At 36.2% G+C, this 66417-nt stretch overlaps 4 protein-coding genes across 4 annotated transcripts; 2 read left to right on the top strand and 2 right to left on the bottom strand.

Annotated features, from left to right (window-relative positions):
• Positions 1-24673: 24673 nt before the first annotated feature.
• LOC130963270 (serine/threonine-protein phosphatase 7 long form homolog) lies at positions 24674-27546 on the top strand. The gene is made up of 3 exons (XM_057889400.1): positions 24674-24811; positions 26653-27377; positions 27543-27546. The coding sequence occupies exons 1-3, from the start codon at positions 24674-24676 to the stop codon at positions 27544-27546; spliced, it is 867 nt and encodes a 288-aa protein (XP_057745383.1).
• A 134-nt stretch (positions 27547-27680) lies between these two features.
• LOC130963269 (uncharacterized) lies at positions 27681-28508 on the bottom strand. Its single transcript, XM_057889399.1, has 2 exons — positions 28371-28508; positions 27681-28292 (listed from the first exon to the last, which is right to left on the bottom strand). The coding sequence occupies exons 1-2, from the start codon at positions 28506-28508 to the stop codon at positions 27681-27683; spliced, it is 750 nt and encodes a 249-aa protein (XP_057745382.1).
• A 75-nt stretch (positions 28509-28583) lies between these two features.
• LOC130963268 (uncharacterized) lies at positions 28584-29467 on the bottom strand. The gene is made up of 2 exons (XM_057889398.1): positions 28852-29467; positions 28584-28801 (listed from the first exon to the last, which is right to left on the bottom strand). The coding sequence occupies exons 1-2, from the start codon at positions 29465-29467 to the stop codon at positions 28584-28586; spliced, it is 834 nt and encodes a 277-aa protein (XP_057745381.1).
• Positions 29468-49579: 20112 nt separating this feature from the next.
• On the top strand, positions 49580-53500 carry LOC130963267 (protein FAR1-RELATED SEQUENCE 5-like). Its single transcript, XM_057889397.1, has 7 exons — positions 49580-49699; positions 50717-50767; positions 50867-51603; positions 51701-52101; positions 52323-52540; positions 52640-53284; positions 53381-53500. Exons 1-7 carry the CDS (start codon positions 49580-49582, stop codon positions 53498-53500), a joined length of 2292 nt encoding a protein of 763 aa, XP_057745380.1.
• The last annotated feature ends 12917 nt before the right edge of the window (positions 53501-66417 follow it).

Below are 66417 nucleotides of genomic sequence, written 5' to 3'. Positions count from 1 at the left end.
CGAACAAAATCAAAGAGCGGATATCTTATCTAAGCTCGGCAGTACACAATCCGATCTATCCACACTACAACAGTTCACAATAACATCACCCACTGTTACTCTAACAACCGTGTTAAGTGTTTCACAGGAAACAGATTGGAGGAACGACTTTATATACTATTTACAAACAGGTAATATACCAGAAGGGGTCGAGAGCGATAAAAAGTTCCGACGGCAAGCATCTTCCTTCACAATACTCAATGGAACGTTGTATCGACGAGGATATACTCGCCCTCTACTCAAATGCCTCAACAAGTCAGAGGCAGACATAACATTAGCAGAAGCACATGAAGGAATCTGTGGCACGCATACAAGGGCTCGAAGCCTAGCATAAAAAATCCTCCGAGCCGGATTTTTCTGGCCAACTTTGAAACAAGACAGCCAACAGAAAATAAGATCTTGCAACAAATGCCAAAGACACGCACCACTGATACACATCCCTGCCGAGCAAATGCATCATTCAGATATCAGCTGGCCATTTAACCAGTGGGGTTTGGATATACTCGGACCGTTCCCTACGGCACCGGGCCAGGTAAAGTTTCTTATTATCGGAATTGACTATTTCTCCAAATGGGTTGAAGCCCAACCCTTAGCCAAAATAACATCACAACAAATAATTTCATTCATATGGAAAAACATTATTTGCCGTTTCGGCATACCTCAACATATCACAACTGACAACGGCCGCCAGTTCGCCGATCAGAAATTTCATTCTTTTTTGCAGAATCTCAAAATAAAACAACACTTTGCCTCTGTTGAGCATCCTCAAGCAAACGGACTAGCTGAGGCCGCAAACAAGGTCATTCTGCATGCACTAAAGAAAAAGCTAGATGACGCCAAAGGACTGTGGGCCGAATTAATTCCCGAGGTACTCTGGGGATACAACACTACCCCACAAACATCAACAAAGGAAACGCCATTCAGACTGGTATATGGATCGGAAGCCATGATCCCTCTGGAAATCTCCCAGCAATCCATCCGAACATATATCGATAATCAAGACGAAGCTCGGAGATCCGAGCTCGACATCATCGAAGAAGTTAGAGACATCGCCGCCTTGAGGCAACGCGCAGCGCAACAAGCCATAGCTCGACAATACAAGAAGTCAGTCAGAAACAGATCATTCGCTAGTCCTCCGCAAAACAGAAACTGCTCGGAAGCCACCAACACATGGAAAGCTAGCCTCTAATTGGGACGGCCCATACCGAGTATCCGAGGCACTCGGACAAGGAGCATACAAGCTAGAATCACTAGATGGTAAACTCTTGCCTAATACATGGAACGTGTCTTCCTTAAAGAACTTTTATAGTTAAAAGACAGGGACAGGCTGGTACTCTTTATCCTAATACCAAGATTTTATCCCAAAGGGTTTTGCTTGGAGAGGTTTTAACGAGGCCAGCCTACCTGCACCTTTGTATGTAAAAGGTTCAAAACAACTCCGAATATAAATGAGACGAACAATGTCTTATCTTTGCTACTATATCAAATCGATCTTATCAATCTATCAATACAGCTCGGACAAATGCCACTACTCGTCTAAGCTACAAATCAAATAACATACAAAACCAATAAACTCGGAAAAACATCCGAACAATCACAAAACAGCTTTTATAAAAAGCAACAAAACAAACATTCAAACAAGTCACTTCAACACAAGTTCAAAAAACAAGAGCCATACTGTTATCAACATACAATAAATATTCAAACTAAACATATGTAAAACAAGTTCAAAAGAACTTTTTTCCTAACACCCTAAACATTATCAGCCTCGTCTTCTGCATCCCCATCATCTTCAATAAGCTGACCATCTCGAACAATCTTCCCAGGATCCATGCCAGAGAGATCGGCATCCGGAACCAAAAACTTAACCTGCAACCTTGCCCTTTCGAAACCTTCAACAAATGAATCCAAAATTTCATCCCCCTTCTTCTTCTCCATATCCTTAAACTGAGCAGTCACCTCAATCAGACGGCTTTGCACGTTCACCAGATCGCTTTCCTTTTTCTTCAAGTCCTCAACATCCTTAGAATAATTTTCCTTAGTCTCTTTCAGCAACTTCTCGGTCTCAGTCAAACGACCTTGAAGCTCAGCAGCAAGTTTCTTATATTTAACCAACTCCTCCTTCAAAACAGACACCTCCCCCTTTTCTGCAGCAACTCCCTTATATTTCAGCTCCTGACTTCACCCAAGACTTGCAAGCCGCAACCCAACAACCTATAGAACAAAATAAACTCATAAGACTACCAAAGGAAAAATAAGGAAAAATCAATAACTTATTACCTGCATATATTGACCAATAGCCATATCCCCGACCTCCTTTGCAAGAGTTACATCAGCCGACGATTGGCAATACTCGTCCACAACAGCCATGAAAGGATACTCCTTTCCCCACACTGAAAAAGCCTCACTCTCTTCAGAAATTTTGTGAAGCCTTTTTTGATTCCCCATAAAGGCATGTATCTCTTCCAGAGGGACAGCTAACTCTTTTTCATCAGAATCATCTGATAGCTCCACAAGGTCAGACTTTTTTCTCTTCTTCACAATCACCTTCCTCCGCCCTTGACGAGGCTGCGAAATTTCGCCCGTCCCAACAACCTTCTCAACATTTGACGAAGATACCTCCTTCTCCAGATTCTTACTCTTGAACCGCGTCCTTAGCGATGTAGCAGAAACGCCTGGATACTTTCCACCTACAAAAAACAATGTGTTAAACTTCTCAGAAAAAAAGATGGACATTAATGTAAACCCTAAAAACTCACCTAAATACTCTACAACAGCGCCTTTATCATCCTCCCACTTCAGCAACTCATACATTGATATCAAATTTTTTCGATCAACATTCTCCACCAAATACTCTATCAGACACTCATTCCTCGGCGATATCACCTCTGGGCCGAGTATATTTTGCGGCTCCGAGCACCAAAAGAGAGGAAACTTCTCAGCAAGATTTTCATTAATATAAAACGGGAATTGCTCCTCCGAACTCCTGACCTTAAAATACATCTCTTTGAAGTCTTTAAAAGAAGACTTGTAAAGTTTGAAAATTCCAAAGCCCGGAGTACTATTGAAATTCACCCACCCCCCCTTCCACACTCCTTTAGCTTGAAATAAAGAAAAGAATAAAGCAACAGACGGCAGTTCCTCTAGAAATTCCATCAAAACTTCAAAGGATCTCAGGAAAGCCCACCCATTGGGATGAAGCTGTGAGGGAGCACAATTGAGCTGCTTAAGAATCTGACACTCAAACTCCGTAAACGGAAGCCTAACCCGTAACTCTTCAAGCACACAACTATGCATGTAAAAGAAGCCAAACCCCAACTCTCGGTGATAAATCCTATCATCCACGCTACATGGTAACAATTCCACCTTCACCCCGGAACCCGCCCTCACTATTCTATTCACATCAACCTCCCTCACCGCCGCTTCATCAGAGAAGAGTGACACCCGTGATTTAACATCTTCACCTACCCAATCATAAGACCAATCCACCTTATCCTTTTTCTCTTTCTCAAAACCCATTAGTTCGAACGACAGTATCAGAACAACAGAAAGAAGAAGAAGAAAGAAAGAAGAAAGCACAGAAATGGATCAGAAACAGAAAAAGAGACTCATACCTCTCTTGCTCATTCTTCAAAGAAGCAAGCATATATCAAACAGCCAACAAAACCCCACGAAAAATCTGAAGGAATCCAAGCAACTAAAGGGACAGAAAATAACCCCTACTCTAAAAGCCACATCAAGCAGTAAACCTAACATTGGGAATCAACAAACTTAAATGCAACCATCATTCTTTCTCTTTCATCAGAGAATAACGGACACGACTCCCCACGTACCCAAAAATTTAAAACACTGAACCATCTTTTAATGAAGTAAGTTGATCTGGGGGCTCATCCACTAACACACACAAACCGAGTTATAACTCATCAAAAAATAAAAAATAAAGCTCAACCTGCTTCATTAAAATCCTCCTCAGGCTAAGCTTGGGGGCTGTGATATGGTCACCATTAATACGAATCATAACTCGTCATTTGCCGTTATTATTCGGCCCTTATGAGCTATAACTCGGCAAAATCAATACTATTATAACCAACGCCTCAAACGGCAGGGATAGGGTCGGTTACGAAACCGATCATCAGAAACGGACGAATAATCATCAAAGACGTAACGGACGAGTAAATATCTATAAAAAAGAAGGTAAAGTATCTTTTTGGATTATTCTGAACTGGATATCATTACTGACTTAAGCATTGGAGTGCCTTTGCAGGTGCACTCCGCCTCCTCTGTATTGCTCGCACTTTCATATTTACAACGAACACAGGAAGATCGGACCTTGAAGGACAGACGTTCAACCCGGTAGCACATAGCTCGGCTAATTTCAAGGAGTTAGAGCCGACCTATTTACCAGGCAAGATCAATGTATTTATAGCATTTGAACACGTAAACCGTGGTAACCTACAGGGGTTTACGTTTGAACCGCCCTCTTCACAAACCGTGGTAGCCTCCCACGGTTTATACATTAATTTTTTCCTTCGTAATCCGTTGCAACCTGCCACGGTTTACGTTCACAAAACCACCTTTCATAATCCGTTGTTAGCTACCACGGTTTATGTTCAAATGTGAAACCGTGGTTATTTCCTACGGATTACATATAAATGACAAAATGCACATACACGTAACAGAATTCTGTTTTGTATATTTAGGTAAAACTTTCACCCATTTTATTTATTTGAGTAAATTGCCCAAAATTTAAATTTTGGGAAGTTATTTTAAAGTACAGGCATATTATTTACCATTCGAATATTATGGGCTTATTAGATTATTGAACTTAACTTTTCTTATTCTCAAATAAATAAATAACACTATTACCACCCCCTTGTTTGCTATTGAGAAATATTAATGTGTTTTAAATAAACATTTAATATGTTCTTTAAGAATATACCAACTTTTAATTTTTCTCCACTATGGCCTTCAACATGGGAATCAGAATCTCTCTATACAAAATTCTACTTAATGAAAAGGGAGAGAGGGGAGTTGATCCTCTCTAATAAAAAAAATTGGATAGTGTATAATATTTAATCTCATTTTTTATTATTTTTTTATTTAATTTTAGTTCCACTTATAAAATTAAAAGTGAGAGATCATACTTTTTTCTCTTAAATATTAAAAAAATAAAAAAATCCATTTCCAGAAAAAGAATATGCGGTGGCTTAACAAAATCACATATTGACACATGTTGCATTTAATAGTTAGGTTAGAACACCAAGACAAAAATAAAAAAGGTAACATTAAGTAATCGATGATTTTTTTTAACAACATAAGTAATCATCAATCAAATAAAAATATATTATACTTTTAAATTATTTATCTAAATCTTAATATTAGAATAACTATTTATACACTTAATAAAATAAATATTCGATATATTTATTGTTCATATTGTTTAATATTTTTATTGTCTATTTATACTTTTCCAATGAAAAAACTTGTATCGTGTTGTTTTTACTTTTTCAAGAACATGTGAAATTTGTTTTTGTTATCTTATATAGTTAGGAATTTCACTATAAATCCAAATATTTTTATTAATTAAATTTAATTTAATTAGTTTAAACTCAATAAAAATTACTCATATAAAATAGACATAATAAATCATACACTTCTTTTTTTTTTGCATTTTTTTTTCTTCATGATTTTCTATTGCTACTATTGTTGCTATTTTTTTATTTTTTGTTATCTTCTTCTTCCTTTTGGTGTTACTAGCAGGAAGACCCGTGCAAACTGCACGGGATTACCATTTTATGAACATACCTAAAAACTGAATTATTCAATAATGATCTCTCCAAATCAAAATCATATTCAAGTTAAAACAGTATTAAAGGCCTCATAATAAAAAGAAAATCTATTATTAGACAAACACAGTCATATTCAAACAAAAAAAGTATTAATTAAATAACTTTTTCTGTTTAATTAGATATCCAATCAATCAAACATAGCCATATTCAAAGATGACAATGTTCTAAAGAGAAATAAAGTAGATGATCAAAGTGAATAAAATTAGTTTAAAAAAGTTATGATCATATCAGAATTAAATGGTTAGAAAAATTCAAAACAATACAAATGTCAACCAATTAGAAAGTTTTTATTAGAAGAAAACTTGAAAGAAACATCAAGTTGTAATATTGTTAAACATAAATTGTATCTAAACATAGTAATCTGTCAGATATAATATCGTTATATCAATGCTAATTAGGATCTAACACATCATGATAATGATATAAAAAGAAAAGCATCTAATTGCAGTAAGTATAAAGTTAAGTGGGAGAATGATATAACCAAATAGCATATTAATTTGACTGTTCACATCTGATATAAAAAACTAAGTAACTTAACCAAGAAGTTCACATCCCATACATATTTTGAATTTTAGATAATGAAAAATCCAGAGTCCAAAATAGAATACATATCCCAAAATTAACAAAAGAAAGTATCAAAGCATCTGAATAATTAGTTTCTAACCACAGAAACCTGAACCAAATGATTTTTGTTCGAAACACTTCTAAATACACATAAATATCCAGGCCTAAGTTTATGTATCTTGACAAAATCTTTCCATTTGGGTCCAATTTTGTACTCTCGATTCTTGCCCTTATTTTTCAAGACATGCATTGCAAAGGTTTTAGTAATCTTTGAGCCCTTAACAGTAAATTTTCATTGTTCCGATCCACCACTCTTAAGCAATAATCTAGCAAACTCACAGCGAATATACTGTTAAAAAAAAAGGGGTTAGAAACAGGTCTTAAAAAAAAAATTCATCAACAAGTATGAAACAATAGTTATAAAAACTTACAAATCGATCAGCCTTCATATCATACTCTGTTAACCTCTTGCTATAATGTTCAGCAACACATCTATATATTTCAATTTTAATTGATAGGAAAAATATGAGCAAACTAAAAATTGTAACAGTGAAAGATGTAAGATAACCTTACACAGAATAGTGTGAGACAGAATTTGATTATTGAAATCAATACGCTTAAAATGTAACAAACTCATCAATTAATTAAATGATATCAAGAGTGAGAAAATCAACAACACATGCAACAACAATCTAATATTAAACAAGAAAAAAATCAACACACCCTCTTTTTTTTGTTATTGACCTCTTCTTGACAGTAGTTCCATTGGAAGTGTTCGTTTGAATCCTTTGCACACCAGAACTTCAAGTGTAATAAAAAACATAAATACAATAGTTAGAATATAAGACGCTTAAAACTAAGAATAATTAAGAACTAAAAAAAAGGAAAAACTATGAACTCTAACCTTTTCATATTTTAATGCATCTCATTATCTTCTATACCATATGAAACATCATCCAGTCCATCAAAGTAGTTCAATCCCAACTCATCTTGAATTAGTTTTAGTAAAGATATATCAACAATATCTTTAACATAGTGAAAAGCATAAAAATTCATATAAATTGGTTTACTTCGCCTGTCCACAGGAGCCACAAAAAATATGACACTTGTGACATGCATTAGACCGATTTTCACCACACTCTTGAACTTATAGAAAGCAAATAACTTGTCTATCTTACCGGAAGGTATCCAGATTTTGTTTCCCCGTTTTTTTAATTTAAGCTTGATACAGTTGTCACAAAGATCAATCAGGACAATTTCATGTTTTAGCTCGACCCCATATCTAGCAATTACTATCTCTGTAAGCAAAACATCATCCTAAAAACAAAAAAAGATTTATCATATACATTTAATTTTTTACCATTAATTTTATTAATTCAGTTATATATGATTTATGTATTGATCACATGGACCAAGATAAAAAAAACCAGAAATGATATATTAATCTAAATATATACCCGTCCTCTGTATGCACGAAACATAATTGTTTCTTCCTTATCATTTCGCCAATGCTCTCTTGTCCCAAAGAAACGCCTAAATTAAACCAACTCAGTATGTTTCCAGCATAAATAATAAGATATCCTTAATAGAAAAGGAAAACAATATAATCTCAACCTTGTGCGATCACTTCTACGTGCAATAAGGCTCATCGTAGCAAATTAATGCCCAAAAAACCTATTTCAGCTATCTGAAAAAAACACACAAAAAAAAAGGAAAAAAAGGAGTATTGCATGAAAATATATAATCCTGCAGATTGGGGAAAAGAAAGAGAACAGAAAAAAAATAAAGATGCAGTAACCAGGGATAAATATTAAGATATTGCACAATTCTTAGTTAAAAATTTTTTGACTAATAAGGTGCCTAATAGTTGCAAATTAGTAACTTACTACTATCTTTAGGATGATTTTTATTATAGCATTAAAAATGTAATATTTGAATTTTTTGTTCAATATTTTTTCTTATTGGATACAACATAGTAATACGAAATTAGTGAATTTGACACGGCCAATACAACGTGAATTAAACAGAATTAGTTAACCAAAAAAGAAAAATAAATAAATAAAAATAGTTTTCTGTTATTATCATTTGAATTTCCACCATGTTGTTATGTTATTTTTTGGCATGTTACCTTAAATCTGGCTTAATAATCAGAATGACCATCAAAATTAGCTCTTATCCACACTTCAAAACCTGGTAACAAAAAGCATAAAAAAAAAGAAAAGAAGAAGTTAATAAGAGTGAGATGTTGCACTCAACCAAGTATGAAACATGCCTTGTTGTGGAAATCAAATATTTCTTTCTTTTCTTTTAAATTGAGAACCAAGGTTTCCTTGAATGAGACATGCATGTCAAAATATATGACAATATCTTATATTGGTTCATATTAATATACATCAACATGTCATACAAACACAAATCTTATGTTTAGGAAGAAAATAATCATAAAGGATACTTGAACTCAGCACATTCACATAAAAGTATTCAGTCGATATTTTTAGAATCCAAAACTGTAGTTGATAAAATTACCGAGACACGAACCACCAAAAAATGAGAAGAAAAGCAAAGGAAAAAAGAATGTACAGAAGAATCTGTTGAGAATGCAACGATTAGGGCAAAAATTTAAAATCTTCTTCTGGTGTCAGAAGATTTACCTTATCATTACGTCTCTTACTCATTGGACAAACTATGTATTCTGGATCTCTCAAGAGCCCAAGCAAGGAAACTATGCGCCGAGAAACTGCCCGAGATATCTCGTTCGTAGGAATCGAAAGCGTCGGGAAACACCACAGAGGAGGAGAGTTCTGGAATTTGTAGGAGCATATGCGGTTTAACCCTGGAGCTCACTTTGCAAGAAAAGAGGATGATCAATCAGAGAACCAAATGGATTACACGAATTTATAGTAGGATCATATATAACTGATTCATCTGTTTTTTTGGTAAAAAAAAGGATCATGAAGTAAGTATAATTAATCTTTGATATTTTAAACACATATTATACACATATCATTTACAATACAAAATAAAAAAGAACTCCCCATAAGACAAAAATAAAATTAACCATAGGATATTAAACAAAAAAAAATAAAAGAAACTAATATTCAACATATATTAAATTAAACATTACTACAATCACCACGACTACCACTGTTATTATTGTTGTTATTATTATTATTATTATTATTATTATTATTATTATTATTATTATTATTATTGGTATGAAACTAAGTCTTATAAAACATACATGAATACACGAAATATAAGACTATGTTATACATAATTAAAATAGAACTCAAACATACAATAATACCACTGAAGCTAATAAATTTTGCGTTAGACCGTTAGCATCTCGATCAACACCTACATCGTCCAATATTTAAAATAAATGAAAAGAACATTCAAATAAACAAAGAAACAACATAATAGTAAGAAAAATTATAAAAAACAAGAAAACTAAAAAAGAAAGCACATACATAAAAAAGATTCATGGTAACAACAACAAATATAATAGGTGAAAAGGAATGAAAATCTACAATATTTAACCATTAGCTAAAAAAAAAAGAACCTATAATATTTGTGGACGTAGTGCTACGTAATGAGCCAACAACATTTTCTACAAAATATCACAAACAACAATGAGCACACCAAAATATATACCATATCTAACATTTAGTTGAGAAATATGTCAAAAAATTTACCCAAACCACGTGAGTGTTGAGATCTTTGACTTCGTTTTCTTTTTAAACATTCTTTTCTATATAATCTTGCAGAAGCACATAACTGAGACATTTAAACTTGACTTCTCCCACAAAAAACAATAGAAAATAAATATACCACTATGGAATAAAGAATCTTCAAGATGGCACTTAAGTCATTTCTTTGTGTGAAAAGATACTAACAACAAATCACTTCAACAAACAAAACTATATATATATATATATATATATATATATATATATATATATATATATATACACACACATATATACATATATACATATCTATAAATTAAAACTACAATAGAAATGAGAGGAACAATCTAAAACCTAAGTGTCTAATAAAAATGTGAGCCTAGTCTAACAAAAATATATAGAAAAAAGTGAGTCACAATCCATAGTATCTCAGTTATATCTAATAACACATTATACCTAGTATCTCAGCTATACCTAATAACACATTATACCTAGTACATAGCTATCTAAAAGAATAACATATAGATTGACAATTCATATAGATTTCTAGCCAAATTAGGTTGATTACTCTCCGTAATTCAAAGAAAAGAATAGGTAATTTAACCAACCAACACATTCTTATTTAATACAATTCTAATAAACAAATTACCGTAGTTTTCACGGGCGGAGAATTCAAGAGGCTCTCAATTTCCAGACTGTACTCCCCATCAACAAGTACACTATCATCAACTCTTTTCCCTGCCTCTTTTACAATATCAATATCAGTACTTATATCATCCAATCCAGTAACTTCAGCACCCTTTTCACTCAGAAAGTCAATCAAAGGCGTGCAGATTGTCTTCATATTTGAACAATTTTCATCAGCAGTGATACCCTCATCAAGCACCTCACACGAGTTTGTAGATGCAACCTTCAATGGAGTACACTCATCATCCGCATCATAGTTAGGCAACTCAAACATGGAAATAATAGCAGCATCATCACAAACTCTTCTCACACGGAAAGTTCCAAAATACTTGTACGCACCAACATTCTTGGTATCTATCTTAAGGAGCAATTTTTTCCCCACCAATTGTTGGAACATCACAGGATAACTATCTCCACAAACAACCTATGAAATAATTTGAAAAATATGATTCTTAGAGGAATTAAGGACACAATACACACTCAAACACACCCAACAAACAGTTAAATATGGCAAAAACAGATCTCAGTCACTATTAAACTCAACAACATGAAAAGAAAAAAAAAGGGAATAAACCATACACTTGCATCCTTTTGAACTTCTCCAAACAGATCAGCACATAATTTTTTCAATAAGTAAGTAGCCTCACGATCGAATAACACAAATACACCATGTCCATTATCATCCTCAACAGCTATTTTGATCTTATATCTGACCATCGAAAAATTACCCAATAAAAAGTTTAATACAAAAACAAAAAAAAAACAACAAAATAACTGTAATCAGGAAAATGCAAGAAGGAGAAATAAACAACAGCAGGAAAAAGAAAAGAATATCACACATAAAGGAATAAACATAAGGTACCTGAGAGTCATATTGGTAACATAGTGCTAACAAAAATCACAATAATATGCACCACCTTGAGGCTGAATTGACTTCCCACAAACACAAGCTGAATACCACCAATGTCCCTCGTCCACAATAGATCTCACAAAACCAAAAACCACAAAAGACCCCTCCTATCATAATATAAAAAAGAAACATTGAGATATGAATGGAAAACATAAACTTCATATAAATTATTCACGAAAGGACATCTAAGTTAAAATTGACTAAAGACATGGAAGAAACCCATTAAACCTCGTTGTTATCATGAAGTTCGTCAATAGTGCATCTTCTAGTAAGCCACATAAAATCATCTTCCAATGAAACACCCTTGCCCTCATTAGCAATAAACAATGGCTATGTTCCATTGATACCTTGGTCAATCATACTAATCATCATAGAAGAATTACAGGAAAAATCAGTAAAAAAAAAAGAAAAAAAAAGAAACAGTATCAACAAAAATTAAAACACGAATAAAGAAAATAAACTGAAATTATATTAACCAAGGTAAAACTATAAAGAAACACATCAATCAACTAAACAATGGCATCTAATAAGATACTATCCAATAACCTGTTTTTAAAATCAACTACTTCAGACAAATCTGGATTAAAGAACAGCCGAGTAGCATGCATAACATTTTGGAGACCAACTTGTACTACAAAACACCAACCTAAATAAATAATAAATAAAGAAACAAATAAATAGTTAAAAATAGGGAACTAAACATAAAGCAAACAAATTTCAGAAGAATTTGAGCAGCCTAAACATTATAATATTCACTACCCCTAAAGAATTTAACTTTGGCAAGTTGGATCACAACAACTGGCTGCTCCATATAGCCAGAACCTAAGAAACGATGCACTTCATCCACATACTCCCCAAACAAAGCACAACGTATTGTCAACCTGAAAAAAAAATATTTTTTGAAAAAATTAAGTCTATTAACAATTCAACATAAAACACCAATAAAAACTAAAAGACTAGTGCTTAATATAAATAATAGTTAATCAATGCAAAACACAATCAATAGCAGGCAGAAAAAAACAAACTCTTTTGAAGATAACTCAAGAACGATCATCTTCCTCACTTTCGCATCTTTCACATACTCTTTCTCTTCACCAACAGAAGTTAGCAAACCAATAACATCTATCCAAAAAAAAAACAAACATCAATAAAATCACAATTCAAAAGTGCACACTTCCATAAAAAATCAGCCAAGAAAAAAGGCAACAAACTGAAACAAAAAAAAATGAAGGGCATAAGGAAGATTTAAAGTCACCTACCAACTAAGTAAACATAATCTTCAGTTATATTCAAGAGCTCATTAAAGGGACAGAAACTGAAACATGTCTTTGGGATATCATCGTCAGGGATAGGAATAACAGTTGTACGGTTAAGAAAAACCAACTTAAACTCATGTTCTGCTGCCTTATAATTACCCTGATTTGGAACAACACTAAAATATGACATTCGGTATGTTTGACCCTCAATAATACTCTCTTTAAACCTATTTATGAGCTGCTTCTTAACAGTTTCTTGTATTTTGTTAGACTGCACAAGAAAAAAAAACAAAAAATTTAAAAAACAAATAAAAATTACAACGAAAACAACAAAAGATGAAAGAAAACCGTAGATAAAATCAACACAAGACCAACATTGAACAGCCACTCACATCTCCATCAACAAGAACAATTTTCATTGAATTTGCAACATCATGATTTCCAAAAGAAGGAACAATCCAAGTTCTTAGTACCCTAACTTTAAGTCTCCATGCCTCTCTTGGAGGGTGGATCTTAGAGATAGAATCAAATGGAGGAGGCATTGGCTCAACCACCAAACACACTAGAGGAAACTAAAAAGATAAACACAAACCAAAAACAAGGGATTTCAGAGAACGAATGAGGTGCATTGAACCATACAACCAAGGAGTCCTTTTTATAGACAAGCTAACAAATCACCAAAATATTTGAATTTGAATTTGAATACCTCAAAGAAAGGGTGGAAAAATATGTATCACATAGCATACATCATCTATTACCTATCACACACATATCCAGCAACCACAATCAAGAATACCTATGCTATCCTCTATGCACAACAATTAAATAAGAAAGGACACATTCCAACAAATCCCATAGAATCATAATAATAATAATTATAAAGTAATAGAATAGAATAGTATACCCTAAAACCCACTAACATCTAATCTACTTGAACATATGTGTATATGCATATGAGGCACACCCAAAAACACCTACAATGTAGTCATTGGGAACAAAATAAATAGGAAAAGACATCTATTAGCATAGCTCACCTGACTAAATCCTAGAATTTCAGATGCATAGAAAGAAAAAACTAAAAAAAAATAATTAAAAAAAACATAAATATACCAATCAACAAATCAATTAGAGTAATCAATCACAAACAGAATGGAAATAAAAAGAGCAGCAATATCAAAATAACATTAAAATATTCTCAAATAAATCAATTAAGCATTCAACTTAAATATATATCAATAGAAAATAGTTAGAATATCATTGTTAACTTATAAATTAAATCAAATCCAATATGATTTCTTGGATAATGTAGTTCTAGTATAGAGAGTAACAGTATATCTATACATATATTATATTGACTTAATATTAATATATCAAGTAAATTATAGTTCATTATAGTTCATTGGCTTAGTGATTAGATAGATGCAATCTATACCTAGAATCTAAAAAAATCCAAAAGAAGAGCAAATGACAATCTGTCCCCAATTTCCTAGAGCAAAAAAGTAAATTTGACATATATAGCACCTAGTAATAACATTAAAAAAGTAAATTTTACTTGGAAATAGCAACTGCCCTCTCAATCACGTCAATCATCACATCAACCATCACAACAAATAACCATGACCTATGAAAAACAGTCAACACATGATCCATGATGTAGGGTGAGAAAAACCTAACGTTAATAACTTACCCCATTTTTTAACTAATATTTTATTTAACAAAAAGTATTTCTTAAAATTAAATAACAAGAGAGAGGTATTTTAAAATTTCAAATAGAATAAACTTAAAAAATTTAACAACTCTATCAAATAAAGCACAAAATTCTCATTTTGATATTATTGTGACATTTTCCACCAATTTTCAAGTCATGAATGAATGAAGAGAAAAGAGTTACATGGACTCTAACTCAATTTTTTCCATTTTTTTTCTCTGCATTAAACCAAACAGTAAGAAATTTTGTTTTCCACCCATTCTGTCTTGTTACACTTTCTTCTACCTCATATTCCTCTAAAACAAACAATGTGCATAAACAATGAATAGAATAAATTAAAAGAAAAACAATATCTATATTAAATTAAATTCATATTGAGAGAGAAAACACATTGAATCACCATTTAGTCCTACCTCAATTGAAAAAAGAGAGGATTCAACAAATCTAATACTAATATAGAGTGATAAATCTAAAAGAACACAAAAGAAGGAAAACTCACAAGCTGCCCCCAACTTCTTACACCAAAAAAGTTGACTTGACATATATAGCACCTAGTAACAACACATAAAAAGCAAATTATGCTTGGAAATAACAACTGCCATCTCAATCACGTCAGTCATCACATCAACCATCACAACAACCAACCAAAACCTATAAAAAGCAATCAACACACATGAATTATGTAGGGTGAGAAAAACATAAAATTAATAAGTTACACCATTTTTTAACTAATATTTTATCTACCAAAAAGTATTTCTTAAAATTAAATAAGGAGAGATGTATTTTAAAATTTTAAATAGAATAAACAAAAGAATTTTAACAGCTCTATCAAATAAAACACAAAGTTCTCAGCTTGATATTGTTGTGACATTTTCAACCTATTTTCAAGTCATGAATGAAGGAAGAGAGAAGAGTTACATGGACTCCAACTCATTTTTTTTCTTTTTTTTTTTATTTTCTCCCCTAAACCAAACAGCAAGAAATTTTGTTTAAACTCATTCTGTCTTTTACACTTTATTCTACATCATATTCCTCCAAAGCAAACAATGTGCAAAAACAATAAGTAGAATAAATTAAATAAACAATAAAAATATTAAATTAAATTCATATTGAGAGAGAAAACACATTGAATCAGCATTTAGTCCTACCTCAATTGAAAAAAAAGACATTTCAACAAATCTAATACTAATATAGAGTGATAAATGACCCTACAGCCCACCCATAGCAAACTGAATTCTTTTACCTCATAATAGACCTCACACACATAGACTATTAACTTTTACCAAAAATATATGACAACAGTACACAAGTCAACATAGGTATATAGAGATATTGCATACCAAACAGCACACTCACCTGAACCTAAGAATTAGATTCTAGAATTATTTAAAATGTAATTTTACATATATAAGACTTAGAAAACAAAAAGAAGAGAGATCTTATTGGGAATACCAAATATCTTTCTTAATCACATCAATCATGATATCTAAGATAAGACACCTATAAAAAATAAACAAAGACATTACTCAGCATGGAAAATAAAATAAAAAAATAAAATAGGCAAAACAAAATAAGTAAATTGCTATACTTTGGAAAAACTATTTTCTTGAAAAAATTGGAACACATTATAAACAAACCAAATCTCATAAAGCAGTAAACCATAATGACATGAGCATATCAAAAAGAAGATAATAAAGAATTATACAAAATATACAGAGAGACAAGAAAAATCCTCTGATGTTGAGGTAACTGAATAAACTTTTCATTCATGTATTAGACCAAAGAGTAATATTAGACCCACTAACCACAACTACACATCAATGAATTCAAAATAAAATTCAAATAATTCCTTGCTAGACCCGTTCTTCCAGCTACCCAAAACTATCTAAGCAGAAAGAACCAAATACCCACTAAAATAAAAGATAAAAACCACAATCCTAAAAAAAGCAAAGGACAAGAGTAACAATTAATGGTCATCTTCATAATAAAAAATATAACCAATATAAATACTAAAAATCATCCAACTCAAAACAAGAACTTGTAAACCTCTAAAAAAATGAATGCAACACAATACCTTCCCAACAACCATAATTAACACACACAAAAAGAAACACACAAACAAATAAAAATCAAGACAAAAATCGCAACTCTCAAACAAAATCAAAATATCAAAAAAGACATAAACCTGATACTCACAGTAACAACAAAAACCACACATAATAAACCCTCTCAAATTAGAATACATACAACAAATGTGCATATGCAAAAAATCACCAAGAAAAAACATAACATCTACAATTAAAAATAAACGGACTTAATATTAACCTAAAAAGAACAAACAGCCAATAAATAAAACACTTGAAAACTCTAAAACCCGGGATTCTTTAAAATCATCTACATCAAAGAGGCATTCGTTTGTAAAAACAAAGTAATACTTCTTTGACTTCACGAAAAGTTCTGCACTTTGGTCTCAACCTCGTAAGAATGGAACAAAAAAAAATAAAGGAAAACACACACATACTATTAGCGATACAAAGTAAATAATAACATGAACTTTCGAAATTGTTTAACACTCAAATCAAAAACCTATATAGAATTAGCACTAAAAGAAAACACACTACTTCACATATTCACTTAAATCAAGATCATATATAAAATTAGCACAATTACACAATAGCAGATTTAAACTAAACTTCAGCCAATATGACACAACCAATTTTTTTACCACGAAAAATAGTCAAGAAAAAAAAAACACAAGAAAAGCAAGACAAAAACCACAATCAAACAGAAATCGAAAATAAAAAAAGCATGAACTTCATACTAAGAATACGTAAATCAATTGAAATTAAAATACAAACAAAATGTGTAAACTCCAACAATCATCAACACACAATGTGTTTGGATAATGACTAAGAATAACACGATATTCTTTTTTCTATCAAAGTTTGAACAATTTTCCTAAAAATAGACATGAAAAAAATGATTTAACTTAACTTGCTGCTAGAAGCTATTTTTCTCAGAACCCAGCAGTTAATCAGTGTCAACCCAATACTTAGCAACCAATAGAGATGTTGAAGACCCATTCGAGATGAAGTTCCTTAGTAATCTACGTAAGCAATACAACCTCTGTAACCAACAACAGTAAATATCAATTTTCTACCCAAAAATATCACTAGTCTACCCAAAATTATCAAAGAACACATGAAAAACAAAAACACCAAAATATATACATTAGCATAACAACCCTATATGTGATAACAGTAGCAAGCCAACAACATTGACCTTCATATGTTTTTTATTATCCAATCCCTGTTCAACCTCCCAATTGACCAACCAAATAAAGGATACAAAACATTTAATTGATATAAAATAATAAATAATAAAAAATAGACTGACAACAATTCAAAGCAGATAAACTAAACACAATCACACAGTACTAAATTTAAAATAAAATTCAAATAATTTCTTGCAAAACAAATTTTTCCAGCTACGGAAAATTATCGACGTGGAAAGAACCAAATAACCAATAAAAAAATAAAGCCACAATTGTAAAAAATCCAAACCACAAGAATAACAATTAATGTTCATCTTCATAATCAACATCATACACGATATAAACATCGAAAATCAGCCAAAGCAAAACAAGAACTTATAAACGTCTAAACAAGTGGATGCAACACTATTTTTCCGTAACGGCACTAACTAACACACACAAAAAGAAACAGATACCCAGATAAAAATCAAGACAAAACCCCTGACTCTAAAAAAATTCAAACACCAAAAAAGACATAAGCTTGATGCTTACAATAACACCAAAAACCAGACACAATAAACCCGTTCAAATTAAGATACATACCAAAAATAGAAAATCAAACAACCATCTTGGAAAAAATATAAAGTCTAAAATTAAATTGAGAAGGATTTAATATTAATCTAAAAGGAACAAACAGCCAATAAACCAACCACATTTACAACCAACACATAAATTATCACACACAAATTTAGTTAAAAAGAAAATCTAGTAAAAAATACCTCAATAACACAACAAAAAATTTTTCCAAGAGTTTTGCACTCTGCACTCTGGTCTCAACCTAATAACAATGAAACAAACTATTAAAAAACTACACAGGAAATTATAAAACTCAAAATTAACCAAAATAAAAAACTCGAACGATCTCCAAACACAAAAAATAAAATAGAATTTATCATAAAACACAGAGAATCAAAATAGTGATTTAAAATAAAAACACTCTTCCAAATAAACTTTTAATTAAATAAACTCAACACTATCACACTGATCATAGCCAATCTCAAATATCAAATCAAACTACACTAAGAAGAAATGATAATCACATCTAAGGTAAACTCCAAAATTATCAAGAGAAAATGTAAAAACACCAACAATCATCAAGACACAATATATTTCAATAGTGAACAAGAATAACACGAGATTGTTTCATTATATCAAACTTTGAACAATTTTCCTAAAAATAGATATGAAAAAAGATTATTTAACTTAACTTGCTGCTAGTAAGAATTTTTCTCGGAAACCAGCAGCTAATCAGTGTCCACCCAGTACCTAGCCACTAATAGAGATGTTGAACACCTATTCGAGATGAATTTGCTCAATAAGCTACGTAAGGAATACACAACCTCTGTAACCAACAATGGTAAATATCAGTTTTCTACTCAGAAATATCACTAATCTATCCAAAATTATCAAAGAACACATGGAAAACAAAGACACCAAAATATATACATTAGCAGAACTAAAAACTTCTAAAATTCCCAAACATCAAAAATAAAATAGAATAGAATTTATCATAAAACACAGATAATCAAAATAGTGAAACCACAGTAAAAAAAAACGAACATAAAAAAACACATGAACTTCATACTAATAGTAACACCAGAAAACACGAATAAGATAATCAATTGAAATTAAAATAGAAACAAAATGTGAAAACTCCAACAATCATCAAGACACAAGGTGTTTCAATAGTGAGCAAGAATAACACGAGATTGTTTCATTATATCAAACTTTGAACAATTTTCCTAAAGATAGATATGAAAAAAGATTATTTAACTTAACTTGCTGCTAGTAAGGATTTTTCTCGGAAACCAGCAGCTAACCAGTGTCCACCCAGTACCTAGCCACCAATAGAGATGTTGAACACCTATTCGAGATGAAGTTGCTCAGTAAAATATTGATTCTGGAGGACCTGCTCAAAACGAAGAGATTTAAATATAGAAGCAGGAGTAATTCAAGTTCATCAGCTGAAGGGACAAAAAGCAAACCATTTCCAATAGTTGTCCTCCTTAACAAATTTGGATGAGGCTTATCTTCATCCTCCGGAGCACTGAACCTGTTAAATAAAAGAATATACTGCATATTTTGAATACACGGGAGGTTATTCCAAATAACACTGGGAACACATAACTAACTACAGTAAAGCTATTTGTTCATAAGTGCAAGAAAAAGTGTTAGCAAACAAGTCTTTCTTCTTTTTTTGTCTTTAATATGTGTCTCGACAAACATAATAGTGGTCAAAAACCAAACACAAGATAGAAAGTTTTTCGGTGGACAGAAAATTATTCAGATTTTATCCCAGAATAAAGACATGATGTATGATTTTGTATCTATTTCCTACTCCCAATTGATTTTTGTGTTTCCCAATGTCTTCATATTTCTATCCTGAGAGACTGTTATTAAATGTGGCATATGTAACGTCACATTGAATTATTCAATAACATCACCAAAGAATGGACATTGAAATGAGCTTAGACAGATAGCGCAAATGATCACAACATTAGGAAACAATGACACAAAAAGGAAGTTAAACTTTAATGCTGTGATCTTTCAAAAATAATCAAGTATAGAACGCAGAGCACAAAATACTTACTGGCTTTCTCGATCTGAAGAAGAAGCTGTTTTCCCATTGTCCATCCCAGATTTGTATTCAAAATAAATATACTTATTACCATTTGATGGTTGTGCTCCTTGATGCTACATTGGAAGTTCAATAGCATAGAGTTACAACTCAGTAAAGCATGTTCTGCTCGAAGTGTCAACTTACATACACAACAGGAAAGACACAACCAACTTTGACAAATTTACAGATTTAAGATTACAATGTATCACTTCAGAAATGCATCAAGAAATGCTTCCTATGTTACAAGTCCACATACATCAGGAAGACATGAAGACTAACCAGAAATTTATATTTTAGAAATACAAATAATTTTCCAAATTTACTACAATGTAATGAAACAGATCCGATAAATGATATACTCGATCTTTTCCTTCCAGATAAGTGCTTCTTGGATGTTAAATGCTGCCATCTGCATCAACAACCAGCCAACACAATATTTACATGGCACATAGGGAGCGAAACTACTAAAATGAAAATAAAGAAGAATATAAGGTGGCATATTGAAATATTCCATTGTAATTATGGAATACATAAATGCTAGTTATATAAATGTGAGTAAAAACCCACTCACCGTAATTTGATGGTACTTTTCTTTCTTGTTGTAAACTGACAAAACATAAACCATCTGCACAAACATATCAATAAATAAATACGGACATACGGGACTATAATAACCCATCATATGATCTAATGGTCAAATGATTATATATATTTACGTCTTCTGAAGTTGTTCACTAAAACAATTTAAAAAAATGCAAACTACTGTCCGATATATGGATAATCTGGTCATTGAATGAAATGGACAAACAAGTAACCACATAAACCTCTTATGACACTAAATGGGGACTCATGAACTGTAAAACTTGGTAGATAGCACATTATATTGATGAAACATGCAGCTCATTCCATCCAAAGAAAGAATATAAAATAATACTAATCCTGAAGGCTTTGATCTTAATAAGAATAATGCTGCTAAAGAGGATTAAGAAATTCATACAAATAATATGTTGCAGCTGTATATGCCTGTCTTTTTGTTCCTTATGAATTTCTCCAATTTCAAACCTAACTGCACAGTTACATTTGGACTGTCCTGAAATAGTGATTGAATTTATCATAAAAACTCCTGAAATTTCCAAACAGCAAAAATAAAATAGACTTGAATTTATCATAAAATACAAAGAATCAAAATAGTGATTGAAAATAAAAACCCTCTTCCAAATAAACTTATAATTGAATAAACTCAACACTATCACACTGATCATAGTCAATCTCAAATATCAAATCAAACTACACTAAGAAGAAATAATAATCACATCAAGGGCAAAAATAAGACAACAAAACCCCCTCCAGAAACTTAAAAATCAGACGAACTATAATACAAATCAAAATCACAGAAAATCACAAATACTGAAAAAAAGGAAAACGACCTCTTGTGCGACCTGTAGTTCCTGTGCCACCTGAAAAAGGACCAGAACCACCTCGCCGATCGGCTCCCGTTAACAGCCGTTGAATCTGTCGTGCATTCGAGATCGAAATCCACCCCAAAGAACGTCCATTTTAACCGGAGACACGGAGTCGCCAAGGAGCGCGAGCGGCCGAAGGAGGACTCACTCTCTATGAGGTTGTGGATATCTTTCTTCGACTATACCAGATCAACCTCGCCGATCGGCTCCCGTTAACAGCTGTTGAATCTCTCGCGCCGTCAAAATCGGAATCAACGCCAAAGAACGTCCATCTTGAGCGGAGATACGGAATCGCCAAGGAGCGCGAGTGACCGAGCAAAGACTCATGCTCTATGAGGTTGTGGACACCACCGACAGTAGAGACGTCGCCGGTGATGAAGAAACCATCGAAGAACGGAGAGGAGGAAGACTAAGGAAAAAACGAAAGAAAGGGAAGAACAACAAGAGCACCTGAAAGATGGCAAAGCTGGATAGACTGATCCAAAAGAACAGAGAAAGAAGATGCAAAGAAGCTGAATCTGGGAAAAGTGGAGGAGATGAATAGGGTTTCAATGAGAGAGAAAAAGAAGATATGGAAGAGACAAGGTTCAGGATAATAATAGAAGAAAGAGATGACAACCTAATGTGAGCTGTAAGTGGGACCCTAAAGTGATATTATTCAATTTTAAAAAAAATCAAAATAACCAGAAAATGCCATATAGGATATGTTTCTTCCACTATACCATTGTTATATAGATTATAGTATTTTTTTGTTTTGTTTTATTTTTATTCTTTTTAAAAGAGGGTAAAAAATTATGAAAATGTTAAACCAAAAAGAGAACATGAAGAAAAAAAAAAGATGACGACAATGACAAAAAAAAGAAGATAAAAATTTTGAATTTTATAGAATTTATTAAAAAAAATAATACCAAAGTTTTTTAAGCTCAACAAAGAAAATTTTTGAATTTTGATATTGATATTTTTTAATGGTGACACGAAATTTTTTAATTAATTAGAAGTGATAAAAAATAAATATAACACTAAAATTTTTTAACCATGACACTAAAATTTCTTCTAACATATCTTCTCCATTACTTTTTCTTTATATTTTATCTTCTTTTTCGTTTTCCTAATATGTTCTTCATTTTTATATTTTGTTATTGATACAATTTGTTTTTGTATCTTCTTTTATTTTACTTAAAAAATTGAGTATTTGATCTAAATAAATTTATTTTAAAATTAAATTGTATACTCCTAAATCTTCAATAATAAATTATCTTATAATATGACATGGAAATCAATTCAAATTCTATGTTTATTATGGTAAAATTTCAGTATTTTATATAATAAATTTTGGTATTATTTTTATTTTATTTTCATATTTTATATAATTAATTTCAATATCATTTTTCATCATCATCATTATTTTTTATGTTCTATTTTTTTATTCTTCTTCTTTATAAATTTTTTAAAAAAAAATACAAACAAATAAAAAAATCAAAGAACAAGAAGACAATGTATAATAATAAGAAGAAAACAATGCTGATGAAGACGTTATCGTCTCGTGGAAGATGAAATAGGGGAGGAAAAAAATCAAATGAAAAAAGAAGAAAGAATAAAGAAGAAAAAAAGAAAGAAATAAAAAAAAACAAAAAAATGTGTATATATCATGACCGGATTGAATTTAATTACTTAAAAAATTTAGTTGTCTAGAATTAGTATATAGTTAATTATTCTAATTTATTTAAAAAATATATTTTATTTATATTTTATATCTGTTATTAAATTATTAAGTAATTATTCAAATGAAGATGGTTAGAATTGTCTTCAGATAAAGATGTAGATTCAATAATTACTTATTATGTTGTGTGTTAGAGTATAACTAGAATTAATTATAATATTAGATCAATTAATATTTATTTAGCATATGTTAAATAATTTTAATGAATATTAACTAATTTTAATATTTTAATTGATCCTAATTATACTCTAACATTGAAATTCAACCAAAATTACTCTAACATTGAAATTCAACCAAAAAAAAATCAGTTTATCTCTAAGGAACATTTAGTTATAATATAAAGAAAACAAATAAGTTAGACGAGTTCAATTTAAATAAATCATTCCTTAAAATAAATATTAACATTTTTTTATTTTCTATTAGTTTGAATAAATATGAGATTTTTGTTAGTGTTGCAAATGTGAGGAATGTTGAAGTTAGTCTCACATCAAAGAAAGAAAGGAAGAGTGAGGAGTTTATAAGATGAGAAACCCATTTACTTGACACCTTAAGGTTTTGAGTTGGATGTGGTGTCTTCTCATCTTATGTTCTCTCGCTTGATTCCTCCCCGAAATCTCCCCGGTGGTCAAGAGCTTTCCGCGGTTGGCCCAACAAGCGGTATCAGAGCCGATGGTTAATCGGTCTGGTGGTTTTAAGGGGTATTCAAGGTGAAGCATCGAAAGTCTTTCCGGCAAAGGTGGTTCGGACGGCGTGTCCCACGGTATTTTGCGGCGGTGAGATAGACGAATACTCGTGGTGGTGGAGGAACTAGAGGGAAGTTGTTGTTTGATGTGGAGGCTCACACTTGAAGGGGAGATGGTTTTAAGGGAACTAGAGGGAAGTTGTTGTTTGATGTGGAGGCTCACACTTGAGGGGGAGATGGTTTTAAGGGGTATTCAAGGTGAAGCATCGAAAGTCTTCCCGGCAAAGGTGGTCCGGACGGCGTGTCCCACGGTATTTTGCGGCGGTGAGATGGACGAATACTCGTGGTGGTGGAGGAACTAGAGGGAAGTTGTTGTTTGATGTGGAGGCTCACACTTGAGGGGGAGATTGTTAGTGTTGCAAGTGTGAAGAGTGTTGAAGTTAGTCTCACATAAAAGAAAACAAGGAAGAGTGAGGAGTTTATAAGATGAGAGACCCATTTACTTGACATCTTAAAGTTTTGAGTTGGATGTGGTGTCTTCTCATCTTATGTTCTCTTATTAATAAAAATTAGGTCAATAATCTAACGGTACTATAGTACATTTAAATTGATACACTTTATTAAAAAAAAAAACCTCTAACAAAAGAACGGAAATTAATTTCTAAATGGAAAACAGAATGGTGAAGTGCAGATAAATGGATGCATGGGGTGATGTCCATAAATGTGGACCTGTGAAGATCAGAGACTTGCAAAACGCAGGTAACGTTTTGCAGGAACAAGAAACAGAAAATTGCAGGCGCTGCGATTGGCGTGGAAATGGAACAAGAAATTGAACAAGAATGCGTTTGTCAGTGAACCAGAGCAAAATGCTGGTTACGTTTTGCAGGCTCTATACATGCATGCGTGCCACGTGTTTTGGAAAGGGGTTCAGCTGGGTCCTTATAATGAGAAACGCAGATTGAAAAAGCATAGTTACTGAAGCAAACTCATTACCAAAGAAATAGTTGGGGGAGAGTGAAAGAGCTGTGAATCAGCTCGGTGAAGAAGAGCTACATGGTATGGTATAGGGAAAAAAAATGGTGCGTGACTATACCAAACCAGAAGATCATATTATTGAGTATTTGGATCATCCCCATTTTGTAAGTAAATTTTTTTAATATTTAACAATAAATATATAAATTTATTTAAATTTTATTTATTTGTGTTGTAATTAGTAGTATTGAGGTTATTAATATAATATTATTATAATTAATATTTTGCGTTACGTCTTAAATTTTTTAATACCGTTATTATTATTATTATTATTATTATTATTATTATTATTATTATTATTATTATTATTATTATTATTATTATTATTATTATTAGGCAAATTATGTTATCATGGTAGAAAGAGTTTAGGAAAGAAACGAAGAATTATTTAGAAAAGTATTATTTTTATTCATATTTCTCATTTGTAATTACAAAGTTCTTATTGATATATAGACCAAAAGTACGCTAAGAGTACACTCGTTATGGAATAATATCCTAATAAATTAATCTCTTTATTGTTAGTAACGTTGTTATTATTATTATTATTATTATTATTATTATTATTATTATTATTATTATTATTATTATTATTATTATAATGGATCTGTTAATGAAAATAATTTATTAATAATATTTAATAAGAATAATGTGTAATAAATTATTATTTTTTAGTGATTTACTATTATTTTTTATGATAGTAATAATAATAAGAATACTGTCATCAACAGTAAACGGTTTTGTTAATAATGTTTACGTTAGAAAAAAAATTATTATTATAGATATTATAATAAATGATTTTTTTCAGTAATATTTTGTAATAAAAATTAATACTGTATGTTAATAATAACAAGCCTCGTAGGTTATAGTTATTATAATAAATGGTTATTATTATTGTTATTATTGTTATATTTGGATAACTATTATTATAAGTAGAGTGTTATTATGATTATTTTATAATACTAGTTATGATAGTGAGAAAAAATTATTATTAATTTTTAATAATTAATAATACTGTTTAATAAATAATAGATAAATATTCGTGATTTTTTAACAGTTTATTATTATTATTATGTTTTAATCGGTATTATTTAGAATTTAATAATTATCATTTTTTTTGCAGGCTATCAGAAATTTGTTGCCCAGAAAACTGGATCCGCCAGATACGTTGAATGAGGTAGCTGCAGCGACATTGGCATTGACTGATTTTCAACATGTTTCGCGAGTGGGCGAAATGAGAGGTCATTCTGCACTACTGAGTGCTTTGGTGGAACGCTGGAGGCCGGAGACTCACACGTTTCATCTTCCGGTCGGTGAAGTGACGGTAACATTGGAAGATGTGAGCTATATTCTTAGTCTCCCGATTAATGGGGATGCTGTTACGGGTAGATCAAATAGCAGCCACCAGTTTTTGGTGGAGAACTGCATTGCGTGTTTTGGTCGGGAGCCCGGTCCGGACGATCACGTGTTGGGAAAGGTTAATATTGCTTGGGTCCGGCGGTGCAGAGACACCGAGCCGTGTGATACTCAAGAGTCTCTCGAGCGGTACGTCCGAGCGCACATTTTCTGCATGCTCGGTACAGTTGTGTTTTCGGATAAGTCGACCGTCTCACTGAACTCGAAGTTTCTACCGTTACTTAGGGATTTCCATCGGATTTCAGGGTATAGTTGGGGAGCAGCCAGTCTGGCACACCTATACAGATCGTTGTGTCGTGCCTCACGATACACCTACAAGGAAGTGGATGGCCCACTGATACTGCTTTTTGTTTGGGCGTGGGAGCGTATGCCGTTCCTGGCACCTATACCCCGCGATCAACTCGGCAATATTGGTGTTCCACTAGCGCGACGGTATTGGCTTTTAGCGTTGTTGTTATTGTTATTATTATTATTAAGCTTATTCATATTGTTATTATTATTATTATTATTATTATTATTATTATTATTATTATTATTATTATTATTATTATTATTATTTTGTTCTTCTTATTAATAATGTTATTATGTTTTCGTTAGGTAGACTCAATGGCGCCGATATACGAGATATATACGGCGGCCCACTACGCATTTTAGGCGAGGTCTCGACGACATGGGAATTGACGACGTAAGTTGTACCATTAATGTCCAATGTTTTTATTCAGAACAACAGTTTTTCTAATCGACCTCTTGGTAACTATTATGCAGTTTATATGGCGGCCATATATGGGAGTGGGGATTCCGGATGGCCTCGAACCCCATATGTTCATGTGCTCCACTCAGTTTGTGCAAATATGGAGCCTTGAACCTCCTTAAGAAGTTGGACCCGATGTGCCTGATGCAATACATGTGCCACACCCTTGGTGGTGACCATGCACCGTTACTGCGAGCTATTGCAGTGTCGATGGAGGTATGGCGGTCAGAAATAATACCCACACCATCAATGGTAACAACATATCTCCGCAAATTGGTTAGAAAAAACTCCCACGCGTCTGCTGTCTCGCCCTCGACAATCGCAAATGCAATAGGCACAATGTTTTGATTCCCATCTTGTGCAACCGCTACGAGAAGTGCTCCTTTATATTTTCCGTACAGGTGCGTGCCATCAACCTGCACCAGTGGCTTGCAGTGTCTGAATGCTACAATACACGGATAGAAGCTCCAAAAAACACGGTGCAGAACTCTTACACCTTGAACCTCCTCACTCTCGCGGTAAACGGGGAGCATTTTAATTTGAACACGAGACCTTGGCATCTTCACTGTCATTGCTTTCAACCATACTGGCAGAGTCTAGTAAGAAACTTCCCAATCGCAAAAAATTTTTGCGACAGCTTTCTGCTTTGCCAACCAAGCCTTACGGTAACTCACAGTATAGTTGAACTTGCCTTGAACTTCTGCAATAATAGACTTCACCTTTATCGAGGGGTCTGCTTCGACCAATGGCCTAATGGCATCTGCAATTGTGTCTGAGTCCAACTTTGCATGATCTTGTGAAATCGTGCCCATGGTGCACGTGTGCTTGCCATTGTATCTCCTGATCTCCCAACAAGCTTTTTTTCGAATCAAGCTAGCTCGGATAAGCTAGTCACACCCTGCACCATACCCCTTGCATTTCGCATAGAATGTCTGCGGCTCAGACTCATACACAGTGTAATCAACTCCTCTAGAGATGGTGTAGCTTTTGATTGTAGATATCACCGACTCTCTCGAACCAAATTTCATTCCGACACTAAACTCGCCATCTTTCGCCGCAACATTGCCTTCACCTACGACATGCGCACCGCCATCAGTCAGACAAGCTAAATAAAATAAGCACTATAGAAAACTTCAGTTAATAATTATGACATACCTGTATTCGCATACTCAGAAAATTCCGGAGCATGCATGGCTTCGAGATCTAGAGTCCGCATAAAAGACGGAACACCAAACGGGTGCTTGCTTACAATCGCATTTGCTTCATCTTGCACCGCCGGATTGCCTGCCAAGTCTCTGTCATCGTTTTCGTCATCGACTTTATAGTTAGCTTCGAATTCGTCTTCACTGTCATTATTATCTTCTTCCCAATCTATATCCCCGAGCTCATCAACATTGATCTCGTCGTCGACCATACTTGTCCCCGGCTGCTGTTCAAACTCAACGTACAGCTCTATCATTGACACGTGAGATCGGGTTTGTTGATAAATATACAACATCTGCTGCATACTGGCATCGTCAGTGATGGGCATTATTTGAAACTGTATTAAGCTACCAAATACTTGCACAGGACTTCTGTATAAAAGATTGCTCACCCTTTTCAAAATGTGGCTTTGAATGTTATTACAAAGACCATTTTGCAACTCGACAAAACCCATGGTACATGGAATGGCAAATGACAACGGACATTCACAAACAAAAGTGACTCCTTCATGTGTGTTTGTTACAACCTCACCGTTATAATATACTCGCAAGTTTGCAACACCTTCCATAACTTCAGCCTTAACTAACTATATTTTTTTGACACAGTTATCTGCCAAAAAAACACCTCTCTAAAGACTTTATGCAAGAAAAAACAAGAGGAGAAGTGAAGATGAAGATGAACATCACCGGACTTCATATTTATAGGCAAACTTGTGGATTTAAATATTATTTTGTGTACAAAACGCAACCTGCGTTTTAGGGCTTCCAAGAAAAAATTTTTAACCCTAACAAAACGCAACCTGCGTTTTGTGGGCTTCGAAAAATATTTCCTTTTTCTGACATAGTAAAACGCAACTTGCGTTTACTATTAAAAAAAAAAAAAAAGAAAAACCAAAACATAAGCTACGTTTGGTATATTTTAAAATTCAAAAAAAATAAATAAACACAAAACGTAAGTTACGTTTTGTGACTGACCCATAGCAGTGCAATATTTTACTATGCATCCATTTCATGGTATTTCTCCATAAACTTCTCCATTTGCAAAAAAATTAGCCACAAAAGAAAGATACATTATTTATTTAGAATACTTTAACGTTTAAACAATTTATCTCTTATTTTCATTTATTTGAGTGTCAGAATATTTTTACAAATGCTAAACGCATCTGTTCTATCTCGAAATCGATATATACCTAGTCAATTATTGAACCTTGGTATATATAACTCTAGTCTATGAGTTTCTCCCCATAAATTAACCTATACATACAAATGTTAGAATAAAGTAGAAGTGTAGGAGTTAGTAGTAGAAGTGCTTTGATAGACAAGTTGCAAGAAAAGTTGCTTCTTTACCAAAGGGAAAGTGGAGATTTTGTCATTTATCATGGAGAAACTTTTTTATGTACCAAATTTTAATTATTTTTTGTTTCTTTAATTTGGGCCTTTCAACTTTTCGTTTAGTGGGTGTGGGACCAAAACTACTATATGTATATAGGTGCAAGCATTATAAATTTGGGGAGGGGGCTAGTGTTACTATACCCCATTCACAAAGGTTGGAAAAGCAAATAGCAACAGCAGAAGTAGAGAACAAGAGTATTTTGTTTTTTTTTTTTATAGATAAAAATTTATTTGGTGAATTCCACGCTAATATTATTATTATTATTATTAATTCGGACCTACCATCTGATAGCTGTACTCTTAAAAAAGTAGTTCATGTTGTGATAAGGATAATTTATCACCCTTACGTGGATGCCCATTTTCCATGATATATAGTTTCTCAAGGATGACTTCATTTAATATGAAGTTGAAAATTTACCTCATGTACGTATATAAATAGAGGCATAAGCCTTTAACAATTACACACAAAAAAACAACAGCAATACAAGCTAATATATTCCCTCTCTCTCTTTCTTATAAAGTATTTAGTTTCTTTTCTATTACTACACACAACCAAATAATAAGAGATCGATTCTCTTTTATGTTGCAAACAAATACCCTTCTCCTTATATTACTATTACAATTCTTTCTCTTCTTTTATTTTATAAGTATTTTAAATTCTATTTTTTATTACTCTTTACATATAATATTAATAGCAATATTAACCATCTTTATTATATTGAGATAATATCAAATGCAAATATCTCTCTCTTTATTTTAATACTTTTTCTTATCTTTGTATATATACACAATACAACATATAATATTATTATATATATATAAAAATTATTGAGCTAATTATATTAATAATAGAGTCTTCTATTTATACATCTTTATTTTATATATCCTTTATTTTACAACACGTTATCAGCACGAGACTCTGATCAAATCTTTAGGAAGACTCAGGTAATATTTTCATTATGTCGAAACTCTCTCATCTTGAATTCAATGCTCTTGATATATCTGGAAACAATTATTTATCATGGATACTAGATGCTGAAATCCATCTTGATTCAATGGATCTTGGAGATACCATTAAGATTGAAAATAATGCATCCCAGAAGGATAAAGCTAAAGCCATGATTTTTCTCCGTCGTCATCTTGACGAAGGATTGAAAAATGAATATCTCACATTAAAAGATCCTGCAGATCTTTGGAAAGACCTTGAAGAAAGGTACAATCATCAGAAAACGGTGATACTTCCTCAAGCCCGGTATGAATGGACGCATTTGCGTTTACAAGATTTTAAATCTATAAATGAATATAATTCTGCAATGTTTCGAATCACCTCACGAATGAAATTGTGTGGAGAAAAAATAACTGATCATGATATGTTGGAGAAAACTTTTTCAACCTTCCATGCCTCGAATGTGCTCCTGCAGCAGCAGTATCGAGAGAAAGGGTTTAAAAAATATTCTGAGTTAATTTCTTGCCTTCTTGTTGCCGAACGCAACAATGAGTTGTTATTAAAAAATCATGAAGCGCGCCCAGCTGGCGCCGCCCCATTTCCTGAAGTAAATGCGGCAAATCATTACCCCAGAAGAGGTAAATGGCAAGCTTTTAATAACAAGAAAAATTATGGAAGGAAAAAGAATTATGTTCAAAAGAGAGGATCTCACCAGAAGTGGGATAAAGAAAAGAATATCGGGCAGAATAAATCAACAGAGGAGAAGTGTTTCCGTTGTGGTGGAAAGGGCCATTGGTCTCGTACCTGTCGTACCCCAAGGCACCTAGTCGATCTTTATCAGGCATCTTTGAAAAAGAACGACAAAGGAAAGGAAACAAATTTTGTTTCAAATGATGCTGAGAACTCCACCACTCATTATGATGTATCTGATTTCTTTGAGAATCCCAAAGGAAATATTGGTCATTTGATCAATGATGGAATAGTTTAATATGTGAGATTGTGAAGTATTTATGTAAATAAATAATGTAAAGAACTTATTGTTAAGTTTTATTTTCTATGATGTACATAAATAATGAAATATTAATGTTTATGAATTTTGAAATTATTAAATGTGTCAAATTTTAAAATAAAATTTTAGTATATGACATTATTTTATGTACAATGTTTCTTAGAAAAATAATTCTGATCAAGTATTCAATTTAACTGTGCATACTACTCATTTTATTATTATTTGTTTTTGAAGAGAATGGCAAGGATATGTAATGAAGATGTATGCCTTGCGGATAGTGCAAGTTCGCACACTATTCTCAAAAGTGATATATATTTTACCCATCTTGTGCCAAAAGAGGAATATGTTAATACTATTATTGGCTCAGGTAATGTGATAGAAGGCTCCGGAAGAGCTATAATTTTGTTTCCTGGAGGAACAAAATTTATAATAAATAATGCACTATTATCTACCAAGTCTCTGAGGAACTTGTTGAGTTTCAAAGATATTCGCCGAAATGGATATCATGTTGAGACAATGAATGAGGAAAATCATGAGTATTTATGTATCACAACTCATGATTCAAATAAGAAAGTTATATTAGAAAAATTACCCTCACTTTCATCTGGGTTGTATTATACCAAGATTAGTGCAATTGAATCACATGCCACTGTAAACCAGAAGTTTACTAGCCCAAATGAATTCATAACTTGGCACGACCGATTGGGTCATCCGGGAACAACCATGATGAGGAGAATCATTGAAAACTCTCATGGACATTCACTAAAGAACCAGAAGATTCTTAAAACTAGTGAATTTTGTTGTGCTGCATGTTCTCAGGGAAAGTTAATTTTAAAGCCATCACCAGTAAAGATTGGATTTGAGTCCCCTGAATTCCTAGAAAGGATTCAAGGTGATATATGTGGACCTATTCATCCACCATGTGGATCTTTTAGATATTTTATGGTCCTAATAGACGCATCTTCGAGATGGTCACATGTGTGCTTATTATCTTCTCGCAACCTGGTGTTTGCGAGATTATTGGCTCAAATTATTCGATTAAAAGCACAATTTCCAGAAAATCCAATAAAAGCAATTCGTCTTGATAATGCTGGTGAATTTACTTCCCAAGCTTTTGATGCTTATTGTATGGCTAATGGAATAAGTGTTGAACATCCAGTAGCTTATGTTCACACACAAAATGGGTTAGCAGAATCACTTATTAAGCGCCTCCAATTAATTGCTAGACCCTTGCTTATGAGAACAAATCTCCCAACCTCGGTTTGGGGGCATGCTATTTTACATGCCGCGGCACTTATTCGTTTGAGGCCAACGAGTTATCATCAATTCTCTCCTATACAATTAGCTTTTGGCCAGCAGCCAAATGTTTCCCATTTAAGAATATTTGGGTGTGCGATATATGTTCCCATTGCACCACCTAATCGCACCAAAATGGGACCCCAAAGAAAATTGGGGATATATGTTGGATATGATTCTCCCTCTATAGTGAGGTATCTTGAGATACAAACCGGAGATGTGTTTAAAGCCCGGTTTGCGGATTGTCATTTTGATGAATCAAAATTTCCAACATTAGGGGGAGAGAATAAGCTTCCTGAAAAGGAACTTAATTGGAATGCATCATCGTTGATGCATTTAGATCCTCGATCAGGGCAATGTGAACTAGAAGTTCAAAAGATTATACATTTGCAAAGAATAGCAAATGAATTGCCTGATGCATTTTCCGATACAAAGAGGATAACCAAATCTTATATACCAGCGGAAAATGCCTCAATTCGAATTGACGTCCCAGTAGGACAAGTAGCCACTGAAGCAAATTCACGCCAGAAGCGTGGCAGGGCGAAAAATGCCCCAATTCGAATTGATGTCCCAGTAGGACAAATAGCCACGGAAGCAAATACACGCCAGAAGCGTGGCAGGCCTGTCGGTTCCAAAGACAAAAATCCTCGAAAGAGAAAAGAGGTAAATAATGTTCCTGTTGAAAAAGACATAGTAGAGACACCTGCAGTTGTCCAAAATTCTGATATAACGCCAGAAGACGTTCAGGTACCTGAAAATTGTGAAAATGATGAGATCTCAATAAATTATGTCTTTACATGAGAGAAATGGGACCGAAATAAGACAATTGTCAATGAAATATTTGCATATAATGTGGCATTAGATATCATGCATGAAAGTAAGGATCTTGAGCCAAGATCAGTTGAAGAATGTCGACAAAGAAATGATTGGCCAAAATGGGAAGCAGCCATGAAGGCTGAATTAGACTCACTTGCAAAACGTGAAGTCTTTGGACCTGTAGTCCGTACACCTGAAGATGTAAAACCTGTTGGATATAAGTGGGTATTTGTGAGAAAACGAAATGAGAAAAATGAAGTTGTGCGCTATAAAGCCCGACTTGTGGCACAAGGTTTTTCACAAAGGCCTGGTATAGATTATGAAGAAACGTATTCCCCTGTAGTGGATGCAATAACTTTGCGTTATTTGGTCAGCCTATCTGCATATCATAAACTGCATATGCATTTAATGGATGTGGTAACAGCCTATTTATACGGCTCATTAGATCGGGATATCTATATGAAAGTCCCTGAAGGATTAAAGATATCTAAACCATCCAATGAATATTCGCAAGGGTTATACTCAGTCAAATTGCAAAGATCTTTATATGGTCTAAAGCAATCTGGACGAATGTGGTATAATCGTCTTACTGAGTATCTGGCCAAAAACGGATTCAAGAATGATGATATCTGCCCATGTGTTTTCATAAAGAAATCTGCATCTGGATTCGTTATAATTGCTGTGTACGTTGATGATTTAAATATCATTGGGACTCCTGAAGAGATTCCAACAATTATAAAAACTCTAAAAGAAGAGTTTGAGATGAAAGATCTTGGAAAGACTAAATTTTGTCTCGGCCTGCAGATCGAGCATATAAAAGACGGGATCTTTATTCATCAAACAACATACACAGAAAAGATCTTGAAGAGATTTTATATGGATAAGTCACATCCATTAAGTACCCCAATGATCGTAAGATCTTTGGATGTGAAAAAGGATCAATTCCGTCCTAAAGAAGAAAATGAAGATATCATTGGTCCTGAAGTACCATATCTTAGTGCCATTGGAGCACTAATGTATCTTGCTAATAATACGCGACCTGGCATATCATTCGCGGTGAATTTACTAGCAAGGTATAGTTCCTCTCCAACCAAAAGACATTGGAGTGGAATCAAACAAATTTTTCGATATCTTCATGGAACGGTTGATATGGGATTGTTTTACCCCTATGGATCCAAGTCACAACTAGTTGGCTATGCAGATGCTGGCTACTTGTCTGATTCACATAAAGGGAGATCTCAAACAGGATATCTGTTTACATATGGTGGTACAGCTATATCTTGGAGGTCCACGAAACAGACAATTGCTGCAACATCCTCTAATCATGCTGAAATACTGGCGATTCATGAAGCTAGTCGCGAGTGTTTTTGGCTAAGGAGTCTGATTCAATATATTATGTCATCATGTGGGCTGATTGATCATAAGATAGCTCCAACTGTCCTGTTTGAAGATAATACAGCATGCATTGCTCAACTTAAAGGCGGATACATTAAAGGCGATAGAATAAAGCACATTTCTCCCAAATTCTTCTTCACTCATGATCTTCAAAATCAAGGGACAATTGATGTCCAACAGATCCGTTCAAGTGACAATCTGGCAGATTTATTCACAAAGTCACTCCCAAAATCCTCCTTTGAAAGATTGGTACATGAGATTGGGATGCGCCGATTTCGAGACGTTAAATGATGTCGGCAAGAGGGGGAGACTGTACTCTTTTTTCCTTGGTCAGGTTTTTTTCCCATTGGGTTTTTCTTGACAAGGTTTTTAATGAGGCAGTCCCCATCACAAAGGATATTGTACTCTTTTTCCTTCACTAAGGTTTTTCCCACAGGGTTTTCCTTTAGTAAGGTTTTAATGAGGCAATAATCCTAAATGGTCATCCAAGGGGGAGTGTTGTGATAAGGATAATTTATCACCCTTACGTGGATGCCCATTTTCCATGATATATAGTTTCTCAAGGATGACTTCATTTAATATGAAGTTGAAAATTTACCTCATGTACGTATATAAATATAGGCATAAGCCTTTAACAATTACACACAAAAAAACAACAGCAATACAAGCTAATATATTCCCTCTCTCTCTTTCTTATAAAGTATTTAGTTTCTTTTCTATTACTACACACAACCAAATAATAAGAGATCGATTCTCTTTTATGTTGCAAACAAATACCCTTCTCCTTATATTACTATTACAATTCTTTCTCTTCTTTTATTTTATAAGTATTTTAAATTCTATTTTTTATTACTCTTTACATATAATATTAATAGCAATATTAACCATCTTTATTATATTGAGATAATATCAAATGCAAATATCTCTCTCTTTATTTTTAATACTTTTTCTTATCTTTATATATATATACACAATACAACATATAATATTATTATATATATATAAAAATTATTGAGCTAATTATATTAATAATAGAGTCTTCTATTTATACATCTTTATTTTATATATCCTTTATTTTACAACAGTTCAGTATTTATTCATTTTGTATCAACACAAAGCTCGAAAAAAAACGCAATAAAAAGAATAATATAATAATTTAACGACTTGAATCTCTAGTTTTCAGATCACATGAAAACAAAGCAAGTGTTTTAAACATCAGTAAAAATATTTATAAATTACTAAGTAAAGTCACACTCACATCAATAATAAAAATATTAAATAAAGTTGCATTTTGATAAAATATAATTTTTTTTACTAACTTAATTACTAAACATCTCTACGTGCCATTTGTTTAATACTTCCATGTATTTTAAAAAATTAGACTGTGTTCCCACATGTTAATTTACAGGATATAGATTTGTGAATATGTCTATTTCATAATCGAAGATGAAAAAGCGCAATATTATATTTGCAAAACTTGTTTTATTTTAAGAATAGGATATTAACTCTTTTCTATTCACCGAAGTTTCTATTATTTGCCTATCAAATTTGTTACACACGTTGATATCCAGAGAAAAACTGTAAGATTATTCATGATCATTTTCTCTTTTGGGGTTTGTTATCATTTTAGTGCTATCTTTTTCATAACTTTCCTTTTGATTTGAAGTACCAATCAACGATTATATACAAATATATTTCCCTTTACATCAAGAACTTTTTTTATGATTGTTTACTAATTTTTTTTTTATAATTTTTCTTTTATTCATAACCCGCGCTATAGGGTGCAACAGATTATATTTATTATTGGAAAAGTATGAGGAAACAATAGACTAGTTGTACAATGCATACAATGGGGTTTAAATGAAATTTAAATTAAATAATGGGTTATTAATTAATTTTGTATTATTTCTTATTTGAAATTTGAAACCATTTAGTAATTATAGATTCTAATCAATTAATTAGGTTAAAACGCTGCATCATCTCATCAACGATCACACGGCTGCCCCATGCAGGATCGTTCCAACGCAGCTGCCCTCTCATCTACGATCGACAGCGCCGCCCTCTCATCTGCACACAACGCAGCACGGCTGCCCCATGCAGGATCTTTCCAACGCAGCCGCCCTCTCATATACGATCGATAGCGTCGCCCTCTCATCTGCACACAACACAGCCGGTGTTCACTCCTTCAGAATGGCAGAATCGCGGTGCACGAAATTGCAATCACACTTTTGCAACTCCGCACAACTAACCAGCAAGTGCACTGGGTCGTCCAAGTAATACCTTGCGTGAGCAAGGGTCGATCCCACGGAGATTGTCGGCTTGAAGCAAGCTATGGTTATCTTGTAAATCTTAGTCAGGATATCAGAAATTATCAGGATTGATTGTGAAAAGCAACAGAACATGAAATAAGTACTTGTTATGCAGTAATGGAGAATGGGTTGGGGTTTTGGAGATGCTCCATCTTCTGAATCTCTGCTTTCCTACTGTCTTCTTCATCAAACACGCAAGGCTCCTTCCATGGCAAGCTGTATGTAGGGTTTCACCGTTGTCAGTGGCTACCTCCCATCCTCTCAGTGAAAACATTCCTATGCTCTGTCACAGCATAGGCTAATCAGCTGTCGGTTCTCGGTCAGGCCGGAATAGAATCCAGTGATTCTTTTGCGTCTGTCACTAACGCCCCGCCTGCTAGGAGTTTGAAGCACGTCACAGTCATTCAATCATTGAATCCTACTCAGAATACCACAGACAAGGTTTAGACCTTCCGGATTCTCTTGAATGCCGCCATCAGTTCTAGCTTATACCACGAAGATTCTGATTAAGGAATCCAAGAGATATCTACTCAATCTAAGGTAGAACGGAGGTGGTTGTCAGGCACACGTTCATAGTTGAGAATATGATGAGTGTCACGGATCATCACATTCATCCGAGTTAAGAACAAGTGATATCTTAGAACGGAAGCAAGCATGATTGAATAAGAAATAGTAGTAATTGCATTAATCCATCAAGACACAGCAGAGCTCCTCACCCCCAACCATGGGGTTTAGAGACTCATACTGTGGAAAGTACACAAAGAAACGTGTAAAGTGTCATGAGGTACAGATACCATGTCAAAAGATCCTATTAATAGTAAACTAGTAACCTAAGGTTTACAGAAATGAGTAAATGACAGAAAAATCCACTTCCGGGCCCACTTGGTGTGTGCTTGGGCTGAGCAATGAAGCATTTTCGTGTAGAGACCTTTTCTAGAGTTAAACGCCAGCTTTTATGCCAGTTTGGGCGTTTAACTCCAAGTTTTATGCCAGTTCCAGCGTTAAACGCTGGAATTTCTGAGGCTGATTTGCCACGCCGGTTTGGGCCATCAAATCTTGGGCAAAGTATGGACTATCATATATTGCTGGAAAGCCCAGGATGTCTACTTTCCAACGTCGTTGAGAGCGCGCCAATTGGGCTTCTGTAGCTCCAGAAAATCCACTTCGAGTGCAGAGAGGTCAGAATCCAACAGCATCTGCAGTCCTTTTCAGTCTCTGAATCAGATTTTTGCTCAGGATCCTCAATTTCAGCCAGAAAATACCTGAAATCACAGAAAAACACACAAACTCATAGTAAAGCCCAAAAAAGTGAATTTTAGCTAAAAACTAATAAAAATATACTAAAAACTAACTAAAATATACTAAAAATATACTAAAAATAATGCCAAAAAGGGTACAAATTATCCGCTCATCACAACACCAAACTTAAATTGTTGCTTGTCTCCAAGCAACTGAAAATCAAAATAGGATAAAAAGAAGAGAATATACTATAGATTCCAAAATATCAAGGAAACATAGCTCCAATTAGATGAGCGGGACTAGTAGCTTTTTGCCTCCGAACAGTTTTGGCATCTCACTCTATCCCTTGAAGTTCAGAATGATTGGCATCTATAAGAACTCAGAACTCAGATAGTGTTATTGATTCTCCTAGTTAAGTATAATGATTCTTGAACATAGCTAGTGTATGAGTCTTGGCTGTGGCCCAAAGCACTCTGTCTTCCAGTATTACCACCGGATACATACATGCCACAGACACATAATTGGGTGAACCTTTTTAGATTGTGACTCAGCTTTGCTAGAGTCCCCAATTAGAGGTGTCCAGGGTTCTTAAGCACACTCTTTTTGCCTTGGTTCACAACTTTATTTTTTTTTTCTCTTTTTTTTCGAAATTTTTTTTTTGTATTCACTTGCTTTTTCTTGCTTCAAGAATCTCTTTGATGATTTTTCAGATCCTCAATAACAGTTCTCATTTTCCATCATTCTTTCAAGAGCCAACAATTTTAACATTCTTAAAACAACAATTTCAAGAGACATATGCACTGTTCAAGCATTCATTCAGAAAACAAAAAGTATTGTCACCACATCAAACTAATTCAACTAGTTTCAAGGATAAATTTCGAAATCTTGTACTTCTTGTTCTTTTGTGATTAAAGCATTTTTCATTTAAGAGAGGTGATGGATTCATAGGACATTCATAGCTTTAAGGCATAAAATTTTAATTTTATTAATTATGAATTAAGAACAAGACTCAAATATAGATATAAGATGAGACTAAAAATTATAAAAATAGAAAACAAAACAAAACAAAAAAAACGCAAAAAAAATAGGCTCCTAATGATAGAGGTTTTCACAGAGTTAGGACTCAACAACCTTGATTTTGAGAAGTGGATGCTCCCTCAACTCGAGAGGAGAGCTTTTGGCGTTTCATCTCTTGGAGTTCACGCCCCTGCTTCTCTTGTTCCTTCAGCAATTTGCAGAGCATGCAGTTCTGATTCTGCTGTTCTTCCTTCAGTTGCTCCATAGTTTCTTGCAACTTGGTGATAGATGCTTCTAGGCTGGCCCAGTAGCCAATTTCAGGGAATTTAGGGAGGAACTCCTGCGCCCTCCTTTTGATAGAGTTGTCTTGCATTTGTCCTTCCATTGACTTCTTGGTGATTGGATGTTCAATGGGTATGAATTCATCTACTCCCATCTTCACCCCAGCCTCTTTACAGAGCAAGGAGATCAAGCTTGGGTAAGCCAATTTGGCTTCAGTGGAATTCTTATTTGCAATTGTGTAGATCTCACAAGCAATCACATGATGAACCTCCACTTCTCTTCCAAGCATAATGCAATGAATCATCACTGCTCTCTTGATGGTGACCTCAGAACGGTTGTTAGTGGGTAGTATGGAGCGCCCAATAAAGTCTAGCCAACCTCTTGCAATTGGTTTGAGGTCTCCCCTCTTGAGTTGGTTTGGGACACCCTTAGAATTGGTTATCCATTTAGTTCCAGGGAGGCATATGTCCTCTAGAACTTGATCCAACCCTTTATCTGCTTTCACCATCCTCCTATTAAAGGATTCAAGATCATCTTGCAGTTGAGGCAGTTTGAAGATTTCTCTTATTTTGTCCAGATGGAAGTACATAACTTTCCCTCTGACCATAGTTCTGTAGGTATGGTAAGCAGTTTCAGTCATTCTTTGCTTATCTGTTAACCACAGATTTGAGTAGAATTCCTGAACCATGTTCCTTCCAACCTTTATCTCAGGATTGGTTAGAACTTCCCATCCTCTGTTTCGAATTTGCTCTTGGATCCCCGGATATTCATCTTCTTTCAGATCAAATTTCACTTCCGGGATCACTGACCTCAGACCCATTATCTTGTGATAATGGTCTTCATGTTCTTTGGTTAAGAACTTCTCTTGGTTCCAAAGATTCTTTGGATTATTCTCTTTCTTTCCTCTTAAATTGGTTTGTTTTCCCTTAGGAGCCATGATCTTGATGAATCTTGGCTTAGTGATCACGGAAAAGCACACCAAACTTAGAGGTTTGCTTGTCCTCAAGCAAAAGAAAGGAGAGAAGAGAGAGAGAGGAAGAGGAAATTCGAATGGTGTGGTGGAATGAGGGGGGGACAAACGTGTATTTATAAGGTGGGGAGGGGAGATTTCGAAAAGAAAAGCAAAATTTGAAAGGAGATTTGAGAGAAAGGTGAGTTTTTGAACAATATTTGGAATTGATTTGAAATAGATTTGAAGAATGGTCTTGATTTTTGAAGATTTGAAAGTGAATGATGAATGGTTGAAGTGTGATTTTGTAGAAAAGTATGGGTAAGAAAAGGAAAGTTTGAAAAAATTTGATTTGAAAATAAAATTGTGGTCCCCCCCACCTTTCTGGCGTTAAACGCCCAGAATGGCACCCATTCTGGCGTTTAACGCCCATTTGATGCCCCTTTTGGGCGTTTAACGCCCAGCCAGGTGCCCTGGCTGGCGTTAAACGCTAGAATTCCTTTATCACTGGCGTTTTTCCAAAACGCCCAGGATGCTGCACACCTGGCGTTAAACGCCCAGAATGGTGCCCATTCTGGCGTTTAACGCCCAAAATGGCACCATTCCTGGCGTTAAACGCCCAGAATGGTACCCATTCTGGCGTTTAACGCCCAGAATGGTACCCATTCTGGCGTTTAACGCCCAAAATGCCCCTTACTGGCGTTTTTTCGCCAGTAAGCTCATTTTCTCTGCTTTTTGAGCTGAATCCTTCTGTAACTCTGTGAATTCCTTCATTTTTGATACTTGCCTCTGTAAGAACAAATCATATAACCTCCTAATGACTGGGTTGCCTCCCAGCAAGCGCTTCTTTACTGTCTTTAGCTGGACCTTCACTGAGAATCACTCAAGTCTCAGTTTTGAGCATTCCTGCTCAAAATTGCCTTCAAGATAATGCTTGATTCTCTGTCCGTTAACAATGAACTTTTTGTCAGAATCAATATCCTGAAGCTCAACATATCAATATGGTGAAACTCCTGTAATCACATACGGACCCCTCCACCGGGATTTGAGTTTTCCCGGAAACAATTTGAGCCTAGAGTTGAAGAGCAGAACTTTTTGTCCTGGCTCAAAGACTCTGGTTGACAACTTCTTGTCATGCCATTTCTTTGCCTTTTCCTTATAAATTTTTGCATTTTCAAAGGCATTGAGTCTGAACTCCTCTAGCTCATTTAGCTGGAGCAGTCTCTTTTCACCAGCTAACTGTGCATCCATGTTTAGGAATCTGGTTGCCCAGTAGGCTTTATGTTCCAGTTCCACGGGCAGATGACAGGCCTTCCCATACACCAAGTGGTATGGAGAGGTTCCTATAGGAGTCTTGAATGCTGTTCTGTATCCCCACAGAGCATCATCCAAGCTCTTTGCCCAATCCTTTCTCCGGGCTATCACAGTCCGTTCTAGGATTCTTTTTAGCTCTCTATTAGAGACTTCAGCTTGCCCATTTGTCTGTGGATGATACGGAGTTGCCACTTTATGGCTGATTCCATATCTAACCATAGCAGAGTATAGCTGTCTATTGCAGAAATGAGTGCCCCCATCACTGATTAGTACTCTGGGAACACCAAACCTGCTGAAGATGTGTTTCTGGAGGAATTTTAGCACGGTCTTGGTATCATTAGTGGGTGTAGCAATTGCTTCTACCCACTTAGATACGTAGTCCACTGCCACCAGAATGTAAGTGTTTGAGTATGATGGTGGGAATGGACCCATGAAGTCAATTCCCCATACATCAAACAATTCTATCTCTAATATCCCTTGTTGAGGCATGGCATATCCGTGAGGCAGGTTACCAGCTCTTTGGCAACTGTCACAGTTACGCACAAACTCTCGGGAATCTTTATAGAGAGTAGGCCAGTAGAAGCCACATTGGAGGACTTTAGCGGCTGTTCGCTCACTTCCAAAATGCCCTCCATACTGTGATCCATGGCAATGCCATAGGATCTTTTGTGCTTCTTCTCTGGGTACACATCTGCGGATTACTCCATCTGCACATCTCTTAAAGAGATATGGTTCATCCCAGAGGTAGTACTTGGCATCTGAAATTAATTTCTTTCTTTGCACTTTGCTGTACTCCTGGGGTATGAACCTCACAGCTTTATAATTTGCAATATCTGCAAACCAAGGAGCTTCCTGGATGGCAAAGAGTTGCTCATCTGGGAAAGTCTCAGCGATCTCAGTAGAAGGGAGGGACGCCCCAGCTACTGGTTCTATTCGGGACAGATGATCAGCTACTTGGTTCTCTGTCCCTTTTCTGTCTCTTATTTCTATATCAAACTCTTGCAGAAGCAACACCCATCTTATTAGCCTGGGTTTTGAATTCTGCTTTGTGAGTAAGTATTTAAGAGCAGCATGGTCAGTGTACACAATCACTTTGGATCCTACTAGATAAGATCTAAACTTGTCAATGGCATAGACCACTGCAAGTAATTCTTTTTCTGTGGTTGTGTAATTCTTCTGTGCATCATTTAGAACACGGCTAGCATAATAAATGACATGCAGAAGTTTGTTATGCCTCTGTCCCAACACTGCACCAATGGCATGATCACTGGCATCACACATTAATTCAAATGGCAATGTCCAATCTGGTGCAGAGATAACTGGTGCTGTGACCAGCTTAGCTTTCAGGGTCTCAAATGCCTGCAGACACTGTGTGTCAAACACAAATGGTGTGTCAGCAGCTAGCAGGTTACTTAAAGGTTTTGCAATTTTTGAAAAATCCTTTATAAACCTTCTGTAGAATCCTGCATGCCCCAGAAAGCTTCTGATTGCCTTAACATTGGCAGGTGGTGGTAATTTTTCAATTACCTCTACCTTTGCCTTATCCACCTCTATTCCCCTGCTTGAAATTTTATGCCCAAGGACAATTCCTTCAATCACCATAAAGTGACATTTCTCCCAGTTTAAAACCAGGTTAGTCTCTTGGCACCTTTTCAGGACAAGTGCTAGGTGATTAAGACAGGAGCTGAATGAGTCTCCATATACTGAGAAGTCATCCATGAAGACTTCCAGGAATTTCTCCACCATATCAGAGAAGATGGATAGCATGCATCTCTGAAAGGTTGCAGGAGCATTACACAGACCAAAAGGCATCCTTCTGTAGGCAAACACGCCAGAAGGGCAAGTAAATGCTGTTTTCTCTTGGTCCTGAGGATCTACTGTAATTTGGTTGTAACCTGAATAGCCATCCAAAAAGCAGTAATAATCATGACCAGCTAGTCTTTCTAGCATTTGGTCTATGAATGGTAAAGGAAAATGATCCTTTCTGGTGGCTGTATTGAGCCTTCTGTAGTCAATACACATACGCCACCCTGTGACTGTTCTTGTAGGAACCAGTTCATTTTTTTCATTATGAACCACTGTCATGCCTCCCTTTTTGGGGACAACTTGGACAGGGCTCACCCAGAGGCTATCAGAAATAGGATAAATAATCCCAGCCTCTAGTAATTTAGTGACCTCTTTCTGCACCACCTCCTTCATGGCTGGATTTAGCCTCCTCTGTGGTTGGACCACTGGTTTGGCATTATCTTCCAACAGGATCTTGTGCATGCATCTAGCTGGGCTAATACCCTTAAGATCACTTATGGACCACCCAAGAGCTGTCTTGTGTGTCCTCAGCACTTGAATCAGTGCTTCCTCTTCCTGTGGATTTAAAGCAGAGCTTATAATCACTGAAAAAGTTTCACCCCCTCCCAGAAATGCATATTTCAGGGATGGTGGTAGTGGTTTGAGTTCAGGTTTGGGAGGTTTATCCTCCTCCTGAGGAATTTTCGAAAATTCCTTTGCTTCCTCTAGTTCTTCTTGATCAGGTTGAGCATCTTTGAAGATGTCCTCAAGCTCTGATTCTAGGCCTTCAGCCATATTGATCTCTTCTACCAGAGAGTCAATAATGTCAGCGCCCATGCAGTCATTTGGTGTGTCTGGATGCTGCATAGCTTTTACAGCATTTAACTTGAACTCATCCTCATTGACTCTCAAGGTTACTTCCCCTTTTTGTACATCAATGAGAGTTCGTCCAGTTGCTAGGAAAGGTCTTCCTAGAATGAGAGTTGCACTCTTGTGCTCCTCCATTTCCAGCACCACAAAGTCAGTTGGAAAGGTGAATGGCCCAACCTTGACAATCATATCCTCTATTATGCCTGATGGATGTTTAATGGAGCCATCAGCAAGTTGGAGGCATATCCTGGTTGGTTTGACTTCTCCAGTCAACCCAAGCTTTCTGATAGTGGATGCAGGTATTAGATTGATGCTTGCTCCAAGATCACATAGGGCTGTCTTGGTGCAAGTGCCTTCTAATGTGCATGGTATCAGAAAGCTTCCAGGATCTTGAAGCTTTTCTGGTAAGCTTTTCAGAATGACTGCACTGCATTCTTCAGTGAGAAACACTTTTTCAGTTTCTCTCCAATCCCTCTTATGACTTAAGATTTCCTTCATGAACTTAGCATAAGAAGGTATTTGCTCAAGTGCCTCTGCAAACGGAATCTTTATTTCAAGAGTCCTTAGATAGTCTGCAAAGCGAGCAAATTGCTTATCCTGTTCCGCTTTGCGGAGTTTCTGAGGATAAGGCATCTTGGCTTGATATTCTTCAACCTTAGATGCTGCAGGTTTATTCCTTACAGAAGTGGTTGAAGAAGCCTTTTTAGAGGGATTACTGTCAGCACTCTCAGGTGTCTGATCTTCCCTTGGCGTTTGAACGCCAGGAATGGGTGAAGATTGGGCGTTAAACGCCAACTTCTCTCCCTTTTTTGGCGTTTGAACACCAGAACTGGGCAAGGAATGGGCGTTTAACGCCAACTTTCCTTCCCTTTCTGGCGTTTGAACGCCAATAACATTCCTCTCTGGGCTCTTACTGTCCTCAGAGGGATTTTGAACAGTGGTTTGGTTATTCTCTGTCAATTGTTCCCTGTTTGGCTTTTTGCTCTTTTGAGCAGTGGTATTCAGTGTCTTCCCACTCCTCAGTTGAACTGCTTGACACTCCTCTGTTATCTGTTTAGATATTTGCTGTTTTGCTTGATTCAACTGCAGTTCTATGTTCTTGTTAGCAACTTTAGTTTCATAGAGCATCTCTTTAAATTCTGCTAACTGTTCTGTCATCAGGAGCAATTGTTGATTAAGCTCAATTATCTGTTCTTGAGGATTAGGGTCAGTGACTACTGTCATGACTTCCTCTTCTGGAGAGAACTCATTGCTAGAATACAAATATTGGTTTCTAGCAACAGTATCTATAAGCTCTTGAGCTTCTTCAATTGTCTTCCTCATGTGTATAGATCCACCAGCTGAGTGGTCTAAAGACATCTGAGCTTTTTCTGTAAGCCCATAATAGAAGATGTCTAACTGTACCCACTCTGAAAACATTTCAGAGGGGCATTTTCTTAGCATACCTCTATACCTCTCCCAGGCGTTATAAAGGGATTCATTATCCTCTTGTTTAAAGCCTTGGATGTCCAGCCTTAGCTGTGTCATCCTCTTTGGAGGGTAAAAATGATTCAGGAATTTTTCTGATAACTGTTTCCATGTCTTTATGCTTGCTGTAGGTTGGTTATTCAACCATATTTTAGCTTGATCTTTTACAGCAAATGGAAACAGTAATAGTCTGTAGACATCCTGATCCACCTCTTTATCATGTACTGTGTCAGCAATTTGTAAAAATTGTGCCAGAAACTCAGTGGGCTCTTCCTGTGGAAGGCCGGAATACTGGCAATTTTGCTGCACTATGATAATGAGTTGAGGATTTAGCTCAAAGCTGCTTGCTTTGATGGGAGGTGTACAGATGCTACTCCCATATGCAGTTGTAATGGGGTTAGCGTATGACCCCAGAGTCCTTTTGGACTGATCAATCCCACTTATGTCCATAATGGACAAAAGGGAAATGATAATGATTGCAAACAGATAATTTTTTTTTTTGAGTTAAACGAAAAAAATAAAATAAAACAAAAGAAAATTAAAATGAAAATTCGAAAATCAAAAAGAAAATAAGATCAAAGCAAATTGAGAACTGAATCAATTAAGTAATTAAAACGATTTTGAAAATAGCAATTAAAAAGATATGATTGAAAATTTTTATGAAAAAGATTTGATTTTTGAAAAGAGGAAAGAGAAAAACACAAAAAGACACCAAACTTAAATTTTTTAGAAAATCAAACACTAATTTTTCGAAAATTTTAAGGGAAAAACACAAAGAGGACACCAAACTTAGAACTTTTACGGATCAAAAAGGGACTAAGGACATGCAGAATCGAAAATTAAAAGAAAAGCAAAAGCATGCAATTGACACCAAACTTAGAATATGAAACTAGACTCAACTAAAAGACTCTAAACCAATTAAAAACAAAACAGTCCTAATCTAAGCAACAAGATAAGCCGTTAGTTGTCCAAACTCGAACAATCACCGGCAACGGCGCCAAAAACTTGGTGCACGAAATTGCAATCACACTTTTGCAACTCCGCACAACTAACCAGCAAGTGCACTGGGTCGTCCAAGTAATACCTTACGTGAGCAAGGGTCGATCCCACGGAGATTGTCGGCTTGAAGCAAGCTATGGTTATCTTGTAAATCTTAGTCAGGATATCAGAAATTATCAGGATTGATTGTGAAAAGCAACAGAACATGAAATAAGTACTTGTTATGCAGTAATGGAGAATGGGTTGGGGTTTTGGAGATGCTCCATCTTCTGAATCTCTGCTTTCCTACTGTCTTCTTCATCAAACACGCAAGGCTCCTTCCATGGCAAGCTGTATGTAGGGTTTCACCGTTGTCAGTGGCTACCTCCCATCCTCTCAGTGAAAACATTCCTATGCTCTGTCACAGCATAGGCTAATCAGCTGTCGGTTCTCGGTCAGGCCGGAATAGAATCCAGTGATTCTTTTGCGTCTATCACTAACGCCCCGCCTGCTAGGAGTTTGAAGCACGTCACAGTCATTCAATCATTGAATCCTACTCAGAATACCACAGACAAGGTTTAGACCTTCCGGATTCTCTTGAATGCCGCCATCAGTTCTAGCTTATACCACGAAGATTCTGATTAAGGAATCCAAGAGATATCTACTCAATCTAAGGTAGAACGGAGGTGGTTGTCAGGCACACGTTCATAGTTGAGAATATGATGAGTGTCACGGATCATCACATTCATCCGAGTTAAGAACAAGTGATATCTTAGAACGGAAGCAAGCATGATTGAATAAGAAATAGTAGTAATTGCATTAATCCATCAAGACACAGCAGAGCTCCTCACCCCCAACCATGGGGTTTAGAGACTCATACTGTGGAAAGTACACAAAGAAACGTGTAAAGTGTCATGAGGTACAGATACCATGTCAAAAGATCCTATTAATAGTAAACTAGTAACCTAAGGTTTACAGAAATGAGTAAATGACAGAAAAATCCACTTCCGGGCCCACTTGGTGTGTGCTTGGGCTGAGCAATGAAGCATTTTCGTGTAGAGACCTTTTCTAGAGTTAAACGCCAGCTTTTATGCCAGTTTGGGCGTTTAACTCCAAGTTTTATGCCAGTTCCAGCGTTAAACGCTGGAATTTCTGAGGCTGATTTGCCACGCCGGTTTGGGCCATCAAATCTTGGGCAAAGTATGGACTATCATATATTGCTGGAAAGTCCAGGATGTCTACTTTCCAACGCCGTTGAGAGCGCGCCAATTGGGCTTCTGTAGCTCCAGAAAATCCACTTCGAGTGCAGAGAGGTCAGAATCCAACAGCATCTGCAGTCCTTTTCAGTCTCTGAATCAGATTTTTGCTCAGGACCCTCAATTTCAGCCAGAAAATACCTGAAATCACAGAAAAACACACAAACTCATAGTAAAGCCCAGAAAAGTGAATTTTAGCTAAAAACTAATAAAAATATACTAAAAACTAACTAAAATATACTAAAAACATACTAAAAACAATGCCAAAAAGGGTACAAATTATCCGCTCATCAAATCGCAAGAAGAACGTGCTGCAAGCGAGGGTCCTCCTTTATGCACATCACCTAGCCGAAATTCATTAATGGAGGTTGATATAGTTGAACCGTTAGTTTGTGTTGCCGCTGAAGTTTCTGAAAATTTATCAAACGATCAAGAAAACTTAGCCGCCAATGTCGCAGAGCATGGTCACAAGTCAAACAAAGTGAGCAATTAGGATCCTCAAATTCTGCCATGGATGTTTATTTCGCGTTTAATTCTACTATAACTGAGTTTTTTGATTGTATGCTTATTGAAACATGCACTTGTAATCGATGAGTTGAGATGTAATTAAAGTTATGTTTGTTTTATTTTTAATAGTATGATTATATGCATTGAGGATTAGCTGAAATTAAGTAATCATTTTATGGTTATATGATTATATACAGGAAGTATATTTTCTTACGTGTTTTTGTATGTGAATTTATGCTGTCATCATGTTAAATGGCATCTTCATTTACTAATCATCCTATTATGGACTTATGTGCCTATATGCATGATGGGATAGCATAATATAATTTTTTGGGATGCTTATATGAATTTATTTTTATCTACAGTGTGTGTATATTATATCTACATGATGACCATGCAAGTATGTAAATAGATAACTATAGTGTGATGCAGTGGCTGAACTTGTTTACTGAATTGAAGGAAATGTTATTTGTATTTACAACATGTTAACCATGATATGCTTATATGAGTGTTTTAATCATGTAATGATATGCTTATATGTTCACTGCATATTTGTAACGTTATATGCTCATATGCTTCCGGGCATATTATTTTAATATTTTTCATGCTTATAGGAATAAATAATGTTAAAATTTTAATATTTTTCTTCCTGCACATGAAGAAAAGAGTGTGTGTATCTAAATATACAGAAAAAGAATTTTTTTCATGGAGTAAAAAAAGAAGCCACTAAAGATAGATTAAGGCCCTTAAATAATAGCCCAAATAAAAGAAATAATTTTACATAATTTTCATTGAATAATAAAAAAAAACAACTAAAGGGTTGAATTTAATTAAATAATACATGAAATGAAAAAAATAATTCTCATGGTTTGATTTTGTAGCTGTTGATGTATTTTCGGTGATTGTTTTTGAGATTTTATTTAAATGAGTTTTGATAAGGATCTTCCTCCTTTTGGTTACTCTTGTTGTTTTGAAATTATTGGGTATGCAGTTGTCGGATGTTATGGATGTTGGAAGTGAAGAGATGGAGCCTGGTGATGAGGTACTGGAGTCTAGCTTGCTTTTGTTTAGTCATAATGTTCATGTTTTATTTGATAACTAAGGGTAATTAATTTTTCTTTTGGATTAATATAAAATACAGTTACCAGATCATCGTAACCTACAAGAAGATGAGATACCAAGAGTTGGAATGCGATTTCCTCAGCTACAGATGGCGCATGACTTTTATGTGTCCTATGCAAAGAAAACTGGATTTGCAACTAAGATAAGGACGACAACATTTGACAAGATCACGAAGGCTCCCATTAATCAAGCTATACACTGTAATCGCGACGGGATCCGCGAGTCTCGTGTTAAAGCACCAACGCGGAAGAATACGATTTCAGCTGCTGGGTGCAAGGCAAGGATATATGTAAAGTTTGATAAAGACGTGCAAGACTGGGTTCTGCTCAAGGCTGACTTGACGCACTCTCACCCTTGTTCACCGAAAAAGGCAGTGCACTATCATGAGTATAGGCAGTTGACCATGCATGCGAAGTGCGTGATCGAGGATAATGATGAGGCTGGGATTCGACCAAACAAGACATTCCTTGCTTTGTCAAATGAAGCTGGTGGCCCCTCTAACTTGGGATTCTCAGAGAAGGATTTAAGAAATTATATAACAGCAAGGCTCCGAAGTAGCAACGTTAATGCGGATGTCAGGGAGATGATGAGCTACTTTAGGAGAATGAAGGACATCAATCCGAACTTCTTTTACGCGGTGAAGTTAGACGATGAGTGTAAATTTAAGAGTGCAGTATGGGTTGATGCAAGGTGTAGGGCGTCGTATGAATACTATGGAGACGTCGTGTCAGTTGATAGCACGTACAATACAAATAGGTACGTATTAGTTAAGTTGGTGTTTTTACCTTTTTCTTGATAATACGAATTTTGATCTTGATTGGCATTTCTTACATCTGGTTAGTTTTTCTGGTAGGCATGGATTACCGTTTGTGTCGTTCGTTGGGGTCAACCACCATGGTAGGTCGACCCTCCTCGGCTGTGCTTTGTTGGGGAATGAAGAAATCGGAAGTTATGAGTGGGTTTTTCTCCAATGGGTGAAGTGCATGGGAACTGCTCCAAAGTGTATCATAACCGATCAATGTCGATCCCTTTACCGTGCGATCAAAAATACTTTACCCGACACACGCCACCGGTGGTGCATTTGGCATATTATGAATAAGCTACCTTCGAAGCTTGGGGGTTACCGCCGGTACAGAGCTTTGTATGGTGACCTAAACGACATTGTGTGGAACTCTCGGACGGAGGAGTCATTTGAAGATGATTGGGCTGATTTTATAGATGAGTACAACCTACATAACAACACATGGCTGTCAGGTTTGTTTCTGTAAGATTACTTCTCGCGCTTTAATTGCAATTGGTCGGCATCTGAATGTTTCGTTTATCAGTAAGTTTGGATGACAATTAGCTAGATGTTCATTATAGTAAATATTTGGATGTTTAATATATCAGTGAATGTGGATGTTCATTTCTCAGGTTTAGTAATATGTTTGGTGTAAGCTTTATATGCTTAATTTGGTATTATTTATTTCTTGTAGATCTGTACGATGACCGACGCATATGGGTTCCAATATACTTCAAGGGTGAATTTTGGGCAGGAATGTGGAGTACGCAGAGGAGTGAGAGCATGCACGCATTCTACGGTGGATACTTACACAGTAAAACTAGCTTGGTCCAATTTGTTCATGAATATGACAATGTGCTTGGAGTCAAGGAGCAGAGGGAACTGGAGGATGATGCTGCAGACTCGAGGGGGGTTATCCCTTGTGCAACTACCTCGCCTATAGAGAAATAGTTTCAGCAAGAGTATACCACGAGCATTTTTAGGGATGTTCAAGTTGAGTTTGTGAGGAAGGCTAACTGCAGAGTTTCTGCAGTTGATGAACAGGGTCCAGTGGTCTGCGTGAAGGTGGAAGAGGAGAAACTACTCAACGATACTATTCTATGCGTTCCGTATGATGTTCACTTTGACCGTTCCACACATGAGCTTCGTTGTGAATGCAATCTTTTTGAGAGTTCAGGTGTGTTATGCTGTCATTGCCTTGAAGTTTTTCATTCGTATAAAGTGTACAAAGTACCTTCCTGTTATATTCTTCCTCGATGGAGCAAGAAGATAAAGCGCAAGCATACGTATGTCAAAAGTAGCCATGATGTCAGTCGGTCAGATGAGAGTCATGTTGCATTCAGGGAACTGTGTGCACACTTCTATAATGTTGCTCAAGAGTTCCTCGGTGATGATGAAGAAACAGCATTGCTGCATGTTGCTTTGGAAGAAACAAGGGCCAAGTTGGCTACGCACCGAGCCAAAAAGAGGTCCGAGAGCATGGCAGAGACTCAGACCAACATTGGCTCTCAGAGTTCGAATGATGTCGGTGTTGATGACATACAAGGCCCATCGAAGGTCACCACAAAGGGCAGGCCAAAGAGTAAGAGGCTTGGCTCTGCCCTTGAGAAGTCCATCAAGAATTCAAGACGGAGAAAGCAAAAGAATTCACATCCGGTATATGTTTTGCTTAATCCCAACTTTGTATGTTTATTTGGTATAGTACTATCCTAGAACATAACTATTGGACTTTTTCTTTTTTATTTTTGGCAGGTGGTTCGTCCGCACACATTTCAAGATATAAACCATTGTGATGTTTCTAGCCTGGATGTTCCCAAACAAGACGGTGGTTTCATGTCTTTGTTAAGCTCCTTCAACCAAAAATGGGATTAGTGGTACGAGGTTGTGATAGTGTATATTTTCTCATTTTTGTGTTTATAGGATTCATGTTAGTTTCAAGGTTCTAAGGCAGCTGTTGCAAAGGTCCACATGCTATTGATTGCAAGAACCATTTTTCCATTTGTTAAAACGAAGCATTTTACTATTTTTATTTTGTGTAGACTTAAAGCATAACATGTATATTTGATGATTATTCTATAACTTAGTATACAGTTTAATAAAGTTGTTTCTGATTTCTACACGCTTGACTATATAGTTTTTCGGTACGTAGCTATTCCTCATAGACATTGTTTTCACGTATTTTCAATGAACTAAAGTAGATGTTCATTTCTATAGGTGTTCAGATGTTCTTTTTTACTGTAAACAAAGATGGTTATCCGTTAGATTTTGTGATCACTTGGTTATGTTTTGGATTTGTCCTTGTTAGACTAGATGTTCATTTTAGTAAGTTATTGGATGTTCAGATTGGCTATATTGGCGGATGGTTAGTGGTCACCAGTTTTGATAAGCACAAATATGGCAGCTTTACCAAACAACCCTTATAAATCTGGGAGTCTCAAATCTAAAAGACATGGATAATTTTTAGTTAACATAACCAATATGTCATTGTACTTAAGGAAAAAATGTCATGGAATCGAGTCTTTCTAATGTGAAAAATAACAAAGCACTAAGCATGTCAACAGTAAGTAAACTCAGTATAACAAAGTAGTTCAATTCAGTGTAACTAATACTAAGTAAGCAACTTCTTCCTCCTTCTGCGCATTGCACCCTTCGGTAATCCCTCCGCACGTTCAATCAATGACCGTGTACTAGGTGCAGTGTATGGTGAACGAACGTCCTTCTTCTTGTTCCGTGGTTCATTGCGACGAACAGGTATAACCTTTTGTTCCAATAACGAAATGAGCTGGTGTACCAATGTATTGTGCGGGCCACAAATAATATCTAGCATCAACTCCATCCTGTCTGATTGGAGTGAATCCTGTGGGTATATTTATCAGTTGGTTTAGTATATTGAACCTTTACATTAATAATTATACAAGATCAATCATGACACTTGCGCAAATGTGAAATTTACAAACCTCATCCCATTCACAAAGTTGACGTTCTTCGGTCCAGCTCTCCATCAACTTAATGACACACATGCCACAGTCAAAGCTACAGGACAATAAAACGCTATTGCAATTAAGTTGAGGAAAACCAAGTTACATGGTACGAAAAATTTTCAAATGATATCAAACAAAGCCTTAAATTTGGGTTAAAATTTCATCTCACTTGTTCGGTTGCTTTGGAACCATCGCGTACGAACGAGCTGGGCCGTGCGTTGTCCGAACAAATGCAGGAATAGAAATGCTTGCCATATCCTCACATAGTCTCCCCTGAAAATCATGCAACGAACATACGCGAGCAAAATTATGAGTGGGCTGAACTGTGCGGATGAATATTGATTAAAAGAATTATGGTATCTAACCACATATGCATCGAGCTTTATTCGCTTATCATCTTCTGGACCATAATGCAAACTGTCGAGAATAATTAAATGTTTCGTAACCACATCAAATGCATATACCCACCAATGGCCCCTCCAACAATAAGGAATTAACCACTGCAACAAGCAATACATATGAAGAAATTATCCATGTGAGGAAAAAAAAAGAACAACACAAAAACTATTGATCTCATTCGACCATTCAAGAACCTTAACATTCTCAAATCATGTGACAAGCTATTTCCAACAGCTATTTAAATATAAAACAGCAACTCACCCATTTTCTCTTTGCAGCTTCTACCTTGTCAAAGAACCTAGTGTCATCACCAAAGCTTGGACTAAGACCATCATAAATTGGTGCCACACCGTCCATAAATGTTTCCAGAGTATGATTTTTTATCACTGATTCCTGCATATCCACACATAGTAAGAATCCCAAGAAAAAGCTCTCTCCACATTGTAATATGAATGTAATTACCAATATGCCTGGACACACGCAATAGAACTCTCGCTTGAACCTAGATGATTGAGTGTCGTTGTAAGAATAACACATCCATTGAATTACCTACACAGAGTATTCAGCATGTATAATTTAAACACCGATACAAGTATAGAGAATTAAAATCCATGCTTAAGTTCATATACTTACACAGCTGTTTACCCAACTGCGGGGTTTCAAGGTCCAGAAATCCTTCCTTTGTAGTACCATGTAGCCCCGCCCTTCATAGGAAGCTAAATCTTGATTTTTATCCAATGATGGGTTAACTATCCATGTTCTTATTTGTTCCTCTTTAGTCTCTCCCAACTTTATTTCTCTTAATCTTGGATGAATTGAATGTAGTGGGGACGGGGTTGGAGTCTTTTCAAGCTGAGTTAAACCCAGTGAAAAGCTCGGTCTACTTGGACTCGGTGTACAATAGGGTGATCCTTTTGGGAACACCGTTTGCAGTGGTTGCATGATTATGGCTTTGGTTTGGTGCCCCTGTTCAACATTATTCAGAACTTGCTCCAATTCAGGACACTGAACGATAGAGATGTCAAATTCGCTGCAAACCAATGGAACAAGAAATTAGCTAAGAGAACAAGTCATGCCTAGCTAGACGGCTAATCACAGGACATTGGTGAAAAAAAAAAGAGAAGAAAAACATGCAGCAAGGTAATTATTAACCCACTAACCGGTCAAAATCATAGTCACTGAGCTGTACAGGTGCTGCTGGCGGTGTGTGTGGAGATGCATCTTTTAGGTAAGTTTTTCCAGCTTGATGATTTTCATGAGTGCTGTTGAAAACTGGATCTTCTTGTATTGAATCATGTGGTGGAGGGTGCTGTCGGAATAACCGCATCCTTCTAGCAAGCGGCACATGGTCATCATCATCAGATTCCGAGACTACCAATGGCGCAGCAGTTCTTCCTGAGACACTTTCTTTTGGAATTTCTTTTCTGGTGCTTCGTCTACATCGGCTCCTATTGGGAATCACCTTTCTCCTCGTACCAGTCTTGGATTGCTGTGATGTAAATTCATGCATATCATCAGTTAAATTAACAAACAAAGAGAACCCGACTAAAGTGAACAACCAAATCGTACTAAGGTGTAAACCCAGAAATATAACAAAGTGAACATCCAATTCAAATTATCACATGAGCTATGATACTGAAAGCATACCAACTTATCCGTCTCGTTATATCTTGGCTGAGATGTAGTCTTGCCTTCGTTAGACGGAAATTGTTCAGTGTCCTTGGAGGGCCTTTTACACCCTCCTTTCTTGTTTACTACCTTACTCGAAGGCTGTTTCTTGTGTCTTTTCATTGAATTGTTGACTACGCAACCCTGTGTTCAACATGGGACAACAAATACATGGAAAAAATCTAATCTGAACTTCCAGGCGTTTTGGCAACATAACAACCTCACAATCGTTCATAAAAACTAATCATCTATGGCCACACTATATTTTACATCCGAAACCCAATTACAGTGAACATCCTTAATTACAAACACAATAATCATCACTGAATTCTACTTTCACACAATGAATCAAATAGGCAGAAACTTGGTGCACGAAATTGCAATCACACTTTTGCAACTCCGCACAACTAACCAGCAAGTGCACTGGGTCGTCCAAGTAATACCTTGCGTGAGCAAGGGTCGATCCCACGGAGATTGTCGGCTTGGAGCAAGCTATGGTTATCTTGTAAATCTTAGTCAGGAGATCAGAAATTATCAGGATTGATTGTGAAAAGCAAAAGAACATGAAATGATTACTTGTTTTGCAGTGATGGAGAATAGGTTGAGGTTTGGAGATGCTCCATCTTCTGAATCTCTGCTTTCCTACTGTCTTCTTCATCAAACACGCAAGTCCCCTTCCATGGCAAGCTCGTGTAGGGTTCCACCGTTGTCAATGGCTACCTCCCATCCTCGCAGTGAAAGCTAATGCACGCACTCTGTCACAGTACTGCCAATCACCGGTTTGGTTCCCTCCCCTACCAGAATAGAATCCCTCTTTTGCGTCTGTCACTAATGCCCAGTAGGTTACAGGTTTGAAGCACATCACAGTCATTCAATCATTGAATCCTACTCAGAATACCACAGACAAGGTTTAGACCTTCCGGATTCTCTTGAATGCTGCCATCAGGTCCTGCCTATACCACGAAGATTCCGATTAAAGAACCCAAGAGATAACTACTCAATCTAAGATAGAACAGAGGTGGTTGTCAGGCACATGTTCATGGTTGAGAATGATGATGATTGTCACGGATCATCACATTCATCCGGATTAGGCACAAGTGTTATCTTGGAATCGAAGCAAGCATGATTGAATAAGAAACAGTAGTAATTGCATTAATCCATCAAGACACAGCAGAGCTCCTCACCCCCAACCATGGGGTTTAGAGGCTCATACTGTGGAAAGAAACGTGTACAAAATGTTATGAGGCCATAAGGTACGGATACAATGTCAAAAGATCCTATAAGTAGTAAACTAGTGTCCTAAGGTTTACAGAATTGAGTAAATGATAGAAAAATCCACTTCCGGGCCCACTTGGTGTGTGCTTGGGCTGAGCAATGAAGGAATTTCATGTAGAGACCTTTTCTGGAGTTAAACGCCAGCTTCCATGCCAGTTTGGGCGTTTAACTCCAAATTTTATGCCAGTTCCGGCGTTTAACGCTGGAATTTCTGTAGGTGACTTTGAGCGCCGGTTTGGGCCATCAAATCTTGGGCAAAGTATGGACTATTATATATTGCTGGAAAGCCCAGAATGTCTACTTTCCAATGCCGTTGAGAGCGCGCCAATTGGGCTTCTGTAGCTCCAGAAAATCCACTTCGAGTGCGGGGAGGTCAGAATCCAACAGCATCTGCAGTCCTTTTCAGTCTCAGGATCAGATTTTTGCTCAGAACCCTCAATTTCAGTCAGAAAATACCTGAAATCACAGAAAAACACACAAACTCATAGTAAAGTCCAGAAAAGTGAATTTTAATTAAAAACTAATAAAAATATACTAAAAACTAACTAAATCATACTAAAAACATACTAAAAACAATGCCAAAAAGCATACAAATTATCCGCTCATCACAACACCAAACTTAAATTGTTGCTTGTCCCCAAGCAACTGAAAATCAAAATAGGATAAAAAGAAGAGAATATACTATAGACTCCAAAATATCAAAGAAACACAGCTCCAATTAGATGAGCGGGACTAGTAGCTTTTTGCCTCCGAACAGTTTTGGCATCTCACTCTATCCTTTGAAGTTCAGAATGATTGGCATCTATAAGAATTCAGAACTCAGATAGTGTTATTGATTCTCCTAGTTAAGTATATTGATTCTTGAACATAGCCAGTGTATGAGTCTTGGCTGTGGCCCAAAGCACTCTGTCTTCCAGTATTACCACCGGATACATACATGCCACAGACACATAATTGGGTGAACCTTCTTAGATTGTGACTCAGCTTTGCTAAAGTCCCCAATTAGAGGTGTCCAGGGTTCTTAAGCACACTCTTGTTGCCTTGGATCACATCTTTATTTCCTTCTCTTTTTTTTTTTCGAAATTTTTTTTTTCACTGCTTTTCTTGCTTCAAGAATCAATTTGATGATTTTTCAGATCCTCAATAACAGTTCTCTTTCTCCTCAGTCTTTCAAGAGCCAACAATTTTAACATTCTTAAAACAACAAATTCAAAAGACATATGCACTGTTCAAGCATTCATTCAGAAAACAAAAAGTATTGTCACCACATCAAACTAATTCAACTAGTTTCAGAGATAAATTTTGAAACCCTGTACTTCTTGTTCTTTTGTGATTAAAGCATTTTTCTTTTAAGAGAGGTGATGGATTCATAGGACATTCATAGCTTCAAGGCATAAACTTTATTAATTTTATTAATTATGAACTAAGAACAAGACTCAAATATAGATATAAGATAAAATTAAAAATAGAAAACAAAACAAGAAAAATGAAAAAAATTAGGCTCCTAATGATAGAGGTTTTCACAGAGTTAGGACTCAACAACCTTGATTTTGAGAAGTGGCTGCTCCCTCAGCTTGATAGGAGAGCTTTTGGCGCTTCATCTCTTGAATTTCACGCCCCTGCTTCTCTTGCTCCTTCAGCAATTTGCAGAGCATGCAGTTCTGATTCTGCTGTTCTTCCTTCAGTTGCTCCATAGTCTCTTGCAACTTGTTAATAGATGCTTCTAGGTTGGACCAGTAGTCAATTCTTGGAAATTCAGGGAGGAATTCCTGCGCCCTCCTCTTGATGGAGTTGTCTTGCACTTGTCCTTCCATTGACTTCTTGGTGATTGGGTGTTCAATGGGTATGAACTCATCTACTCCCATTTTCACCCCAGCCTCTTTACAGAGCAAGGAAATCAAGCTTGGATAAGCCAATTTGGCTTCAGTGGAATTCTTATTTGCAATTGTGTAGATCTCACAAGCAATCACATGATGCACCTCCACTTCTTTTCCAAGCATAATGCAATGAATCATCACTGCTCTCTTGATGGTGACCTCAGAACGGTTGCTAGTGGGCAATATGGAACGCCCAATAAAGTCTAGCCAACCTCTTGCAATTGGTTTGAGGTCTCCCCTCTTGAGTTGGTTTGGGACACCCTTAGAATTGGTTATCCACTTAGTTCCAGAGAGGCATATATCCTCTAGAACTTGATCCAACCCCTTATCTACTCTCACCATCCTCCTATTAAAGGAATCAGGATCATCTTGCAGTTGAGGTAACTTGAAGATTTCTCTTATTTTGTCCAGATGGAAGTATATAACTTTCCCTCTGACCATGGTTCTGTAGGTATGGTAAGCGGTTCCAGTCATTCTCTGCTTATCTGTTAGCCACAGATTTGAGTAGAATTCCTGAACCATGTTCCTTCCAACCTTTGTTTCAGGATTGGTTAGAACTTCCCATCCTCTGTTTCGAATTTGCTCTTGGATCCCCGGATATTCATCTTCTTTCAGATCAAATTTAACTTCCGGGATCACTGACCTCAGACCCATTATTTTATGATAATGGTCTTCATGTTCTTTGGTTAAGAACTTCTCTTCATTCCAAAGATTCTTTGGATTATTCTCTTTCTTTCCTCTTAAATTGGTTTGTTTTCCCTTTGGAGCCATGATATTGATGAATCTTGGCTTAGTGATCACGGAAAAGCACACCAAACTTAGAGGTTTGCTTGTCCTCAAGCAAAATAAAAGAGAGAAGAGAGGGGGAGGAAGAGGAAATTCGAATGGTGTGGTGGGATGAGGGAGCCAAACGTGAATTTATAAGGTGGGGAGGGGAGTTTTCGAAAAAAGAGAGAGTGATTTGAAAAGATATGGACAGAAATTGAGAAAAGGGTGAGTTTTTGAAGAAGATTTGGGATTAATTTGAAATAGATTTGAAGAATGGTTTTGATTTGTGAAGATTTGAAAGTGAATGATGAAGGATTGAAGTGCATTTATGTAGAAGAGTATGGTTAAAAAGAGGAAAGTTTGAAAAAAATTGAGTTGAAAACAAAACTGTGGTCCCCCCACCTTTCTGGCGTTAAACGCCCAGAATGGCACCCATTCTGGCATTTAACGCCCATTTGCTACCCTTTTTGGGCGTTTAACGCCCAGCCAGGTGCCCTGGCTGGCGTTAAACGCCAGAAATCCTTTGTCACTGGGCGTTTTTACAAAACGCCCAGGATGCTGCACACCTGGCGTTAAACGCCCAGAATGGTGCCCATTCTGGCGTTTAACGCCCAAAATGGCATCATTCCTGGCGTTAAACGCCCAGAATGGTACCCATTCTGGCGTTTAACGCCCAAAATGCCCCTTACTGGCGTTTTTTCGCCAGTAAGCTCATTTTCTCTGCTTTTTGAGCTGAATCCTTCTGTAACTCTGTGAATTCCTTCATTTTTGATACTTGCCTCTGCAAGAACAATTCATACAACTTTCCTAATGACTGGGTTGCCTCCCAGCAAGCGCTTCTTTACTGTCTTTAGCTGGACTTTCACTGAGACTTACTCAAGTCTCAGTTTTGAGCATTCCTGCTCAAAATTTCCTTCAAGATAGTGCTTGATTCTCTGTCCATTAACAATGAACTTCTTGTCAGAATCAATATCCTGAAGCTCAACATATCCATATGGTGATACTCCTGTAATCACATACGGACCCCTCCACCGGGATTTGAGTTTTCCTGGAAACAGTCTGAGCCTGGAGTTGAAGAGCAGAACTTTTTGTCCTGGCTCAAAGACTCTGGTTGACAATCTCTTGTCATGCCATTTCTTTGCCTTTTCCTTATAAATTTTTGCATTTTCAAAGGCATTGAGTCTGAACTCCTCTAGCTCATTTAGCTGGAGCAGTCTTTTCTCACCAGCTAACTGTGCATCCATGTTTAGGAATCTGGTTGCCCAGTAGGCTTTATGTTCCAGTTCCACAGGCAAATGACAGGCCTTCCCATACACCAATTGGTATGGAGAGGTGCCTATAGGAGTCTTGAATGCTGTTCTGTATGCCCACAGAGCATCATCCAAGCTCTTTGCCCAATCCTTTCTTCGGGCTATCACAGTCCGTTCTAGGATTCTTTTTAGCTCTCTGTTAGAGACTTCAGCTTGCCCATTTGTCTGTGGATGATACGGAGTTGCCACTTTATGGCTGATTCCATATCTAACCATAGCAGAGTATAGCTGTTTATTGCAGAAATGAGTGCCCCCATCACTGATTAGCACTCTGGGGACGCCAAACCTGCTGAAAATGTTTTTCTGGAGGAATTTCAGCACGGTCTTGGTATCATTAGTGGGTGTAGCAATTGCTTCTACCCACTTAGATACATAGTCCACTGCCACCAGAATGTAAGTGTTTGAGTATGATGGTGGGAATGGCCCCATGAAGTCAATTCCCCATACATCAAACAGTTCTATCTCTAATATCCCTTGTTGAGGCATGGCATATCCGTGAGGCAGGTTACCAGCTCTTTGGCAACTGTCACAGTTACGCACAAACTCTCGGGAGTCTTTATAGAGAGTAGGCCAGTAGAATCCACACTGAAGAACTTTAGTGGTTGTTCGCTCACTTCCAAAATGTCCTCCATAATGTGATCCATGGCAGTGCCATAGGATCCTTTGTGCTTCTTCTCTGGGTATACATCTGCGGATCACTCCGTCAGCACATCTCTTAAAGAGATATGGTTCATCCCAAAGGTAGTACTTGGCATCTGAAATTAGTTTCTTTCTCTGCACATAACTGTACTCTTTGGGTATGAACCTCACAGCTTTATAGTTTGCAATATCTGCAAACCATGGAGCTTCTTGAATGGCAAAGAGTTGCTCATCTGGGAAAGTCTCAGAGATCTCAGTAGAAGGGAGGGACGTCCCAGCTACTGGTTCTATCCGGGACAGATGATCAGCCACTTGGTTCTCTGTCCCTTTTCTGTCTCTTATTTCTATATCAAACTCTTGCAGAAGCAACACCCATCTTATAAGCCTGGGTTTTGAATCCTGCTTTGTGAGTAAGTATTTAAGAGCAGCATGGTCAGTGTACACAATCACCTTTGATCCCACCAAGTAGGATCTAAACTTGTCAATGGCATAAACCACTGCAAGTAATTCTTTTTCTGTGGTTGTGTAATTCTTCTGTGCATCATTTAGAACACGGCTAGCATAATAAATGACATGCAGAAGTTTGTTATGCCTCTGTCCCAACACTACACCAATGGCATGATCACTGGCATCACACATTAATTCAAATGGTAATGCCCAATCTGGTGCAGAGATGACTGGTGCTGTGACCAGTTTAGCTTTCAGGGTCTCAAATGCCTGCAGACATTGTGTGTCAAACACAAATGGCGTGTCAGCAGCTAACAGGTTACTCAAAGGTTTAGCAATTTTCGAAAAATCCTTGATAAACCTTCTATAGAATCCTGCATGCCCCAGAAAGCTTCTGATTGCCTTAACATTGGCAGGTGGTGGTAATTTTTCAATTACCTCTACCTTTGCCTTATCCACCTCCATTCCCCTGCTTGAAATTTTGTGCCCAAGGACAATTCCTTCAGTCACCATAAAGTGACATTTCTCCCAGTTTAAAACTAGGTTAGTCTCTTGGCATCTTTTCAGGACAAGTGATAGGTGGTTAAGACAGGAGCTAAATGAGTCTCCATATACTGAAAAGTCATCCATGAAGACTTCCAGAAATTTCTCTACCATATCTGAGAAGATAGAGAGCATGCACCTTTGAAAGGTTGCAGGTGCATTGCACAGACCAAAAGGCATCCTCCTGTAGGCAAACACGCCAGAAGGGCAGGTGAATGCTGTTTTCTCTTGGTCCTGAGGATCTACTGCAATTTGGTTGTAGCCTGAATAGCCATCCAAAAAGCAGTAATAATCATGACCAGCTAGTCTTTCTAGCATTTGGTCTATGAATGGTAAAGGAAAATGATCCTTTCTGGTGGCTGTATTGAGTCTTCTGTAGTCAATACACATGCGCCACCCTGTGACTGTCCTTGTAGGAACCAGTTCATTTTTTTCATTATGAACCACTGTCATGCCTCCCTTTTTGGGAACAACTTGGACAGGGCTCACCCAGGGGCTATCAGAAATAGGATAAATAATCCCAGCCTCCAGTAATTTAGTGACCTCTTTCTGCACCACCTCCTTCATGGCAGGATTTAGCCTCCTCTGTGGTTGGACCACTGGTTTGGCATTATCCTCCAACAGGATCTTGTGCATGCATCTAGTTGGGCTAATACCCTTGAGATCACTTATGGACCACCCAAGAGCTGTCTTGTGTGTCCTTAGCACTTTAATCAGTGCTTCCTCTTCCTGTGGATTTAAAGCTGAGCTTATAATCATTGGAAAAGTGTCACCCTCTCCCAGAAATGCATATTTCAGGGATGATGGTAGTGGTTTGAGTTCAGGCTTAGGAGGCTTATCCTCCTCCTGAGGAATTTTCGAAAATTCCTTTGCCTCCTCTGGCTCTTCCTGATCAGTTTGAGCATCTTTGAAGATGTCCTCAAGCTCTGATTCTAGGCTTTCAGCCATATTGATCTCTTCTACCAGAGAGTCAATAATGTCAGTGTCCATGCAGTCCTCTGGTGTGTCTGGATGCTGCATAGCTTTTACAGCATTCAACTTGAACTCATCCTCATTGACTCTCAAGGTTACTTCCCCCTTTTGTACATCAATGAGAGTTCGTCCAGTTGCTAGGAAAGGTCTTCCTAGAATGAGAGTTGCACTTTTGTGCTCCTCCATTTCCAGCACCACAAAGTCAGTTGGAAAGGCAAATGGCCCAACCTTGACAATCATGTCCTCTATTATGCCTGATGGGTGTTTAATGGAGCCATCAGCAAGTTGGAGGCATATCCTGGTTGGTTTGACTTCTCCAATCAACCCAAGCTTTCTGATAGTGGATGCAGGTATTAAATTGATACTTGCTCCAAGATCACATAAGGCTATCTTGGTGTAAGTGCCTTCCAATGTGCATGGTATCAGAAAGCTTCCAGGATCTTGAAGCTTTTCTGGTAAGCTTTTTAGAATGACTGCACTGCATTCTTCAGTGAGAAACACTTTTTCAGTTTCTCTCCAGTCCTTCTTATGACTTAAGATCTCTTTCATGAACTTAGCATAAGAAGGTATTTGCTCAAGTGCCTCTGCAAAAGGAATCTTTATTTCAAGAGTCCTTAAATAATCTGCAAAGCGGGCAAATTGCTTATCCTGTTCCGCCTTGCGGAGTTTCTGAGGATAAGGCATCTTGGCTTGATATTCTTCAACCTTAGATGCTGCAGGTTTATTCCTTACAGAAGTGGTTGAAGAAGCCTTATTAGGGGGATTACTGTCAGCACTCTCAGGTGTCTGATCCTCCCTTGGCGTTTGGACGCCAGAATTGGGTGGAAAATGGGCGTTTAACGCCAACTTTTCCCCCTTTTCTGGCGTTTGAACGCCAGAACTGGGCAAGGAATGGGTGTTTAACGCCAGTTTTCCTTCCCTTTCTGGCGTTTGAACGCCAATATTTCTCTCTGGGCTCTTATTGTCCTCAGAGGGATTTTGAACAGTGGTTTGGTTGTCCTCTGTCAATTGTTCCTTGTTTGGCTTTTTGCTCTTTTGAGCAGTGTTATTCAAGGTCTTTCCACTCCTCAATTGAACTGCTTGACACTCCTCAGTTATCTGTTTAGATATTTGCTGTTTTGCTTGATTCAACTGTAGTTCTATGCTTTTATTAGCAACTTTAGTTTCATGGAGCATCTCTTTAAATTCTGCTAACTGTTCAGTCATCAGGAGTAGTTGTTGATTAAGCTCCATTATCTGTTCTTGAGGATTAGAGTCAGTGACTATTGTCATGACTTCCTCTTCTGAAGAGAACTCATTGCTAGAGTACAAATATTGGTTTCTAGCAACAGTGTCTATAAGCTCTTGAGCTTCTTCAATTGTCTTCCTCATGTGTATAGATCCACCAGCTGAGTGGTCTAAAGACATCTGAGCCTTTTCTGTAAGCCCATAGTAGAAAATGTCTAACTGTACCCACTCTGAAAACATTTCAGAGGGACATTTTCTTAGCATACCTCTATACCTCTCCCAGGCATTATAAAGGGATTCATGATCCTCTTGTTTAAAGCCTTGGATGTCCAGCCTTAGCTGTGTCATCCTCTTTGGAGGGTAAAAATGATTCAGGAATTTGTCTGATAACTGTTTCCATGTCTTTATGCTTGCTGTAGGTTGGTTATTTAACCACCTTTTAGCTTGATCTTTTACAGCAAATGGAAACAGTAATAGTCTGTAGACATCCTGATCTACCTCTTTATCATGTACTGTGTCAGCAATTTGTAAGAACTGTGCCAGAAACTCAGTAGGTTCTTCCTGTGGAAGACCGGAATACTGGCAATTTTGCTGCACTATGATAATGAGTTGAGGATTTAGCTCAAAGCTGCTTGCTTTGATGGGAGGTATACAGATGCTACTCCCATATGCAGCTGTAATGG

The sequence above is a fragment of the Arachis stenosperma genome, chromosome 2, assembly GCF_014773155.1.
Source record: "Arachis stenosperma cultivar V10309 chromosome 2, arast.V10309.gnm1.PFL2, whole genome shotgun sequence".
NCBI classification, from domain to species: Eukaryota; Viridiplantae; Streptophyta; class Magnoliopsida; order Fabales; family Fabaceae; genus Arachis; species Arachis stenosperma.
The sequence above is the reverse complement of the archived record's forward strand: the minus strand, read 5'-3'. Positions and strand labels throughout refer to the sequence as shown.

Bases quoted from the DNA above. Each gene is read 5' to 3' on its own strand.
- LOC130963270 (XM_057889400.1), top strand. From the start codon at position 24,674: ATGGTTTTAAGGGAACTAGAGGGAAGTTGTTGTTTGATGTGGAGGCTC. The intron at 24,812-26,652 runs GTATTTTGCGGC...TTTTTTTTGCAG, and splicing joins TCCGGACGGCGTGTCCCACG to GCTATCAGAAATTTGTTGCC.
- LOC130963269 (XM_057889399.1), bottom strand. From the start codon at position 28,508: ATGGGCACGATTTCACAAGATCATGCAAAGTTGGACTCAGACACAATT. The intron at 28,293-28,370 runs GTGAGTTACCGT...GTTTCTTACTAG, and splicing joins AAGGCAAGTTCAACTATACT to ACTCTGCCAGTATGGTTGAA.
- LOC130963268 (XM_057889398.1), bottom strand. From the start codon at position 29,467: ATGGAAGGTGTTGCAAACTTGCGAGTATATTATAACGGTGAGGTTGTA. The intron at 28,802-28,851 runs GTATGTCATAAT...TATTTTATTTAG, and splicing joins TTCTGAGTATGCGAATACAG to CTTGTCTGACTGATGGCGGT.
- LOC130963267 (XM_057889397.1), top strand. From the start codon at position 49,580: ATGGAGGTTGATATAGTTGAACCGTTAGTTTGTGTTGCCGCTGAAGTT. The intron at 52,541-52,639 runs GTTATCCCTTGT...TTTGTGAGGAAG, and splicing joins ATGCTGCAGACTCGAGGGGG to GCTAACTGCAGAGTTTCTGC. The intron at 53,285-53,380 runs GTATATGTTTTG...TATTTTTGGCAG, and splicing joins AGCAAAAGAATTCACATCCG to GTGGTTCGTCCGCACACATT.